Source organism: Bufo bufo, chromosome 2 (genome assembly GCF_905171765.1).
Source record: "Bufo bufo chromosome 2, aBufBuf1.1, whole genome shotgun sequence".
NCBI classification, from domain to species: domain Eukaryota; kingdom Metazoa; phylum Chordata; class Amphibia; order Anura; family Bufonidae; genus Bufo; species Bufo bufo.
In genome coordinates this window covers 217,824,338-217,885,285 of record NC_053390.1, presented here as the reverse complement: position 1 = coordinate 217,885,285, position 60,948 = coordinate 217,824,338, and the positions used below count along the sequence as shown (strand labels likewise).

The 60,948-nt window shown below is 42.6% G+C and overlaps 1 protein-coding gene across 1 annotated transcript; it reads right to left on the bottom strand.

Annotated features, from left to right (window-relative positions):
- Positions 1-249: 249 nt before the first annotated feature.
- Positions 250-42,412, bottom strand: TCTN2 (tectonic family member 2). The gene is made up of 18 exons (XM_040420231.1): positions 42,267-42,412; positions 38,297-38,401; positions 38,108-38,196; positions 34,993-35,188; positions 33,714-33,814; positions 26,369-26,568; positions 25,010-25,142; positions 22,470-22,614; positions 21,239-21,295; positions 20,508-20,639; positions 19,500-19,574; positions 15,922-16,002; positions 15,676-15,784; positions 7,652-7,758; positions 5,779-5,932; positions 4,678-4,788; positions 1,321-1,409; positions 250-591 (listed from the first exon to the last, which is right to left on the bottom strand). Exons 1-18 carry the CDS (start codon positions 42,346-42,348, stop codon positions 470-472), a joined length of 2,088 nt encoding a protein of 695 aa, XP_040276165.1. The 5' UTR covers positions 42,349-42,412; the 3' UTR covers positions 250-469.
- Positions 42,413-60,948: the final 18,536 nt, after the last annotated feature.

The window sequence follows — 60,948 nt, the reverse complement described above, 5'->3', positions numbered from 1 at the left end:
CACTAATTTCACACTTTACAAAGCACCAAAACGTGGACGTATCCGAAAGGAAACAGTCCCATAATTTCATCACGTGGATTCATTGGAAATTCTGGCAGTTCCCCTGGCGTCTCTCCATGTTCATGATATTATGTTTTGCCCACTGGTAATAATATAATAAGTATAGTTCACTAAAGCGCAGCTCTGTAAGAAGCACCACGGAAAAAGACGGACATTTTTAAGAAAAAAGCCAGACATCCAGTTTTATAAATCATACTTAAAATATAATTTTGTTATGTGAAAATGGCATTAAAATAATTTCAAATGGTAAAGATATTTACATCATTCTATTCAATGACAAGAACACAATCCAATATTTACAATATACAGAACTTAGTCCCATCTCGGCCTGGAAACAGCGAGAGGAGACAACCCCTTTAGGCATTTACGTGAGGACCTGCCTCTTCAATAGTCCAGGTTAGAGTATCTTTTAAAGGGTAGTTTCATTCCAGGCTTTACGGATTCTGCTCCATGGTGCTCCAAGGACTGCGGCACTTATGAAAAAGAAGACCAGGATCAATCCTTTAGCCAGGGTCAGATGTTGTGGCTCTCCTAAAAATCAGACATATGTAATCAATGAACAGTTTTTAATCAGAAGCACAAGTACTAGAGGACCGAGCACATGAGGAGCCGATCTACAGACAGTGATACCCTATCACTTATTATGGTGGGAGAACGTCTTTAGATCACTTGAAGCAGTCATAGCATAAACATTTGGAACATGAAGGCTTATTTTACAGAAACCACCTGTTGGAGCTTCACATGAAAAGGTTTGAACCTGATGGACCTGTGTCTGTTTTCGATCTCCTTGTATCTTCCTCCACTCCTGACATTTCTGACCTGCTATCTCCGATCCTCACCGGACCTCCTTCTTTGTTCTCATGTGCATCCCCCATACGCGCAGTTCATTCATTTGGAAGTGGAAGCACTGATCTTCCCACGCCTAATATAAGCAGCTTTTACCTTCACCTACAGTGTCTTTCATCTCTCCCTTATAGATTGTAAGCTCTCAGGGGCAGGGTCTCTCCCACTTTGTACCAGTCTGATAATAGTTTCATGCTTATTGTACTTGTGTATTTATATTATATATATATATCCCCCTCTTCCGTGTTTCAAATAAATAATAATAATAATGACCTATGTAACTATGTGACATTGTATGTGTACACCCAAAATTAGTGGAGACAACACTGCTCTTTTCAAAGTTTTGGTCACAAATCTGAATTAGTGTAGTTGTATATGTTGTTTGCATTATTGTAGATATTGTATTACGCCTCTTACCTGTGTAATACTTAGTCAGTGGATAAGCAAGCTGCTGCCAGCACACGTCATTCTTCTCACAGTCATATTCTGTATTCGTCATTTGAAATCTAGATGTATAAGGGATTAGATCATTACTAGAGGTGGATAATGGAATGGATTTTATAATATATATATATATACATACATACATACATACACACACATATACATATATACATACATACACACACACATATATATATATACATACATACACACACACATATACATACATATATACATACATACATACATACACACACACACACACAAATCAGCGATAACATTAAGGGTACGACCAGACGGTGTGGCTGAATGCACACAGTCTCGCTCTGTCCATCCACAGCAGTCCATGTACGCACAGTTTTGAAGTTAAGATGGACAGCCATCAGCTGCGAGGGCGGCAGTGTTGTGTGCATTGAGCCAAAACCGCTGACATGTAATGTGAATAACACTGATATACACATTATGTAATGACAATGGCAGCTGTCAAAGCGTGGGGTATATTAGTCATCAAGTGTTCCATTAGTGAAATGTGTTAAAAGTAGTAAAAAATGTGCAAGCGTAAGAATCTGGCCAACTTTGACCACGGTCATTTTTGGCTACATGAATGGGTCACAGAAAGTCTTGTGAGGTGTTCCCGATATGCAGTGGTTGATATCTACCAAAAGTGGTCCTGGGAAGGACAACCAGTATACCGGCAACAGGTTAATGGGGAGCAAAGGTTTGCCCATTCGGTCCATTGCTAAAGGCGCCTACAACAGGCATACGAGCATCAGAACTGAACCATGGAACAATGGAAGAAGGTGGCCTGGTCTGATGAATTCCTTTTTCTTTTACATTATATGGACAGCTGGATGCACTATGGAAAAGTCAAGTGATGTTCTCCTGGGAAATCTTGGGCCCTGGCATTTAGCTGGATGTTACTCTGAAAACTGCCATCTATCTAAACATTGTTGCAGGCCAAGGACAACATTTCATGGCACTGCTGTAACCAATGGCAGTGGCCTCTTGTAGCAGAATAATTTGTTCTGGAAGACTGCAAAAACTATTCAGAAAAGTTTTCAGGAGCAAGACAAATTTTTTTTTGTTTTACTGTGGGATAAGCCATACTTTCTAATGGCACCATTTAGTACTTCATATGATGTAGCAGGACAATAGAAAACAATTCCAAATGAGGTGAAAAAAAAAAACAAAAAAACACAATTCCAAGTTTCTTTCATCGTTCACTGCACGGTAAATATCCCACGTTATCTTTATTCTGCAGGTCACTGCTATTACAGAGATTCCAACTTGATATATGCACACAACACTGCAGCCCTCGCAGTTGATGGGCCCTGCCGATCAGTGTGGGAGGGAGAGTGGCGACAGGGAAAAGGTGGATGTGAACCTGTGCAAACAGGGTCTAGGCCAGCCCCTGGTGCTTCGTGGGTCAGTACAATTATACCAAAAGATGATGCCAAATTTATATATAATTTTTAGGTTTTAATATTTTTGCACTATAAAAACCCCATTTGTTTTTGTGTGACTATATTCTGAGAATCATAACTTTTTATTTTTCCATCAATGGAGCTGGAGAGTTGTCATTTTCATTGGTAGCATTTTCGGGACCTTTAAGCCCCTTCCTAACGCAGCAATTTCACTTTTTTTCATTTTCGCTCTCTGCCTTCCCGGAGCCATAACTTTTTATTTTTCCGTTCACATAGCCATATGAGGGCTTATTTTTTGCAGGACAAGTTGTACTTTCTAATGCCACCATTTAATATTGCATACATTGTAGTGGGAAGCATCTTTAAAGACCTGACATCCGCCGTACATGTACGACAGATGTCGGAAAGGGGTTTTCTGAAATTTTGATACTGATGACCTATGCTCCGTATCTGATCGGTGGGGGTCCGACACCTGTGACCCCGCTGATCAGCTGTTTGAGAAGGCACTGGCGCTCCTCTGAGTGCCGTAGCCTTCTGCAGCTTTCCCTAGGTCAGTGATGACACGTTCATCGATCATGTGGCTTAGGAGAAGCTTAGCCCCATAGAAGTGAATGGGGCTGAGCTGTAATACCAAGCATAGCCACTATACAATGTACATCGCTGTGATGGTAAGAACGGAGAAGGCCGCGGCACTCACAGGAGCACCGGTGCCTGCTGATCGGCAGGGGTCCTAGGTGTTTGACCCCAACTGATCAGACACGGATGACTTATCCTTAGGATAGGTCATCAGTATCAAAATCTCAGAAAGCCCCTTTAAGAAAGGACGCTACTAATTATGTGGACTTACTTTGTAACATAATAAACCATTTTCACTGGGAAGTTTTTTGTATTTTTTTCTTTAAATATTTTTAAACATGTGCAAGCTAGCAATTGCTAAGACACTTTACTGCGCAAGACGTTTGATTGCAAAACATTGGATCCAGCCCATCGGCTCGAATAAACAAGAATGGGTGGGGGCCGTCAACGCTTTGGTTGGGTTGGAAAGGGGTATATACAAAAAGAGAGGGGCTATCAAGAAATTTAGGAAACAGTGGGAGTGCTGGGTTACACAATCTGGTCTGGCTTTACAAGATATGATGAGGCTCTGGGTGCGAGACAGTATGTCAATGCTGGGCCCGATTTAGGGTTACATAGGTAGATTGATGTCAACTATAGTTATACCGACCAACACGGAGGACACTGCACGGAGGGAGTGGGGGGGGATTAGTTCTTTTGTCTGTTCCTTGTGCCAAGTTGGTGCGCATACACAGCAGGATTAATTTCAAAATAAAATAAATAAAAACAAGAAATAAGTGCATAAGCTTACAGCCATGCTTTCTTAGGCAAGCAGGTGGATTTCACCATCTACTATGTAAAATGAAACTAATGTTTTATTGCACGTTGTAGTGCTTATAATTTATTGTACCTCGATGTATGTATTTTTGCTGTATGCTTACAGTTGCTCTGTCAATAAAAATTATCTGATTTAAAAAAAATATATATATTTTTAAACATTATGTTTTACTTTTTTTAGGCCCTCTATAACCGACTTGATCAGTGATATAATACATTCCAATACATTTGCAATGGAGTTACAGAGCATCTAAGGGGTTCAACTTCAATTCTGGCAGTTATCTCTGATCCCTGCGGAAGAGGGGCTATGGAATACAACCCTGCTCCTGCCGCCGAGATCACCATGGTGAAAATACGGTGCAGGAACTATCGCCCAACAGTGATATACCTATTTGTCATAGGTCATGAAACATAGTTTATGGGTAAATACATTGTAAAGGCAATATGTAATTCATTAAATCAAGTGAAGATGAAATGTTTGCAAGTGATTAACCCAGTTCCATTATTGCGGTACCTTGTGATGCTTGAAGGCACTTGGGCTGGTACTCTGATGAACTGCACAGAGGCGGTCAGTGGAAGTGACAGGTTACAGGTAGGCACACAATTTACATTAACCGTTGAAAAACTGAAAAAGAAATATATGAAATTCCAACATTGTGTCAAAATGACCTATTACTGAATAATAAGGGGCTGTCCTGCTATAAACACTTATCCCCTAGCTGTAAAATAGGCGATAAGTTCCTGGTCAGCAGCGGGGCCCATGCCAATCACAAAAACAGGCGCCCTTTGTTCCCCCTTTTGAATGAAGGGGTGGTCACGCATACGCGTTGAAGCTCCATTGAACTCTATGAGACTAGCCAAGTACAAGTGCTCACTATCGTTGGCAGTGATGTAGCAGCAGCAAGCAGCATACTATGCTAAATTCAAATGGGGAAAACATAGCGCCCCCATTCTCATGATCTGTAGGGAACCCACCTGGGGGGGCATACCCTGTGGATATAGTATAAGTGTTTGTGAACGGCCCTTTCATTTTGCATAATTTCCAACAGATGGACTCTGAATCTGCATCCTACAGATGCAACAAAAACTTGGTGACGGGTCTTTTAAACTATGACAGAAATAAACGTGACAAACTGAAGCGGTTTACTGACTTGCACAAAAAGCTGGCCAAGGGAGGAAAATGTGATAAAACAATAAGGCTGGGACTACACAGCAGCTTTGGCCGCAACGCGATCACAGCGTAGCGCTGAAGTTAACAGGATCGCAAGTGTCCACAACTATGACCCTGCAGTGGTCATGTGGATATAAGGTCAAGCCACCCATGTAGCCATGTAAACAGATTTGCACGGAGAACCACAGTGGCAGACTGGCAGGTAAGTAATGCATCCCTTATGGTTTTATCACATTTCATCTTCTTGTGCAACTCAGAAAACTCCTTTAAAAAGGCAAAAACTATGTATGAACATCTTGACATGTTTTGTTACGACTATAACGCCTTACAAGCACATTTAATAGTAGAAGCTCTAGTGGGAAGCTTCCACCTATGTATGAAGGATAAAAGTGTAAAAATAAGTGAAAAATCAGGCATGAACAACAATATACTATGGATACTGACCCAAATTTAGCCGCCAGGATCTCTTCTTGGGGAATGCCCTCAACAGCGCCCGTTACTGCTGTTAAGATCTGAATGTTGAGGTTTGATGGTACCTTTAAACACATTACATTTTCTATGCTGCAGTTCTCTGTACATGTTGTGTTGGGGTCTTCATCTATGAGAAACCACACCAAATTAAAGTTTTTTTCAAGATTTATGTAAAAAAAAGCACAAGTTATGTATAAGTTATGCAACTTTCCCATATGATGTCCCAGATTTCCTAACCCTTTAGATGGTGTAAGCTTCAACAGGCTGTCCAGACCTGCACCAGATTGATCACAGTGGCTCAAGCTGCTGGATCATAAATCCGGTGCAGGGATAGACAATATGGTATGGGCTTATACCAATTACTGGTTGGCTTAATGTGAAACTGCATTTTATGCCAGAATGTTGAATATTAGGCCCACTCCTTTCCTACAAAGCCCATTCTTTCAAGCAAGTCAGAACAAAAGTGTAGAAACCAAAATTTCGTCAATTCAAGACACTAGATTCTAGGCACAGACACATTAGTAAATATGGACCACTGTGTGTTAAAATTCATCAACATGTAGGAGATTTTTTTAGTCCTGTCTAATATTTAGACATTGTAAACTTAGCCTAGACAGTCTAAAGATCTTTAAGCACTTTTGTCAAACCTTACACCAGCTAATATATATATATATATATATATATATATATATACACACACATACATAAATGTTGTTGTGCTATGGCGCATCTTAATACACACCCTTTTACTGGTAAGCCATGCCCCCTTCACATTAAACCACACCCCTTATCGAGTTAGACAAGAAACAAATAGTAACTGTGATGCAAATTTTTTAAGTCAGTGTCCTTGTGCAAATTTAGGGGCATTTATCGAGCTATTCGTTTCATATTTGAGAATTTTGAGTTTCTCAAAATTTTTCTAAAGTGCTGAGAAAAAGGTTGGGCTTAGCATGAGGGGGCGGAGCATACAGAGACCCGCCAGGTACAGGTATACTAGAACTTCCGCGAAATAATATCCAAAAGAAGGAGAGCAATATTGGCCTCATAAACACATAAAAAATATAAAATTACTCCAAAAATACACTAATGTGGGACACGAGTTAGAAAGAACTATAAAAAAAAAACTCACATTTTATTAATAGTCATATTAAAAAGTACGTAGTGAGATCGAGCCAGTCTGACCATTAAGGGTTTTGATTGGCAGCAGAGGTCATGCAGGCGCTTGCTTGATGGTCCTATGGGGACTTGAACAGCGGCAGGACTGTGAACGTTCAAGTCTTTTTTTTTGTGTTCAGGGGCATAAGTCCGTAGCACAGGGATTGTCGGCTCTGAGGCCGCTTCAAAAAATACAACTCCTCCTGCATAAAACAAGCCTTCATACAACTATGTCAATGGAAAAATAAAAAGATACAGCTTATGAAATGCAAAGATGAAAAACAAAACAATCTCTGGCTGCATCCTTAAACAATGTACTGAGGCTGAACACTACACTATGACTTGTCACAATCCAGAACCAGTACCGTATTTTTCCAAAAGCGCAGGGAAAATGGCAGTGCCTCTTATGGTGTGAATGCTAATGGCTGCTTCCATTATGGAATCGGTCAATAGTATGCAAGAGGCACGGGGAGCGGTGAGTAAAGCGCTGCGCTGGCTGTGCTCTCCGCTCCCTGGTCTTCTTCTGGCCAGCGCACTGCACGTGTCCGGACTGCGCACAGCATCGGGACGTAGTGCACATAGACTCACACTATGACAGGAAGTAAAAGAAAGTTTTCCACCAATTTTTTGTATGTTTTACTTAACTTTCATCTTCACAGCTACTTAGTTGCTGCGGTACTTAATCACTTACATATGATTGATACCCATTCGCTTGGATCACTGACATTTGAGTTTCCTCTGATGGCTATGCGACTGACAGAAAACAGTGAATTCTGAAACCAGGAAAGTACATTTCCCCTGCAAAACAGAAGATAATGAAATACAGTATTGTTATTATTACAAGTACAGAAAACCAACAACATCATTTGGATAAAGGGCATTATTATTAATATTATTATTATTCCATTAATTTTAAAACACTATTTATTCCAGGGCACTGTACATATTAAAAAAGAGGTTTAAGCACACAAGTCCAAAAAAGATGAACGGAGTGACAGACTGATAGAGAGTGGTCCCTGCCACGAGGGCTTACTATCTACAAGGGAAGGAGACAGTAGGCGAGTCACTTTTAATATTTAGAATTTCATTTGCTGGATAATGGGTAGCCATTGAACAGAGTTTCAAGTGGAGATTTTAATGGGGTATTCTGGTTAGAAACACTAACACTGCCCAAACCCCTGAAGACGCCAAGTGTTTGGCGAAACATGTCGGGGGGCAGATAGTGTGTTTTAGCCAGTTCATGCATAGCTAGGAAAGTGATCTGATAAGAATATAAAGAGAGAGAGTGCACCTCATGAGGGCGACTGCTGTTGAAAGTAGCGCACTGTGCCAATAACAGAGCGCAGCAACTTAGTACTGGGGCACCGCAATAATAGGCAGGAGAGCCTTAACAGCTAATGGTCATAAGCGCCCTCTAGTGGAATCACTCAGTAAACAGAATCACTGGCACTATTGATATATATCTAGCATGCATAGCTGATTATTTTAATAGTAGTGTTCGAAACATTTTAAGGACAAGCAATAAATGTTAAATTTTAGACTTAGTAACACGTGTCAATCAGGGACATCTATGGTCCTAATGACCAATTGTAAATAAATTGTTGTATAGTCCCAACACATGTTAGGGAGAGATATGTAAAGGTGGCTGTCTCATGTAGACACTTTGTCGGTCCTCTTCATCAGAACCATGAACCTGCGCTTTGACAGCCGTATCTATCTTAAAAGGGAATCTCTCACCTATTTTGAGCATATAAAACTGTTAACATAGCAATGTTCAATAAAGTACCTTCATTCCAGCATGTGTCCTCTTTCTTTTATTAAACTTTTCATTTAGATGAAAAAGCGATTTTTCTGATATGCTAATTAAGCCTCAAGGTGCCCAGAGGGGTGTTATTACTCTGCTCTAGTGCCCAGTAACGCCCCACTGCAGTGCCCAGCCCACCTTTCTTCCAAGCCCAGCACGCCTCCTAAGAAATAAATGTACTCCCACATCCTTGCCGAACTGCGCCGCCCCCTCCACTACGTCATGTAATTTATTCACCCCACCATCCTTGCGTCCTCCTTTCTTGGCCTCCGAAATCCCACGCAGCCGCAGTATCGCTGAGTGCCTGCACCTGTACGATACTCCTGGTCCTGAGGGCAACAGCCTCAATAGTGTCACTCGGCATGCGCCGAGCCCAGTGACATAATCAGAGCGCTGTTGCCTCAGGACCCAGGAGTATCGTACAGGCGCAGGCAGTCAGCGATACTGCGGCTGCGCGGGATTTCGGAGGCCAAGAAAGGAGGACGCAATCCTTTAACTGCCTCCTGAGCTGTAATAGGTAAATAGCTGTAGAAGAAAAGACACGCCTCCTGAGCTGTAATAGGTAAAGAGCTGCAGCAGAAAAGACACGCCTCCTGAGCTGTAATAGGTAAAGAGCTGCAGCAGAAAAGACACGCCTCCTGAGCTGTAATAGGTAAAGAGCTGCAGCAGAAAAGACACGCCTCCTGAGCTGCAGATCTCTGGATCCATGCGAGATACAGGGCTGGTTCTAGCTTTGTTAAAAATAGGTTGTCATGTACTGTATGATGTCCGATTTCCATTTTTTACATTATTCATGGGATAACCCCTTCTACCACAGGCCATTTTTTGCAAATCTGACATGTGTCACTTTATGTGGTAATAGCTTTGGAACACTTTTATTTATCCAAGCCATTCTGAGATTGTTTTCTCGTGACACATTGTACTTCATGATATTCATAAATTTGAGTCAATATATTTCACCTTTATTTATGAAAAAAATTCAAAATTTACCCAAAAATTTGAAACATTCACGATTTTCAAAAATTCTATTTCTCTGCTTTTAACCGCTTCACGTCCGCCCATAGGATATAAACGTCCTATGGGTGGACGTCTATTTCTGAAAGCACGTTTTAGAACGTCCTTTCAGAAATAGCAGCTGCTAATCGTGCAGCTGCTGATCGGGTTGCCCGCTGTCAGTGACAGCAGGGCAACCCTGAGAGGAGGCAGGGACAGTGCCCAGGTGTCCCTGCCTTCCGGATCGCTGCAGACCTGTTCCGGCCCGGCGGTCATGTGACCGCCGTGACCGGAGTGTGCAGGAGCTGTGTGAGGTCCCTCAGAGACCTGAATCAGCCCTGCTCTGAGGCTGTACAGCGCTGGATTGCTGCTGTACAGCCTCTCTAGGGGTGCATTTGTCCTGTAACTGGGGCTACTATGTCAGCCCCAGTTACAGGAGAAATCAACAGTGAAAAAAAAAAAGAAAAAGTGAAGCAAATGTCCCCCAGAGGTCTTGTATGACCTTATGGGGGACGAAAAGTGTAAAATAAAATAAAAAAAATAAAGGGTTGAAAAAATAAAATAAAATAAAGTTTCACATGTAAAAAAAAAAAAAAAGTTCCCAAGTAAGGATTAAAAAAAAAAAAATTTAAAAATAGAAAAAATAAAATAGACATATTTGGTATTGCCGCGTCCGTAAAAACCAGCTCTATAAAAATATCACATGACCTAACCCCTCGGGTGAACACCGTAAAAAAAAAAAAAAAAAAAAAAAACTGTGTCAAAACAAGCAATTTTTTGTCACCTTGCATCACAAAAGGTGCAACACCAAGTGATCAAAAATGCGTATGTCCCACAAAATGGTACCAATAAAACCGTCACCTCATCCCGCAAAAAATGAGCCCCTACATAAGAAAATCTCTCAAAAAATAAAAAAACTATAGCTCTCAGAACATGGACACATTAAAACATAATTTTTTTGTTTCAAAAATGCTATTATTGTGTAAAACTTTAATAAATGAGAAAAAGTATACATATTAGGTATCGCCACGTCCGTAACGATCTGCTCTATAAAAATGTCACTTGACTGAACCCCTCAGGTGAACGCTGTAAAAATAAATAAATAGAAACTGTGCTAAAACAACCAATTTTTTGGTCACCTTGCCCCATAAAGTGTTATAATGAATGATCAAAAAATCATATGTACCCAAAAATAGTACTAATAAAACTGGCACCTTATCCCCTAGTTTCCAAAATGGGGTCACTTCTTGGGAGTTTCTACTGTAAGGGTGCATCAGGGGGCTTCAAATGGGACATGGCATCTAAAAACCATGTGGAGTTCCTTTTCTTCTGCGCCCTGCCGTGTGCCCATATAGCAGTTTACGACCACATGTGGGGTGTTTCTGTAAACCGCAGAATCTGGGTAATAAATATTGAGTTTTGTTTGGCTGTTAACCATCGATGTGTTAAAGAAAAAAATTGCTTAAAATGGAAAATCTGCCAAAAAAGTGAAATTTAAAAATTTGATCTCCATTTTCCTTTAATTCTTGTGGAACGCCTAAAGGGTTAACAAAGTTTGTAAAATCGGTTTTGAATACCTTGAGGGGTGTAGTTTCTACAATGGGGTCATTTATGGGGGTATCCACTATGTAGGCCCCACAAAGTGACTTCAGACCTGAACTGGTCCTTATAAAGTGGGTTTTGGCAATTTTCTTATAAATTTGAAGAATTGCTTCTAAACTTCTAAGCCTTCTAACGTCCTAAAAAAATAAAATGACATTTCCAAAATGATGCCAACATAAAGTAGACATATGGGGACTGTTAAATAATAAATATTTTATGAGGTATCACTTTCTGTTTTAAAAGCAGAGAAATTGAAATTTAGAAAATTGCAAATTTTTCTAATTTTTGGGTAAATTTGGGATTTTTTCATAAATAAAGGTGAAATATTTTGACTCAAATTTATGATTATCATGAAGTACAATGTGTCACGAGAAAACAATCTCTGAATGACTTGGATAAATAAAGGCGTTCCAAAGTTATTACCACATAAAGTGAGATATGTCAGTTTTGCAAAATTTGGCCTGGTCAGGAAGGGGGCAAATGGCCCAGATGGCAAGTGGTTAAAACAGAAAGTGATACCTCATAAAATATTTATTACTTAACATTCCCCATATGTCTACTTTATATTGGCATAATTTTGTAAATGTCATTTTATTTTTTTAGAACATTAGAAGGTTTAGAATTTTAGAAGCAAATCTTAAAATTTTTAAGAAAATTTCCAAAACCCACTTTTTAACCACCTCAGCTCCCCTAGCTTAAACCCGCTTAATGACCAGACCACTTTTTACAATTCTGCACTACACTACTTTCACGGTTTATTGCTCAGTCATGCAACTTACCACCCAAATGAATTTTACCTCCTTTTCTTCTCACTAATAGAGCTTTCATTTGGTGGTATTTCATTGCTGCTGACATTTTTACTTTTTTTGTTATTAATCAAAATTTACCGAATTTTTTGCAAAAAAATGACATTTTTCACTTTCAGTTGTAAAATTTTTCAAATAAAACTACATTTCTATATACATTTTTCTCTAAATTTATTGTTCTACATGTCTTTGATAAAAAAAATGCAATAAGTGTATATTTATTGGTTTGCGCAAAAGTTATAGCGTTTACAAACTATGGTACAAAAATGTAAATTTCCACATTTTGAAGCAGCTGACTTTCTGAGCACCTGTCATGTTTCCTGAGATTCTACAATGCCCAGACAGTAGAAACACCCCACAAATGACCCCATTTCGGAAAGTAGACACCCTAAGGTATTCGCTGATGGGCATAGTGAGTTCATAGAAGTTTTTATTTTTTGTCACAAAAAAATAAAAACAAAAAACCCCCAAAAAAAACTATTTCCGCTAACTTGTGACAAAAAAAAAAAAATCTTCTATGAACTCACCATGCCCCTCAAAACTGATCTTTTTATAGCGCCGCAGCGATTTTACGGTGTTTTTGCAGTGATCAGAATTTTTTTTTATTTCTGTCACACTATAGCAGGATTTGACGCTGTTTTATTCAAAAATATGCTAATAATTCACACATGCAATGTATAATCAAAACTGGATTTCTATATAATATACAGATAGGTGTAAGGAATTCACAGTATACAAAAACGCATGTGGGGAAAAAAAACGCATCAAAACCGCATAGAAAAAACGCATGCGATTTTCTGATGTTGAAAGTGAATCCAGTGATCCAGGATTTGGCACAAGCTGATAGTATAAAAAGCGGAGTAACACAGGTGTTGCTGTACCACTGACGAAGGGAAAGAGTTCCCGAAACGCGTCTGGGCCGCACACCTGTGAAAGTGATATCTCCGCACCTTATGCATGGCCATGCAGAGAAGCTCATAACGGAAGAAATCTGAAATCCAGGACATAGAGCCGAGAATTGATCAACTACCGCTCTCCACTGTCCGGACACAGACTACGTCCGAAATCCCGCGAGATTTGAGACCAGCAATCCACAGGAGCCAGAAGCAAGACGCCGATAGCGTCCCACGCCGCTCACCTCCCGCTCACGTCTGCAGAAGCATCGACGAGCCACACCAACGGAGGTAGGAGAGTTCCATCTGTGAATCCTATGAGACGGGTATGTCATTTGACTGAGCAAAGGTGACTGTATATTATTCACTATCTGTATCTAAGGGCATTGGGATACGCCTGCTCACCAGAGTAGGAGCTGCAGGGTTCAGCTGTTCCATTACAGGACACTATTAACATTGGACTTGTGTTCACAACCCGCAGCACTACACACCTCTGAGCGTGCTCTGGACATTGAAGTGCCACAATCCAGATATACGCTATTTTTATGTTGTCTACATAAGGGACTGACACCATTATTATCCTGAACTGTGGTCATCCACCAAGTATTTTCTTGCTATTTTTTATTGCATGTTTTAATTCAGATTTTATATGTCAATTGTAGATTCAAGGTATATGTTCACGTGTTATACCATTGTGATTTAATTAAATTTTATCGAATTGCTATCTGTTTGGTCCAAGTGTTGAGTGCTCGCCCTACACCTTGATTCTTTTGCTATATACTACTAGAGGAGGGGTGATCCTCTACATTGGGCTAGTAGCACCTTTATCCAGAACCCCGTCTGGAGTGAGCCACCATTCTTGAATATCCAGACAAAACAGATTTTTACTAACTTTGTTAACCCTTTAGGTGTTCCACAAGAATTAAAGGAAAATGGAGATTAAATTTCTAAATGTAATTTTTTGGCAGATTTTCCATTTTAATCCATTTTTTCTGTAACACATCGAGGGTAAACAGCCAAACAAAACTCAATATTTATTACCCTGATTCTGCGGTTTACAGAAACACCCCACATGTGGTCGTAAACTGATGTAAGGGCACACGGCAGGGCGCAGAAGAAAAGGAGCGCCGTATGGTTTTTGAAAGGCAGATTTTGCTGGACTGGTTTTTAGATGCCATGTCCCATTTGAAGACCCCCTGATGCACCCTTACAGTAGAAACTCCCAAAAAGTTACCCCATTTTGGAAACTAGGGGATAAGGTGCCAGTTTTATTGGTACTTTTTTGGGGTACATATGATTTTTAATTGCTCTATATTAAGTTTTTTTTTGTGAGGCAAGGTAACAAAAAAATGGCTATTTTTGACACAGTTTTTATTTTTATGGTGTTTATCGGACTGGGTGGATCATGTGATATATTTATAGAGCCGTCATTACGGACGCATTGATACCTAATGTGTGTGTTTTTTCCTTTTTTTTCTATATTTTATTATAAAATCAGGGAAAAGAGGGATTTTTTATTTTTTACTTAAAACTTTATATATTTTTTTTATTAAAAACACTTTTTTTTTAAACTTTATTTCTGTCCCACTCTGGGAATTCAACTTTTGAGGGTTTGATCCCCTCTGCAATGCATACATCTGTATACAACACATCTGCCTGAGGCTGGTTCTCCTCGGCCCCCGTAGAAGGCAGGTCCCGATGCCGTGCAAGGCATTGGGCAGCCTGTGCATGGCATCGGGCTGCCTTGACACCCATCAGGTCCCTGCCATAGCAGAGCGGGGACCCGATGGGCTCCCTCACCTGCCGCATGCACCTTCAATGCTGCGGTCAACGCTGACCGCGGCATAGAATGGAGTTAATCCGCTGGCATCGGCTTTTACAGCGATGCCGGTGGATACAGCAGGGGCCCGGCTATCAGGGACTGCCGGGCCCCTGCTGTGATCGGGCGCGCACCGATCACCATGACGTAATTGTACGTCAAAATGCGGCAAGTCACTTGCCGCCATGACGTACTATTATGTCATGTGTCGAGAAGGGGTTAACTCGTAAGACAAGGACAAGTGTGTTTATGTCCCACTGTTTTAATGTAACAATACATGGTATCGGCCATTTATTTATTTAAAGCTGAACCCGGACATACCCATATTTTCACCCAGGCAGCCTCTGTTAGCATCGGAGCATTTCATGCTCCGGTGCTCTCCCTTGCCCTGCGCAGGATCGTTTAGGGCAAGGGCTTTTTTATTTACAATAACACACTGCTAGGTGGAGGCTTCTGCCCAGCAGTGTGTTCGGTGACGTAATCGGCTCTGATGGGCTGGCTTTAGCGCTGCCCTAGCCGTTATACAGGCTAGGGCAGCGCTAAAGCCCGCCCATCAGTGCCGGTGACGTCATCGGGCTCACTACTGGGCGGAACCTTCCGCCTGGAAGCCCTAAGGATAGCCCGGTACGTCACCGGATCTCCTGAAAATGCCTTTGCCCTGCGCAATTTAGTGCAGGGGAAAGGAGGGCATCAGAGCATCTTGTCAGGGGGGCTGCCTGCGTGAAAATATGGATATGTCCGGGTTCAGTGTTGAACCCGGACAACCCCTTTAATGAAAATATAACAATTCGAGATTACCTTAGCTGTGTGCAGTTCTCACTGACTACTTTGAAGAGGCACCCAGAAAATGAATTTTCTCCAAAAAGAATAGGTGTCCGAGTGATGTTCGAGCATGAGCTATCAAAAACTGAAATGGATTACATAAAAGGGATTTTAATAGCACACATTCATATGGCATCCATTAAACATGTTAATATTAAACATGTATTAAATCTGAATTAACATGTTATAGGACAATGGTACAAAACAACAACAACATTTTACCTGGTTTCCAGACATTAAGAGTGGTCTTGGTAAATGGCGCACCCCCATTAGCAGCTATTACAGGTTTTCCAGTTTGGTATCCTACACAAAAAATATATAAATGTTAGGACTTAATGCTGTGTGTAGTGAATTGTGAATGGACCAAAAACTATTGGTGATGCTGTAATGCAAAACACATGGGGGAGATTTATCTAAATGAGTGAAAGGGAAACGTGTTCTCTGAAAAATGAGAGTGGAGTTCAGAAGAAGCTGTGCTTAAAGGACATCTGTCAGCAGATTTGTACCTATGACACTGGCTGACCTGTTACATGTGCACTTGGCAGCTAAAGGCATCTGTGTTGGTCCCATCTTCATATGTTCCTGCATTGCTGAGAAAAATGATGTTTTATTTTATGCAAATGAGCCTCTAGGAGCAACGGGGGCGTTGTCATTACTCCTAGAGGCTCAGGTCTCTCTGCAACGGCTGCTCCCTCTCCACTTTGACTGACAGGGCCAGGCAGTGAAAACGTGATCATGCCTGCCTGTCAATCAAAGTGCAGAGGGTTCGGCAGGTGCAGAGGGAGCAGAGCCTCTAGGTGTAATGGCAACACCCCCGTTGCTCCTAGAGGCTCATTTGCATATATAAAAACTTGATTTTTCTCAGCGTGGTGTTGGACCATGTGATGAGCGCAGTGACGTCACCACAGGTCCTTTTCCTCACAGATGGAGACAGAAGAGATGCCGGCTGCGCGAACAAGTGGATTAAGGCGAGTTAAATTTTTTTTTATTTTTTTTTATTTTTTTTTTATTTTCATTATTTTTTTTTTAACCCCTCCAGCCCTATTGTACTATGCATTCTGTATTCAGAATGCTATTATTTTCCCCTATAACCATGTTATAAAAGGAAAATAATAATGATCGGGTCTCCATCCCGATCGTCTCCTAGCAACCGTGCGTGAAAATCGAACCGCATCCGCACTTGCTTGCGATTTTCACGCAGCCCCATTCACTTCTATGGGGCCTGTGTTGCGCGAAAAACGCACAAAATAGAACATGCTGCGATTTTCACGCAACGCACAAGTGATGCGTAAAAACCACCACTCATGTGCACAGCCCCATAGAAGTGAATGGGTCCGGATTCAGTGCGGGTGCAATGCCTTCACCTCACGCATTGCACCCGCACGGAAATCTGAAAGGGGCCTTAATATCTAGCACTAGCTTGTTGAAATTGCAAAAACAACATTTCAAGATCCATTTAATAGACATGACACCTGCCATCAGACACAGCCCCGGTGGGCCCCCTACCCTTTTTACAGCAGGCTCCAGCACTGTTTTGCACTTTGCAGCAGGTTATTACATACATGTAACTCCATTTTCCTGTGATAACAGAAAATGATCTGTATAGTGTTCTCTATAGATCATGAGGAATCCAATTTTGCAATATTGTCATATATTATTGCTTACAGAAATAGCAGGGTAATTAACAGCCATAATTATCATATTCTATGCAGAACTATTTTTTTGAATAGAATTTCCATGTGTTTCCAGGTATCACTGCCATAAATCACTACGATATTACTGAACACCCACCTCCCCCGCTCCAGGCTGTATTATATACAGCGATGGAGCAGTCGATTGTCGGGGAGGAGGCGTTCCTTCTCTGCAATCACCTGCTCGTAAGTGGAGTAGACCACTGTTATTGCATTACAATGATCTCCTCCACAGTATGGGGAGTAGCGATCGCTAATGCCATTGCTCGTCCCCATACGGACTAGTTGTTTCCCGGCAGCAGATCTTGAATAGACGGCACGATCTGCCACTGGCAAACAATGATTTTTAAGCCTGCTTACAAATCTGGATTGCCTGATAAAAGTGTTTGCTCGTTCACTGGGTAATCGGCGGCAGTATTACACTGCCAGATCAGCGTTATGAACGATCGTTACCGATGATCTGGCCGACAATTAGCCAGTGTAAGGGTCTATTCACACGTCCGCAACCGTTTTGCGATCCGCAAATTGCGGATCCGCAAAACACGGACACCGGCCATGTGCGTTCCGCATTTTGCGGACCACACATGGCCGGCACTATAATAGAAATGCCTTTTCTTGTCCGTGGCTGTGGGGATGCGGACAGCACACGGTGTGCTGTCCGCATCTTTTACGGCCCCGTTAAAAATGAATGGATCCGCAATTGCGGACCCATTTTGCGTACTTGTGAATGGACCCTAATACTGGCTCTAGTGACTGTTCTGGCAGTCTCCTGATAGGACACTATAGCCATCATTCTGAGCCTTCAGGAGACTTCTAGATCCATCACTCAGAGCAGAGGGGAGGGGTTGGGGAAGTGTCCAGTGCAGAAGGCACTGAACACAAAGGGACCACCACTATGGCACTTGTGATTACGGTGCCAGGGGCTTAAATGTTGGATTTCTTTGTTGTGCAACATGCATGTCAATCACCCCAGGTATTCTTAGGCTACTTTCACACTCGCGTTTTGTGCGGATCCGTCATGGACGGATCCGTTCAGATAATACATCCGTCTGCATCCGTTCAGAACGGATCCGTTTGTATTATCTTTAACATAGCCAAGACAGATCAGTCTTGAACCCCATTGAAAGTCAATGGAGAATGGATCAGTTTTCTATTGTGACAGTGAAAACGGATCCGTCCCCATTGACTTACATTGTGTGTCAGGACGGATCCATTTGGCTCAGATTCGTCAGACGGACACCAAAACGCTGCAAGCAGCGTTTGGGTGTCCGTCTCCAAAGCGGAATGGAGACGGAACGGAGGAAAACTGATGTATTCGGAGGGGATCCTTTTCTATTCAGAATGCAAACTGATCCGTTTTGGACCGCTTGTGAGAGCCCTGAACGGATCTTACAAACAGAAAGTAGCCTCCCACTGCTCCACTGTCACCTATATAGCAAGGTCGACACTGCTGACAGACTCCCTGTAACATCACATGCAGTCTAATCTACAAACAATGATGAGGGAAGAATACACATGGGATATTAAAGGGAATCTGTCACCAGTATTATGCTGCCATATCTAAGGGCAGCATTAATTGGTGATAGACAACCTGATCTAAACAATGGGTAAAACCCCTATTGAGCAGCTCCTGCGCCAGAGTCTGCTTGTGGGTCCTCCTTCATGAGCTCCCGGCTCTCCTCACCCGACACTGATCGCTTCCTACAGCAATCAGTGACAGGAGGCAGAGACATCCGGAGCGTGTGCCCTCTACTGAACAGACTCCAGCACTGGGCTTGGAATGGCGCTGCTCAGTAGTGATTTATTCAGCAATGCATATCGCTTAGGGTCTTTGTCACCATTCTATGCTGCCTCACATAGGATAAATGTAAACTGGTGACTGATCCCTTTTAATCATAGTCGGAAAGTCGATATCATCATGAGACCATCGTTCCTAGAAAGAAGTGGAATGACGATCTGTGCAGATGCCTCGTCTTTCTGGCTGCTGCTGCTTGAATGGCAAAACATCTTGGACATCATAAGCCGTGAAGTGGCAACTTCTTTGTACAGGTTACAAATATTTGTCTATGAATTTTTTGTAGATTTATTTTTTATTCACTATTTTTATACCTGGATTTCCAGAGAGGACCTCAGTAGTGCTGTTGCTGGTGAGAAATGTAGCTGTGAATCTTTGAGCTAGTTTTCCTGTGATAAAAATACAATATAATTACCATACTTATTTACAGAACAGTGCAAACATTCACCTGCACAACTAGGAGGAAACGGAACTGCTTGACAGCTGGCGTAGCGTTAGCGTAGGGCTGGTGTAGTTAAGTTTGTTACAAGATCAAGCGCCAAACTTATGGAGAGGCCTATGCCGCTACATATTTTGGTGCTTCCTCCGGCAGCGCAGAGGGACTTGACACCGGCGTAGAAGACACCCGTCTTAATAAATGTCCTCCTATAGGTCTTCATTCCACTCCAGTCTTTATAACACTGGCTTTGTCCACCTGGTCGTAGACTGAAGTGGTTCATACATTGAAATGTGCTTCCCCTAGAATACCAACCCAGCAATTAATGTATCCCATGAATAGGAAGGGTGCAGATTGTTCAATCCTGCTTCAACAAGAAACTGCTTTTGTACCATGAAGTACCCATTCTGATCCCCAAAACCTACTATGAAGACCTGAAGAATTATGTGCAATAAACAGAATTTAATGGGTTTGTTTTTTCCCCAGTTTATAAATGTATAACATAACAAACAATAAAATGTAATACTCCCCAATGCCCTGCCGATCCTGTACCAGTGCTGATCCTCCTGCTGGCCTCTGATTACCAGGCTCCAGCAAGGAGATGGCCTGTCCACCGATGACTGCTGCAGCCAATGACACCACTGAGGTCACCAGTGCGACTGATGATGGTCTACAGCAGCCAGGTGAAGCGAGACTGGCAAGGGATCAGGGAAGCATCAGCAAAGTAGCTGAGGGGGATTGGGGAGTATTACTCCCTTAGTTACGGTACTTTATATCATTGCATTTAGTGTTTTTGTTTCTTAAATTGTGGAGTCGTAAAACAAATTTTAATGGGTTCAATTAGTTTACCTGCAAATCACAGACAAAGTAATAAAAATAATGATACCCTGATGAGTAAGAGTGATATTGGCAGTCTCAATGGTGACTTGTATCTCCTTAATTGTATTAGCTTCCCATATAAAGATGTAGTCTGCGGACACATTCACTTCACACTGCACGATTTGTGGTAGAGCAGGTCCTACAGAGAAAAGAAGTGTTACAAAACAACCACTCGCACACGACTGTATCCGTTTTGCAGTAGGCAAAGTGCAGATCCACAAAATATGGACGTAGTCCTTGCGCCCTCCACATTTTATTTGCAGACCATTGTTTTCAAGGGGTCTGTGGTCGCATTTTGTGTTTTCTGCATCCGTATGTCCATTCCACAATAAGACAGAAGGGGGGAGATTTATCAAAGTGGTGTAAAGTAGATCTGGCTTAGTTTCCCATAGCAACCAATCAGATTCCACCTTTCATTTTTAACAGCTCGATTGGAAAATGAAAGGTGAAATCTGATCGGTTGCTATGGGCAACTAAGCCAGTTCTACTTTACACAACTTTGATAAATCTCCCCCAAGGTGTTCTATACATGTCCACAAAATATGGACCGCAGACCCATTGAAATCAATGGGTCCACAAAAATTGTCGATGCAACATGGATCGCATCTGTATTTTGCAGATCTGTGATTTGCGGACAGCAAAACAGATATGGTCATTTGCATGGGACATTTATAAGAAATTCTTTACTTAAAACAACCGCGCTAAAACTCTAATTTCTTATTCAGAGAAACGTCCTACCTGTAGGAGTGATATCCTGTGTAATGTTTTTAAGCTGTATGTTAATAGGAATTGTACCTGAAATAGATACGACAGCAAATTAACTAAGAGTGGCAAGTTCCAATGTCCATACTAGTCATTTCTGCTTCTCTGTTCTGTACACGCAACTTTTCACTATCATTATGATCATAGGCAGAATTACAATGACAATTAACACCTCTGTATAGATAAGACAGATGAATCCACCATTCACAAAAGGTGATTTCACAACTTATCAGCTCCCTCCTAAACTCAGCATAGGTCACAGAGAAGGCCTAGAAAACTCATCCACAGAAGTCAATAAGGTCCCCTCCTGACCACTGTGTCTACTGCCTATGTAGATGCTCTCAAAAGACAAGAAGTCTTAAAATTTTTTGGCATAGTGGCCAGTGATAAAATTGAAGGATCATATACAATCTTTTTAAAGATAGATCGTGACATGGAAAATAAAAATAAAATAAAAAAAAACTCTAAAAAATGTTTTAACATAAAAACTTAATTTAAATAATAGCTAATTTTCTGATGATACAGTTCCTTTAAAGGGGTTGTCCGCTTTTTACTACTGATGACCTATAGGTCATCAATATCAGATGTGCGGGGGTCCTACAGCCGGCACCCCCGCCAATCAGCTGTTTGAAGAGAAGGCAGCGCTCCTACAAGCACTGCTTTCTCAGCAATGTTTACCTTCTTGTCACAGCAATTGTAGTGGTGATCAGGTGTAATTACAAGTATGTCGTCCCCATTCACTTCTATAGGACAGCTCTGTAGTATTCGCTTGAACAGACAGTCATCCCATAGATCCCATACTTTGTAATTACACTGCTCACCACTGCAATTGCTGCGACAAGCAGGTAAACAGAGCAGAGAAGGCAGAGCTTGTACAAACGCTGCCTTCTCTTCAAACAGCTGATTGTCGGGGGTGCCGGGTGTCGGACCCCCGACAAACTAATACTGATAACCTTTCCTGAGGAGAGGTCATCAATAGTAAAAAGCGGAGAACCCCTTTAAGTTATTATGAGATATTGGGAACAATTAGAGACAACGAAAGATAGGGTCCCCTCCTTCATGAATGGCATAGCAACTGCCTCTCTTACACGCATGTGTTTTGGTGGGAGCCCAGCTAACAAACCTTATTGAAGAGGTATCAGAAGTCAAACGCTATGCACAAGGATTCATTCTTATTCTGCATAAAGTAATAAAATTAAGAACAAACCTCCGCTGCCATCCTTAACCCTCACATCACCCAAATTAAATGTCCATGCATCTGAGCACATCGTTATATCAGTGATACATGAAGCATTGAAATCTCGAAGATAAGCCACTGGTGCATATCCCACGCATGTCCCAATCGCAGATTGCTGGGGGGAGGAAAAAAGGATAGAGAGGTCACTTGTCAGAACACTGACTGACTGCGGTTTACATTCTAAACTTACCTTAGTACGGCCACGTGTGGAGAGTCCTCCGCGGGTTTACACCAGCAGAAAATGTGCAGCGCATCTGACTGTAATCCACAGTGGCAAAAAACGCATCAAATCATGAGGATTTTGCTGCCTATTGTCATTACCCCGTCTCCGTAAATGTTCCCTTTCTGATTTGTCTTCCTGCCTTAACCACTGGCAGCTCTGCTCCTTTATAACTCTATACCCTGAGTGCAGGGAAGAGAGAGAACAGGATTGCTACGCCATGTCCCTGTATACCTACTGTCAGTGCGGAGCCCCATTCTCCTCTCTGTTAGTTACTGAGTGCATGAGGGGAGAGGAGAATGGGGGTGATAGCAGTCATACTTCACATGTCAGCACTAAGCAATGGCAGTTCTGTTCTCTTTTTTTAAGGTCCCTTTACGTGGGACGACAATCTAGCAGACTGTCGGGAAGGAAGCGTTCCGCTAGCGGAGAAGACAGGGGCGTTTACATGTACTGGTCTCCTCCACAATGCCATCGCTCTTCCCCATACAGACTCGTGTTTCCCGGCAGCGGATCATGTTTACACTGCACAATCTGCCACTGGGAAACCATCTTTTGTGCTGCACTTACCCAATGAACGAGCGTTTTGCTCATTCATCGGGTAATCGGCGGTGCATTACATAGCAAGATCATCGCTAACCAGTGTTACTAGTAATGCTGGATAGTGATGATAGTTTCAATTGTCGGCCCATGTAAAGGGCTCATTACCTGCACTCAGTAACAGCGAAACCCAGGGAATAGAGATAAACCAGCAGAGTCGTCTTACAGCGAGTCAGATAGGGATGAGAAGCTAAGAGTATGTATGTTCCACATAGTCTACAACACTGGAGATGGACTCTTCCAGGCAAGAATGTTGCTAAGGAGACTCTTTACACCCTGTTTTTAGTAAAAAGAAACAGTTTTCTCTAATATAGTTTATTACAAAAATGTCTAACAACCCTGTCCCTACATGATATTAAAAAAAATTATGACAATTACACTTTAAAGGGGTTCTGCAGTTTGTTTTTAAACTGATGATCTATCCTCTGGATAGATCATCAGCATCTGATCGGCGGGGGGTCCGACACCCGGGACCCCCGCCGATCAGCTGTTTGAGAAGGCAGTAGCGCCGTGGCCTGCGGGGGTCTGACACCAGGACTTCTCATTGTTTACCGCCGGCCCAGTGACGTCACGACTAGTATCACTGGCCTGGGCGGGGCCAAGCTCCATTCAAGTGAACAGAGCTTAGCCCCGCCCAGGTCATTGATACTAGTCGTGACGTCACTGGGCCGGCGGTAAACAACGAGAAGTCCTGGTGTCAGACACCCACAGGCCACGGCGCTACTGCCTTCTCAAACAGCTGATCGGCGGGGGTCCCGGGTGTCGGACCCCCCGCCGATCAGATGCTGATGATCTATCCAGAGGATAGATCATCAGTTTAAAAACAAACTGCAGAACCCCTTTAAAGTGTAATTGTCATAATTTTTTTTAATATCATGTAGGGACAGGGTTGTTAGACATTTTTCTGGGCCTCCGGTAAACAGCGAGAAGGCCACGGCGCTACTGCAAGCGCCGCTGCCTTCTTAAACAGCTGATCGGCCGATCAGATGCTGATGATCTATCCAGAGGATAGATCATCAGTTTAAAAGAACTGCAGAACCCCTTTAAATTTGCAAAAATGCCATGAACAGTCTTGTTTACTCAATGCAAGCAAAAATGACTCAGCGTCCATAGGATACATGGGATGTGGCAGTCAAGTGACTTCTGTACGAGGGCTGTTCCTGGCTTACATTGCTTGGTCGCTGTTAGGGATGTGGACATGCATGGTGCATGTGCAGATACAGGCAGCACAGCCCCCTGTATCCTCGCAGGATACAACCACTTACTTACATGATAGTTTATGGCATTTTTAAGTCTATGCTTGGCAACCCCTTTAAAAGCTGAATTCTACTGCATTTTCTTGGGGTTCATAAACAAAAACTGTCTAAAGCAAGTGATAGAAGAGACTTCTGATCGTCCGTACTGTTTAACAGGACTATAGTAGAGCCAGTTACACCATTGCTGAACCAAACTGAACGTGACTCTGTGCTCAGCTGATTATCACACGTCTGCTTAACCCCTCGGCTATCAGCTGATATCTCCAACAGAAACACATGTCATTTACTCCACTGCAGCAGAGAAGTATTGTTTTAATTGAGTTACTAATATTATATATATATATATATATATATATATATATACACACACACACACACACATATACACTCTGTATACATACACACACTAGTCTGTGACCTAAGGCAAGCAGTACCTGTGGAATTGTAAGATATTCATTGAATCCATTTAGATCGATTAATATTGCATCTCCTTGTTTATAACCATTGAAGGTGCTTTGATAAATGGACTGAAAGCTCAAATTAAAAGATGGAGTCTGGGAGGGTGTTCTGTGCAAAGTCAAGAAAGGAGACAAAGTATTAGTTTAAAATCCTGGATTGACCTTTAAGGACGATAAATACTTAAAATGGCATATATTTCTTAAAAGGGGTTGTCTCACTTCAGCAAATGGCCTTCATCATGTAGAGAATGTATTGTGATTGTTCATATTTTTCCATCACGTTATACATTGCTGGTTTCCATGGTTACGGCCACCCTGCAATCCAGGATCGGTGGCCGTGCTTGTACAGTGCTCTCTGGCGGTCAAGACCATGGGAGCGCACATAGGCTGTTGCTTTTGCCTATAGTGTACAAGCACAACCACAGCTGCTGGATTGCAGCAGTGGCCATAACCCCTACATATCAGCAGTGTATAATGTGATGGAAAAATGAATCCAGCCAGCAAAGGAAGCAATATGGACAATCACAATACATTAGTAAGTGTTTCGTAATAACTTTCTCTACACGATAAATGACATTTGCTGAAGTGAGACAACCCCTTTAAGTAACGTTGTTGCCTCCCCCAGTTAACCCTCATTGCGCAACTGTATGCGTGACTACCGCTCCATTCAAACTCTAGCTCCAGATATCAGTGGGATCCAATCAGCGAGGCCCTCATAGTGGTCATTTATCACTTATCATGTGGCTAGGTGATAAATGTCCTTTATGAGAAAAACCCTTTAAAGGGGTTCTGCAGTTTTTTTAAACGGATGATCTATCCTCTGGATAGCTCATCAGCATCTGACCGGCGGGGGTCTGACACCAGGACTTCTCGCTGTTTACCGCAGGCCCAGTGACATCACGACTAGGATCACTGGCTTGGGCGGTGCTAAGCTCCAGTCAAGTGAACAGAGCTTAGCCCCGCCCAGGCCATTGATACTAGTCGTGACGTCACTGGGCCAGCAGTAAACAGCGAGAAGGCCACGGCGCTACTGCCTTCTCAAACAGCTGATCGGCAGGGGTCCCAGGTGTCGGACCCTCGCCGATCAGATGCTGATGATCTATCCAGAGGATAGATCATCTGTTTAAAAAAACTGCAGAACCCCTTTAAATGATGGAGAAATGATGCTGCACCTACTGAAATAAAAAAGCCAGGTCCTCCAGAGAGAGACGTTCTTTGCAGCAGGATAATGGCAGGAGAACCGAAGCAGAGATCTCCCCCTGACATCCATATGGAAGAGGGTTGAATAAAGAAAATGACTCCTTTGAAAGTGCATATGAGCAGACAGAAACTTACCCAGTGGATCCATGGTAGAAATAGCCCAGAAATGGTGAATTGTCCATGGAAGACTGGACGCACAGGAACGGAAACCAATCAGGAGCATGGTTCTTTTCTTGAACACTACAAAGTTGGTCAAAAGGTGGAGAGATATTTCCACCAAAAACACCAGAGTAACAGGATCCGTTAAACAGCTCCTTCATGCTTAGGCTGCAGTCCTATCAAAAAGCAAGTCAACGGAAGTGGCTCAGTGCAATATCATTATTTCGAGTTACCTCTGGACATTTCAGAGATAACCTGTATGACACGGATCAAAAAGATAAATACCATCATACAAGTACAGGTCAAGGCTGTGACGTGGAATCAGTTTGGAATTAAAGTGTTCAATGCTTTATTTCAGTGCACAGAAGACTAAAACCGTGACGATTCGGCAAGGCAGACCTCCTTCAGGCTGGGAGTTTGGTGGAGCTCAACCCCAAGAAAGCATGCCACTCCTTCCAATGCTCCTCTGTGGGTATCTTTATCTAGGCCTATTAAGAGTACATTTGAGCCGTCATACTGTTATCCTAATTCTACACCTACTATTACACATAGCATCTTTTCCTTACAGCAGCAGTAAACTAGCAATGGGTTACTTATCTACATAGGAGCTTTATCTCTCTGGTGCAAGTTACCTCCACTAAGATAGCCCCTTTATTCACCCCACAGGTGAGATCGTGACTTTGTCATTCAATTCAATGTAAGAAAGGTTCACATCAAGCACATATGTTGCTGAATACTGGGCAACTGAAGGTGCTTGCGCTGTGAGTGTTAGTGTCCAATTAAAATGAGAGTCATCCTTATAAACACCTTATTTTACTAGTATATAAACCTAGACATAAATAATAAAAGCCTGCTTCAGTCACACAGGGGACTCAAGGACCCCTATCATAGCAGCTGGACCCCCAGCCATTATACTGAGGATAGGGGATAAATGTTGTTAATGGCCTTACACTGTATAATACACTGATAGTGAATGCAGTACAATACAGATGTATTGTGCTGCATTGAAACAGGGATCAGACTATGTTGAAGTCCCATAGTGGGACAAAAATAAAAAATAATAAAAGTGAAAAGTGAAAACAATAAAAAAATATATAATTCAAGTTTCAATAAAAGAAAAGCCCCTTTCCCATAAAAAGAGACAAAAAAAAAAACACATATATTAGGTATCACCGCATGTGTAATAACCTTCTCTATAAAAATATCGCATGATCAACACAGTCTGGTCAACACCGTAATTTTTTTTTTTATAAAAACTGTGCTAAAGAAAGCCATTTTTGTCACCTTTTATCACAAAAAGTGTAATACCAAGTGATCAAAAAGTCATACTGTATGTATAAAAAAACAAAACAAAAAAACCAAAAAAATAAATAGTCATCTTATCCTCCAAAAAATATGAGACCCTAACTAAGACAATCGCCCAAAAAATAAAAAACATATGGCTTTCAGAAAATAAGGACACAATTTTTTTGCTTCAAAAATGCTTTTATTGTTTAAAACCAAAATATATTTAAAAAAACAAACATATTAGGTATCGCCGTGTCCGTAACAACCTGCTCTATAAAAATATCACATGAGCTAACCCATCTGGTGAACACCGTAAAAAAAAAAAAAAAAAAAATACCAAAAATTCCATTTTTTGTCACCTTACATCACAAAATTTTTTATACCAAATGATCAAGAAGTAGTATGTATCCCAAAATAGTACCAAACAAACAGTCATCTCATCCCGCAAAACATTAGACCCTACATAAGACAATCGCCTAAAAAATAAAAAAATATGGCTTTCAGAAAATAGACATATAAAAACATGATCGTTTTTCTTTCAAAAATGCTTTTATTGTGTAAAACCAAAATAAATATATATATATTTTTTTAAATAGACAGACTAGCTATCGCCACGTCCATAACAACCTGCTCTATAAAAATATCACATGATATACCCAGTCAGGTGAAAACCGTAAAAAAAAATTATAAAAACTATGCAAAAAAAATCTATTTTGTCACTATACAGTGTAATACCCAAAGTGTAATACCCAAAAAATCTAAAAGGAGTATGTACTTTATCCAAAATAATACCAATCAAACCGACACCTCATGCCGCAAAAACTGAGCCCCTAATCTCCCGAAAAATTAAAATATGGCTTTCAGAAAAAGGAGACACAAAAACATGATTTATTATGTAAAACTGAAACAAAATAAAAATAAAAAGTAGACATATTTGGTATTGTCGTGTCCATAACAACCTGCTCTATAAAACTAGCACATGATCTAACCTGTCAGGTGAACACCGTGTGCCAGAACAGCCATTTATTGGTTACTTTGCCTCACAAAAAGCATAATATAGAGCAATCAAAAGTCATATATACCACAAAATAATACCAATAAAAGTGTCACCTTATCCTATAATTTCCAAAATGGGATCATTTTTTTGAGTTTCTACTCTAGGGGGTCTTTAAATGTCATATGGCAACTTAGAATTATCTTAGTGAAATCTGCCCTCCAAAATCCATATGGCCCTCCTTTCCTCCTGCGCCCTGCCGTGTGCCCGTACATCAGTTTACAACCACATGTGTGGTATTTCTGTAAACTGCAGAATTGGGGTAATAAATATTGTTTTATTTGGCTGTTAACCCTTGATGTGTTACAGGAAAAAATGAATTAAAATGGAAACTCTGCCAAAAAAGTGAAATTTAAAAATGTTATCTCCTTTTCCGTTTAATTCTTGTGGAACAAAGTTTGTAAAATCAGTTTTGAATAACTTGAGGGGTGTAGTTTCTACAATGGGGTCATTTATGGGTGGTTTCCACTATGTAAGACCCACAATGTGACTTTAGAATTGAAGTGGTCCTTAAAAAAGTGGATTTTGGAAATTTTCCTAAAAAATGAAATTATATATTTACAAAATGATGCAAACATCAAAGTGGACATATGGGAAATGTAAAGTATTAACTCTTTTATGATGTATCACTATCTGCCTTAAAAGCAGATATATTCAAATTTGGAAAATTGCTAATTAAAAAAATTGGTACATTTGGGGATTTTTTTTTATAAATAAAGGTGAATTATATTGACAAAATTTTTTCACTATAATGAAGTACAATGTGTCACGAGAAAAAAAATCTCAGAATGGCTTGAATAAGTAAAAGCGTTCCGAAGTTATTACTACATAAAGTGGCACATGTCAAGTTTCAAAAAAACGGCCTGGTCCTTAAGTGGTTATGCAAGAATGTGGGGGATTTTGGCAAAGTCCGCGACTTGGCTGGACCTGTAAAGGGAAGATTACTTACCTGCTTCCCAGCGCTGGCTTCCCGTTTCTTCTCCTCCAGGCCCGCAATGCTCCTCTAGGCTCCCTCGCTGTAATTATCCGGTTTGACTTAGCAACAGCCAATCACTGGCCGTGGTGGACACCAGATCCCCTTGAATCATTTCACAATTTGTCATGATGTAAGGGTAGTAGGTCAACGCCACGGCCAGTGATTGGATGCAAGCGATGTCAAACCAAATGTTTACAGCGAGGGAGCCCAGCGGAACATCACAGGCCTGGAGGAGAAGGATCGGGAGCCAGCGCCAGTAAGCAAGCTTTCCATTACAGGTCAGGCCAATTGGACGATCAGGCCTGACATTGCAGGTCAGGCCAATTACCCCCCTCCCGCATTCTTGCACAACCCCTTTAATCCATTTAAGATTACAGACTGAGATCAGAGTTCTAGAACTGGGCCTGTCCTTTGTGCCGACACCGAGGTTTAATAAATTCCACATAGTAAAAGACATAAATTTATTTGTGCGGAAACTTCGGTGGATAAACACTTTCGGCACCAAGACAGGAGGCAGTGTCGTAAACTCGGCATACCCTTAGATATTCTGTCTGATTTACGTCTTCTCTTTGATCTAGGTAACAAGCTTCCACCATGTGAAGGTACTGGTCCCTTCTCTAACTTCAAACTCAAAAGCAACAAAATGCCTCCTCCCACCAGTGAGGTCTCCTGTATAGATGTGTTTTTGGATTTGGTGACTACTCAGATTGGGGAGTTGACCTCCTCCAAACATAGATCCAATTGTGATTGTGCCATGGCCATTGTCCAACCTGGAACATGATCCGTAAGTGGTAATCAAACCATCTGACAAGGGGGGCAATGTGGTGGTGATGGATAACGAACAATATCGACAGATGTGCAAATCAATACTGAGGGACCCTAACACCTACGAGATTTTATCTCATGATCCCATTGAGGAATATAAACATCTTGGATGATGCCCTTAAATCCAATTTGATTACAAGGGATGAATACCATCTCATGTTTCCTACATTTCCTAGGCAGGCAACATTTTATTGATTGCCCAAGTTACATAAAGAGGTATCACCCCTTAAGGGGGGCCCCATTGTATCAGGGGTGGGCAATTTGTGTCAGAATGTGGGCTTGTACATAGATCAGATCCTGGCCCCTTTCGTTGTAGCCTTACCATCCTACGCACGCGACACTACGGACCTATTAAAACGCCTGGAATGGGTCCACGTCAAGGCTGATGACTTAATTGCCAGCATCGACGTGGAAGCACTCTATTCTAGCATTCCTCACGATTTAGGTCTAAAAGCCGTTAAATTTTTACTCCAAACTCAAGGTTGTCAGTACCGTGCCCACAGTCACCTATTTCTCCAGCTGCTTGAATTCACTTTGACCAGGAATGTATTTTCATTCAATGGGCGGATATACCACCAGCTCAGGGGCACTGCGATGGGGAGCCCATGTGCCCCATCGTACGCTAATTTGTTCCTGGGCTGGTGGGAAGCGACTCTGGTCTTCACAGATGATAGTGCCTTACATACCGAGCCCATAGGACTGTGGGCACGGTACATTGACGACATCTTTGTCATATGGCATGGCACTAAGCAGTCTTTCGTTAAGGACCACAATAAGAATGAGGTAGGGCCTCATTTCACATATGAATCAGACGAACGAGCCCTCCCCTTTCTGGATGTCCTGATTACCAAGAACCAGATGGGTGAGTTGAATACATCTGTATATAGAAAACCCAACTCGACCAACTCACTCCTTCGATGGGAAAGCGAACATCCGCTCCCCTTAAAGCGTGGGATCCCTAAGGGACAGTATTTACGTTTGAGACGGAACTGTTCCAGTAAGAAAGAATTTTTACACCAAGCTGCTGATCTGAGATTCTTGGCAAGAGGCTATCCTGATCGCGTGCTTAAATCAGCATTTAGATCAGCCCTAACAAAAGAACGTTCTACTCTCCTCACCCCTTAACAGAAATCAGTAACATCAAATAAACTGATTCGCCTAGTAACTTCTTATGATGGAGAAGTCAAGTCCATTAAAAGGTATAAATCAACCAGCACTGGCACATCCTTTTGATGGATCCGGATCTGAGGGAGGTGCTGGGAGATTTCCCCAGCATATCCTACGGGATCGACTGGTTCAAAGCCAATACACCCTAAAACCATTGTTGGGTTGTGCCTGGCTCCAGAACCCGAATCGGGGCTGTTATAGGTGCAGTGGTTGCATCGCCTGCCCGTATATTAAGACTGGCAAATCCTTTAAGAGTAATGTTACTGGCAAGGAGTTTGCCATTCGTGATTACATCAATTGTAAGACCCGTGGGGTTATTTACCAGATTGTCTGCCAGTGTGGAAAAGAATACATAGGCAAGACAATCCGGGAATTCCCGATATTGCTAAATACAAGGACACTCCTGTGGCAAAACACGTCCACAGCTCTCACAATGGCTGTGTACGTCTTTCTTTCATGGCCATTGGCAAAGTAAATCCACCATCAAGGGGTGGTGACTGGGATAAAATTATACTACAAAGGGAGGCAAGATGGATATATGACCTCAAGACCATGGCCCCCTCAGGCCTCAATGAGCAGTTAAATTTTGGTTGTTTTCTATAATGGGCAACCTTCCCATTGACCTGTATATTTCCCTCATCAACCAACCACATTAGACACCCTGACGAACCAGGGGTAGTAATATAGGACATCATGCATAAGGGGATTTTTTTTTATCTTTCCCCTAAACCCCCCCCCCCCCCCTATATATTAGTTTGGCCAGGGTATACATTTTTAGACCTAAAATACCTAAAGTACCTACTAAGGTAGGAGCCTCCTTCCCTTCATTATTATATCCTCTAATTTGTCTATCATTATTTCCTCCATTTTTCTTTTATCTATCTATGTTCACTATTCTTTTGTTCATGTTCACAAGTATATTGCTCTCTGGCCTGCTAATATATGAGCATATATGCCTCTTGCCCTGATCGCCTGCATGAAATGCTTTCTAATTTGTTATATGAGCGCTGGCTATCTAGCCCGCTCTGTTGCAGCAGGCATTTGACGTCAGAGCACTCACTGGCGTCACCTAGCTGCTAAGCAACGCGCGCATAGCTCTTTCCTGCCTCTCAGCCGCCCCACGTGACCGGACGCTGCGCTCCACTGACTGGTGCGCTGCGTTCCATCTGCCGGCCGCGCTCGCTGGTGGAGCGTGACGTCTTTGTCATGTGACCGGACCACGTGACTCCGGGAGGCGGTCGGGGCCCACAGGGCGCGCTATTTGCCTTTAAATATGGCGTCCTTTCGGGTATTTGGCATGCAGCTGAAGGCATTGCTTCAGCTGCCCCAGAGGTGCCCCCCAGCAACTTGTGGGGTCTTCCACCTACAAGGGACCACTGATGTCCCTGTTTTGTCTTTTCATAGTTCTCAGCCTTTTTCTTATGTTGTCTATATCCTCATGTTGATTATATTCTTCCTGCAGGATTGCCTTTTGTATCTACCCTGGATTTTTCCCCTGATGATAGACCACTTGAAAAGTGACACGTCGGGAACTATCCTATAGGGCACAATAGGGATACCTCCCTATTCTAGGGTAAGGTATCCGGACAGGGCCGCCCCTTGTGGGGTAGGAACTCTGTATAGACAGGCAGGTTAACAATAGCAATGTCCCCATCCCCAATTAGGGATCATTAGGGATATTGGTTCCCTGCACTGTCTACATCTTAAAAAGACCAACGACCACATCTAATAACCAGCCCAGACGTGGTGCATTTCCCTTACCGTGCTCGGTTGGTCCCTATCAGGGTTGCGTCGGAATGGTAAGATTGTTCCATACTTTTTAAGCCATATTTAACCCATTATCTGTACGTGGCGCTTTTTCTTTTAAAATGGTTTATCAGTAAAAGTTATATTTTAAGCTCCCTCATTACCTCTATTGTTTTCCATTTAATATTACACACACAATTGGAAACTTTTATTACAATGAAAAAATGTAACAAGAACACAAGCAAAGGAAGCAGCAAAGGAGTTACCTGATCACAGCAGCAGCGGACATCACAAGCCCCGGCTGTCAGATTACAGGGACAGGGTCCTAGTGGTTGGTACACTTGGTTAGGGATCACAGTTTTATTATCTGTAAAATAAACTTCTACCATTCAGTCCAGATATGTGCACATCTGTGATTTCCGTCACTGTTCTATCAGGGTATACTGAAAGAGGCTGACCAGTTGGAAGAACTGCTATAGGCTTCACGATGATGGCGCCCAGGCTGAAACCACAACCACACTCTGTGGGCAGGAGTTTCAAATACAGTTAATCAGCCACACAATTTTGCCAATAATACCACGGTTTCACCTGCTAAACTGTGCCGTTGTGCAGCTGATTAACACTCTGTTTGGGAACCAGGCCCACAGCACGTAGACGTGCGTTCGGCTGGCATGTAACTGTGGTGCTGTAAAAGCACAGCCTTGAAGGGGTTGTCCAGCCAATGCACATTATTGTAAAACAGGCTCAGACTGGTGTAAAACAATAAAATACATGATACTCGCCATACCGATCCCTCATCGCACTAATTGTGGGGTCTTCTGGTCCCTCTGGCTGAGGTATATCCAGAAAGATCAAGAAGCAGAGACCAGCAGGGTGAAGGGAGACCAGGAAGCATTGGAACGGGAGCAGCGGGGGATCACTAAAGCGAGGATCACTTATTTTATTGTTTTACACTGATCTAAGGCTTGTTTCACATTTGCGGTACAGCCGTCGGCATAGAATGGCGAGAATAAGCCGCACAAAAACTGTTGCGTGCAGCATTCTTTTTCAGCATATTTGCCGGGTAGAGGCAGCATCTCAGCCGGACCCTATTATAGTTAACGGGGCCAGCGTGTAATCTGGTAACATACAGCAACGCTGGATCGGAGGAAGACTGGCAGGCTGTCCTCTGCCGCTAATGTGAAACTAGTGTAAGCCTGTTTTTTACATTTTCATTTGGATGGACAACCCCATTAGGGCCGAGATTACATAGCAACATTTGGCCAGGTGTAAGATTTGATTAAAATCATGATTATTGCAACCAAAATATCTCCCTATGAGAAAGAAGGTTGAGGCTGAACTTGTGACCTTCACAACACGCACAACTGTCACCAGATTGTCACCTAACCAGAAAATCTATTGCCCAAATATTCAAATCGACTTCTATTTTAAAATGTTATCAGTTAGTTTGTTCATATTCCAATTTCTCCAGTTTTAATTTACATGTACAGTGTGTAAAAGGAACATGGCCTGACATCCTTCACCATACAGTGCTGTGCCCCTTACCTGAGACCATCCCTACAGAAGTGCTATTGATAAAAATCTCGGCATGAACGAGCATGCTGGCTATGGGCATGTTATTCTCACAGGCGGTGACTTGAAGGGTTTCCACAACGCACTGAACCTCCCGACAGCAATTCGTTTCATTGCCTGAACATAAGGTCAGGTTCTTACTGAAGGTGACCATCACTTTGGCTACAACCTGCAAATGGAATACAAAATAGCCTCATTACTAAAGACAATGCACAAGCCTTAGGGTCCAATCACACGTCAGCAATTTCGTTCCGACCCATTCATTTCTATGGGGCAGCACTTACGGGTCCGCAATTCCGTTCCTGAAAAAAAATAGAACATGTCCTATTCTTGTCCGCAATGCACATTGCCGCTGTCCGTGTTTTGCGGATCCACAAAACACATTGCGGACGTGTGAATGGACCCTAATCTATATGAACACCCCTTTAAATGCAATGAATTAATTAAAAGTTTTAAACTTTTCACATTCGTGCACAAATTCCGACATATTGGAAGGAAGGAATAACATGGCATGCAGTATTATTATTCCCCCCAAAACTACCAAGAAGGAACCCAAAAGACAATGGCAGGGCTCCAGACTAAAAAAAAAAATATCAAGGAGACATTGGCTCCTAATCTGAAAAATTTAGGAGCCAAATGCAATTTTTGGTCGCCAAATTTAAAATACATATAATATGGCTGGGATGCTTAGGAGCATGTAACATTGTAACAATTTCTATCTTTTTTGCGGGGCTACGTAACGGACACGGAAACAAAATACGTTCGTGTGAATGTAGCCTAAAGGTGTATTCACAGGCAGCAGATTTGTTATAGAAATGTATTTGACCGAAACGCACTTCCAATCTTCTGAAAGGGGTTGTTCCTGCAGCAGGTGCATAGTTTACCGCCTCCAGTTGAATGGGACAGTCACAGAAATGTCTCCAACAAATCTGCCACGTGTGAACACACCCTTAGACACCGGAATTACTGTAAAGGATTTACTAAGAAATAAGGGGGTTCATCAAACTGGTGTAAAGTAGAACTGGCTTAGTTGCCCATAGCAACCAGATTCTACCTTTTATTTTACAAAGGAGCTGTGAAAAATGAAAGGTGGAATCCGATTGGTTGCTATGGGCAACTCAGCCAGTTCTACTTTACACCAGTTTGATAAATGACCCCCTAAGGGTTTTTCTAGAATGATAAAACCTTCATAAGGCTTTACGCCGGTTTCAGTGTATTATGCAGCAGTGCACACATCACCGCTGAGGTGCACCAAAAACTGCAGGTGTCCAGCCTAAACAGTCACCCCCAATTATTCCACCAGACAAGAACATTTTGGGGCGTCATATCCTCTGTGCGGCAGTTGCCCATAGCAACCAGTCAGCCTGCAGCTCAGAGAACCTGAACGAGTCCAATTGGTTGCCAAGGGCAACCGCTAACTGTCCTCTCCTACCTGCCGCAGTGAGCGCCTCACACGCCGCCATCTGGAGCTGTCGCCGGCTCTCCTCGTGTCTTGGTGTGAGCGAGGCGGCCCGTACTTCAGTGGTCACCAGGAAGACGGCGCGGAGGAGGGAGAGGAGAGCGGACACCGCAGACCCGGCACACACCGGGCCATCCTCCGTTATCACCTCCTGGCCATTCACCTTACTGCCAAGGGAGCATAACCACCCCAACCACAGCGCCCCCTGCAGGCAGGCGCTTACAGATATCCCTCAGTATTTCCCGCTGCTGGCGCTGTGATGCCGGGAGAGTACCAGCAATTCTGGGCGGCACAGGAAGAATATCAGTCCGAAGCGAATAGTCCGGTTGTGGGGAGGCTGCGGCCGGTCTGGGCTCGGTTTCTCCCCCTTGCAGTGGTTGTCATGTTTCAGGGTTCCAGGCTGCGAGGCCCCCTGTTTAAAAAGGCAAAGCAGCAAGCGGAGGGTCTAGGTGCAAATGGCGACAAGACAACAAAGTCTTGTCGCCATTTTGCAATTCTAAGTCGCATTGGCGATCATTTTGGTCGCCATCTGGAGCCTTGAATGGGGTGTGTCAGGTGCTGGTGGTATCTGTCCAGGGGTGTAACTATCATTTATAGGGCCCCATAGCAAAATAAGATGGGGCCCCCACCAACTGCTTATTTTCTACTTGGTCTCACTGTGTCCCCTTTGTCTTTTTTTTTTCCCCTCACTTTCTTTATTTCTCAGCATTTAAGCCTTTTTTTTCTTCAAGCATTTTAGTAAAGGTTTTTCAATTTTTTTTAACACTTTTATCATTCATAATCCAAAGTTCCAATCAGGCTTTGAGTGGACACAGCCCCCCCCCTTTAAGGGGTCGGCACATTCAATACATTGGGGGCATTATGCTGAGATATGTCCCCAATGTCTGACAGGTGTGGGTCCTAAAGGTGGGACCCGTACCTATCTGAAGAAAGGAGCCCACAAAGTGAGGGAGAGCAGAACAAGCATGTGCAGCCATCCTCCATTCATTTTTAAGGGAGGGCCAAAAATAGCCAGCCACCGCTCCATTCACTTCTATGGGACTGCCAAAAATAGCCGAGCACTGTCCTTCACTTTGCGGGCTCCATTCTAGAGATTGGGGGGCAAGTGACCTGCACCTATGTATGTGATGGGATAACCCCTTTAACTGTTGGGACTCATAGCAGTTATTATCCTAATATTTATGTCCATGACTGCTTTATATAAGCCTATCAGAATATTTCACAGATTCAGTAATGTTACACTGACCACTTTAACATAATGGGGTTGCCAGTATTTTTACTTTACCATACTGTTTATTCCCCTTTAGGATGCATTTATGTGACTGTACCCATTTAGCGGTCTGCAAATCGCGGACCTGCAAAATACAGAGGCAGTCTGTGTGCATCCCACACTTTTTGCGGGCCCCATTGAAAAAATGCCTATTCTTGGCCATAAAACAGACAAGAATGGGACATGTTCTATAATTTGCAGCATGGCTACATGGATGCGGACAGCATACATATGACATGAGTTTTTTGTGGCCCCATAGAAATGAACGGGTTCATGTGTAATCTGCAAAAAATGGGGATCAGACACGGACCAAAAATATGGCTGTGTGAATGCCCCCTTAATATTATCATTTCACTGACCAACTGTCCCCCAGCATCAAAGGATTCCAGACTTGACGACCAGTTATCAGTGGTAGTCCCTCCAATACAACTTGGAGATGGTATAGAAGCTAGAAAGAAACATAAAAGGAATAAGAGAAATACTAAATGACATAAACTACTTATTATTGCAGTTACTTCATGAAAAAGGAAGCAAATAACTGAACTTACTTGTATTGGCAATGACTGCCAGAGATAAGCGAGCAGAGGATACATTGGCAACAAGGAACGTGGTCATCTGTGGTCCGGACAAAAAGACATTGGAGGGATAGAAACCTAAACACAAAGCCTTTCTGTTATCATTTATTATTGCTCAGGGCTTGCATTAAAGGTCTGTAAAATGCCGGTCTTGAGAAATCTCCCTGACTAGGATTACTGTATGTGGTTTTTCTTAGCGTTTCCTTCCTCCTTTCCTGGAGTCCAGCTGTATTTTCCGTGATAAAGGAAGAAAAACACTACTTAAAGGGGTATCGTCTTTGGAAATCTCTTTTTGTTAGAAGAGTCCCCTGAAAATAAGCTGATGGTTGGATGTCCCAGCAATCGGCTGGAACCTGAAGGCAACTGATCATTTCACCTGCATTCCCACAACAGGGTAAATAAAGTGCTGCAGTTCCTGAGCTATGTGCCGGATCATCCGGAGACGCTCTGTGGCTGCTCCACTCTCCAGCTAATGGATGATCACCTCCGTTACCTCAAAATAGCCAACTCCTTTAAGAACATGGGAGGACATGAGACCCTGGATTCCTATAACTTACAAAGACTTACCGTATAGATCTGGTATCAGTCTTCATTTCTAAAACATAGCAAGATAGGCAGGTCACCCAAAACTCCACTATTATCAGCAATGGGAAAGTGCATCTGCAATGCCATATAGACAGTATATAGATATATACTGTATATTGCAATTCTAATAGAGCATCACATCCTGGAAATCAAATTCAATCAATCTTACGGCTGCTATCAGGATACAGGAGTTGTCACCTTCTCCTTGTCACACCATAGAAGATGCAAGGGCTCAATTTATATCACAAAAATCTTATTCTAATAACCTATATTCCAAAAGAGTGAAATACACAGCCGTGCATCATACGGAGTCCATACGAATGTACAGTCAGGTCCATAAATATTGGGACATCGACACAATTGTGACATTTTTGGTTCTATACACCACCACAATGGATTTGAAATGAAACAAACAAGATGTGCTTTAACTGCAGACTGTCAGCTTTAATTTGAGGGAATTTACATCCAAATCAGGTGAACGGTGTAGGAATTACAACAGTTTGCATATGTACCTCCCACTTGTAAAGGGACCAAAAGTAATGGGACAATTGGCTTCTCAGCTGTTCCATGGCCAGGTGTGTGTTATTCCCTTATTATCCCAATTACAATGAGCAGATAAAAGGTCCAGAGTTCATTACAAGTGTGCTATTTGCATTTGGAATCTGTTGCTGTCAACTCTCAAGATGAGATCCAAAGAGCTGTCACCATCAGTGAAGCAAGCCATCATTAGGCTGAAAAAACACAACAAACCCATCAGAGAGATAGCAAAAACATTAGGCGTGGCCAAAACAACTGTTTGGAACATTCTAAAAAGAAGGAATGCACCGGTGAGCTCAGCAACACCAAAGACCAGGAAGACCATGGAAAACAACTGTGGTGGATGACCGAATAATTATTTCCCTGGTGAAGAAAACACCCTTCACAACAGTTGGCCAGATCAAGAACACTCTACAGGAGGTAGGTGTATGTGTGTCAAAGTCAACAATCAAGAGAAGACTTCACCAGAGTGAATACAGAGGGTTCACCACAAGATGTAAACCATTGGTGAGCCTCAAAAACAGGAAGGACAGATTAGAGTTTGCCAAACAACATCTAAAAAAGCCTTCACAGTTCTGGAACAACATCCTATGGACAGATGAGACCAAGATCAACTTGTACCAGAGTGATGGGAAGAGAAGAGTATGGAGAAGGAAAGGAACTGCTCATGATCCTAAGCATACCACCTCATCAGTGAAGCATGGTGGTGGTAGTGTCATGGCGTGGGCATGTATGGCTGCCAATGGAACTACTTCTCTTGTATTTATTGATGATGTGACTGCTGACAAAAGCAGCAGGATGAATTCTGAAGTGTTTCGGGCAATATTATCTGCTCATATTCAGCCAAATGCTTCAGAACTCATTGGACGGCGCTTCACAGTGCAGATGGACAATGACTCAAAGCATACTGCAAAAGCAACCACAGAGTTTTTTAAGGGAAAGAAGTGGAATGTTATACAATGGCCAAGTCAATCACCTGACCTGAATCTGATTGAGCATGCATTTCACTTGCTGAAGACAAAACTGAAGGGAAAATGCCCCAAGAACAAACAGGAACTGAAGACAGTTGCAGTAGAGGCCTGGCAGAGCATCACCAGGGATGAAACCCAGCGTCTGGTGATGTCTATGCGTTCCAGACTTCAGGCTGTAATTGACTGCAAAGGATTTGCAACCAAGTATTAAAAAGTGAAAATTTGATTTATGATTAATATTCTGTCCCATTACTTTTGATCCCTTAACAAGTGGGAGGCACATATGCAAACTGTTGTAATTCCTACACTGTTCACCTGATTTGGATGTAAATGCCCTCAAATTAAAGCTGACAGTCTGCAGTTAAAGCACATCTTGTTTGTTTCATTTCAAATCCATTGTGGTGGTGTATAGAGCCAAAAAATTAGAATTGTGTCGGTGTCCCAATATTTATGGACCTGACTGTATGTGTTGTTCTATGGTATCAGCGGATCAGTCAGCAGAAGTCCAGGTGGATGGAGGTGGATGGAGGACGGTACATGCCACCTGCAACATTTCGGGAGCCTACTCCCCCTTTCTCGAGCTGGAGACGTGCTGGACTACTGCCCACTAAACCGCTGATATCAGAATCAGTCAAGCAAGAGATTAAAATAACATTAATATTAAATGGGTTTTCTACATCAGTGTAAGTCTCAGAAAACCCATTTAATATTAATGTTAACAGAGAGTATGTGATCGGTGGGGGTCTGACACCCGGGAACCCTGCTGATCCACTGCTTTTGAGGGCATTGGCCCTCGCAGTAGCACCGCGGCCTTCTCGCAGCTTATCCTAGGTCAGTGATGTCACGTTTATCCATACCTCCCAAGTGTCCCTCTTTTGGAGGGACAGTCCCTCTTTTTGACCCAAGTCCCTCTTTGATCCTTAAAGGGGTTGTCTCATCGTGGACAATGGGGGCATATCGCTAGGATATGCCCCCATTGTCTTATAAGTGCGGGTCCCACTGCTGGGACCCGCACCTATATTAAGAACGGAGCCCCGCAAGTAAAGGAGGGCGCACTGCGCATGCGCAGCCGCCCTTCATTCATTTTCTATGAGGCCGGCGAAAAAGGCTGAGCACTGGCTCGGCTATTTCCTTCTGCCCAATAGAAATGAATAGGAGCGGTGGCCGCGCATGGTACGCTCCCATTCAATTCTATGGGGAGGCGGCTTGCTGATGGCCGGATCGGAGTCCTCCAGCCACCACCTTGCGGGGCTCTGTTCTCGATATAGGTGCAGTTCCAAGCGTGGGACCCACACCTATAAGACAATGGGGGCATATCCTAGCGATATGCCCCCATTGTCTATGATGAGACAACCCTTTTAAATGTCCCTCTTTTTGACCTGGGGAATTAATGCATATATGTGCATTAATAAATTTACTATATTGCTCCTTTTTTCGACCTGTATATTAGACCACAACTTCATTATTTGGTGCAATTTGGACCTTAAAATATCTATAATCTGATGATTTATGTGCTAATATTTATATGGACATTGAAGCGCAAGAAACAAATTGCCGCAGGGGCTCCAGTAATTATGCTTTGGGCGGAGTTAGAGGTGTGGCCTAGTATGAAAAAAAATAACTGCGGTGATGCGCGCCGCACACATTGTGTTTGCGAGCACCGGAGCCTAAAACAGGGGCCCCAGGTGTCAGACCCCCACCAATCAGATACTGATGACCGATCCAGAGGCCCTGGTGACTTTTCAGAACAGATTAGGACGTGCTGACTCCATGTGCACTGCACTACAACAGCTCACTGTGGGACAGAAGCAGCGGCCTGTCTGTGATCTCAGAGCCCCACTGATACTCACCTACAACTGACTGTGCCCCCGCCTGGGTTATTAATCCGACCACTGCCAAGGTCACCAGGCCCAGGGCACACCGAGGCAGCATCCTACCAGGTCCTTTCACTACACAATACCGCGCGCCCAGGTTGCTAAGGCGCCATGTCAAGCCGGCGTTGCGTTCCACGGTAACCAAGCGCAAGATTGACCAATCAAAAAGAGGAGATAGATCACGCGGGCTGCAGCGGGCCTCGACAGCCAATGGGGTATTTAAAGGAAGTGTTTGACTGTAACTGAAGGGAAGTGGGACCCCTAGTGGTCCGGATGGTTTCCCTTTCTGGGTCGGTTTATAAAAAGCCCCTTATGGGGCTGATCAGAGAGTGCAGCTGCTGCGCTGAGAAGTTGGGTTATCATTGGACACGTTTTAAGGATTCTTTGGTTTGCAGCTTAATATGAAGTGGTAGATAGAGGAGGACACTGCATAGAATTGTGAAAGGCACCAAAAGAGGCAATAGTTAGCTTACCGAAGTAGCTGCTTGTAAATCTACCAGTAAATTATTTCTTAAACCACTGGATATTTATTAATATGGGGGTCTGACTGCTTAGACCTCAAACAGGTGCTACAATGATGGATCCTGGGTCCACTAAATTACATGAGTTTGGGTGGAGGGGAACATGGGCGCTGCTGTCCATTGGAACTCTATGGGAGTCATCTTTGTGTAATGGTCCCAATGCAGGCAAAAATGCTTAAAATGGGGATACCTCATACCCCTATAGCTGTCAGGCCATACAGTAAAGAACACATTATTACAGGGGTTATCCCAAGAAATATGAATAATTAAATGACTTTATGAATGCAAACATTAAAACTGTTTCCCTTTGCCGATATAACTGATATTGGCAGCAGTGGTCGTGTCCCCTAGTTATTTTCTTCAAGGCCAATCACTGTGTCCACCTACTGAATCAAGCTGTGGTGGACACACGTGTTGTGTGTCTTGCAAAGGCCTACTTAGCTAATCACTGGTCATAACAGTGACCCACCTCAGCCAGTGATTGCTTGAGCAGGCTTTTCGTAATGCTTACCGTGTGTCAAGCCAAGACCAAGAAGTAAAAACAGGCAGCGGGGATTGTGGGGGCAATGTAAATTGACCTGCGGCGTGGAATTAAAGGGACACTGACAGGCCCGATAAACATATTTAGTTATTCCTATGCAGTCATAGGTCTATTAAAGTGTATTACAATCACATAAGAGTACCCCCTGTCCACATTTTAAACCATGTAAAAACAACTTTATAATCATCTGTCAATCACCTTCCTTTATGCCCAAGGGCCGGGTTTTTCACATTTCTTTATGCCCAAGGATCGTTTTTACGCGTACCTTCGTGCCCAGCCGCGCCTCAACTGTCGCTTCCTAGCGCCGCCCAGCTCATTATTATTCACTGGCTGGGCGGTTTTTACAGCAGGAGACCCTGGCATTGAACTCACTTGTACCTTCTGCGCGTGCGCCGGATAACTTGCCCGGCACCCTCACTCGCAGTGCGCCTGCGTCCCTTATTCAATGCCTGCGTCTCCTGCTGCGCCGGCTCGGGAGGATCGGGGACTGTAAAAGCCGCCCAGCCAGTGAATAATAATGAGCTGGGCGGCGCTAGGAAGCGACAGTGGCTGGGCACGAAGGTAGGAGTAAAAATGCCCCTTGGGCATAAAGAAATGTGAAAAACCGCCCCTTGGGCATAAAGGAAGGTGATTGACAGATCAATATAAAGTTGTTTTTACATGGTTTAAAATGCGGACAGGGGGTACTCTTATGTGATTGTAATACACTTTAATAGACCTATGACTGCATAGGAATAACTAAATATGTTTATCGGGCCTGTCAGTGTCCCTTTAAATCTGCAGTATACGAAACTATGCATGGGGTGAAATTCACATCAAATTCTGCTGTGGAATCACAGCAAACCTCCGCCACATGTACACATACCCTTAGGCCCCTTTCACACGGGCGAGTATTCCGCGCAGATGCGATGCGTGAGGTGAACGCATTGCACCCGCACTGAATACCGACCCATTCATTTCTATGGGGCTGTTCAGATGAGCGGTGATTTTCACGCATCACTTATGCGTTGCGTGAAAATCGCAGCATGCTCTATTTTCTGCGTTTTTCACGCAACGCAGGCCACATAGAAGTGAATGGGGTTGCGTGAAAATCGCAAGCATCCGCAAGCAAGTGCGGATGCGGTGCGATTTTCACGCATGGTTGCTAGGTGACAGTCTATAAACTGTATTATTTTCCCTTATAACATGGTTATAAGGGAAAATAATAGCATTCTGAATACAGAATGCTTAGTAGGTGATCAATTGAGGGTTAAAAAAATAAATAAAAATTAACTCACCTTCTCCTCTTGTTCGCGTAGTTCCCGGTCTCTTCTTTACTTCTTAAAAGATGAACTATCGGATAGGACCTGTGGTGACGTCAGATCACATGCTCCAATCACATGGTCCATCACCACGGTGATGGACCATGTGATTGGAGCATGTGATCTGACGTCACCAAAGGTCCTTTAGCCCACAGCTCATCATTAAAGAAGTAAAGAAGAGACCGGGAACTACGTGAACAAGAGGAGAAGGTGAGTTTATTTTTTTTATTTTTTTAACCCTCAATTGATCACCTACTAAGCATTCTGTATTCAGAATGCTATTATTTTCCCTTATAACCATGTTATAAGGGAAAATAATAACATCTACACAACACCTAACCCAAACCTGAACCTCTGTGAAGAAGTTCGGGTTTGGGTACCAAACATGCGTGATTTTTCTCACGCGAGTGCAAAACGCATTACAATGTTTTGCACTCGCGCGGAAAAATCGCGGGTGTTCCCGCAACGCACCCGCACATTTTCCCGCAACGCCCGTGTGAAAGGGGCCTTAAATGGGTTGTGCACCTTTAGGGTCAATTTTGGCAACCCCCCTGCGAAGACCTGCCACTCTCTTCCTCTAATGTCACCTTCTCCTCAGCAACCCCGATCTGGCTCCCAGGTCCTGTAGAACACACAATCATCATCATAGTCCTTACCCTCCCAGCCACAAGTGTCACTGTCACTTACCAATGCCCCAGTCACTACCACCGTGTCTACAAGTGCCACTACTACTACTGTCTGGATGGCTGTTGTTGCTACTACCCACATTCTGCCTTTGGGATAACAGGACCTGAGCCTTTTGTTTTGCTGTCTTCCATTTTCTAGATATTTTATTGTGAGACCTACTAATGAAAAGTCACAGGTTTGGTGCACAGATTATTTAACGGAACTAGCAAAATTGCAAGGGTGTTTTCTGTAATTAAGGGAGCATTCACACGACCGTGTTTTTCTTCCGCGTCCGTTCCGTAATTTTTGCGGACAATGCGCGGACCCATTCATTTCTATGGGTCCGCAAAAATTGCGGAATGCTTTTCATTGTCATCCGTGTGCTGTCTGTTCCGTGTGTCCGTTGCTTTTATTTTTGAACATGTCCTATACTTGGCCGCAAATTGCGGTCTGTGGCCCCATAGAAAGTCATTGGGTCCGTGAAAAACGGATAGCACACGGAAATGCATCCGTATGTCATCCGTTTTTTGCGGGCCCCTGGACTGAAAACATTCTAGGAAACCCCATTTCAGTCCCATTTCAGTTTTTTGCGGACCGTGAAAAACGGATGACACACGGAAGCACCACGTCCGTATTATACGGACTTACGGAACGGAAACGGAAAGATAACTGAAGACATACGGAACACACGGATCCGTGATTTGCGGACCGCAAAACCAACACGGTCGTGTGAATGCTCCCTTAAAGACAGAGGCATCTTCCAGAAACACACTGCACACCGGTATTGACAATTTACTTTGAGAATAGGCAATTTTTGCAGTGAAATTTCTGCATTTAATATCAGCAATTACATTTTTGTAGCGAAATTTCAAACACAAAGTATGTTCTCTGATGCTTCCGCTAACACAGATAACAACACAGTGTTTGCGGCGAATAGTTTTTTCTACTGAAATAAATTTTGTTCAACTATGAAATTATTGGACTAAGGCCTCATGCACACGGCTGTTATTTTGGTCCGCATCCGAGTCGCAGTTTTGGTGGCTCGGATGCGGACCCATTCAGTTCAATGGGTCCGCAAAAGATGCGGACAGCACTCCATGTGCTGTCCGCATCCGTTGCTCTGTTCCGTGGCCCCGCAAAAAAAAATATAACATGTCCTATTCTTGTCCGCGCGGACAAGAATAGGCAGTTATATTAAAGGCTGTCCGTGCCGTTCCGCAAATTGCGGAACGCGCATGGACGCCATCCGTGTTTTGCGGACCACAAAACACACCACGGTCGTGTGCATGTAGCCTAAAATGCATGAAAACACTGTATGATGCAGTAACACGTCCGCTAAAACAGATAGAAAAATACAATGTTTGCAGTGGGTATAAAATGGCCTTACTGCTGTAAAATGCTTTTGCTTGTCATGTACTTACCAGTCCACGCTTCCACTAAGGGGGCTGGGCATAGGGCAGCGGCAGCTGCTTCTAGGGCCTGGCCTTGTGTTGGGCCCACAGACCAATCAGATCTAGCGCTTGTGACCTGGATGTGATGATGTCACCACGAGGTCATGTGGCACGGTGGACCAACCAGCTTCTGCAACGGAGCAGCACCTTCAGGAAGCGGGGTATTTAAACAGGCTGTGGCCTTGAGCAGTTGCCTGTGATTAGTGTTTTCTCTGGACCTCCCTAGCGACTGATCTGACTGATATTCTGACTCTGGCCAAGCCTGTATTCCTGACTTTGTTTGTGGATTCTGATTTGACTTTTGACATGCTCTCTGCTGTTGACCTGGGCATGGTATTACTACCCTTCTCTTATCCGGTATTTCTGACCTTGGCTTCTAACCTGAGTTGTTTTGCTTTACGTTTTTTACACTGATGTGACCTCTAGTATTTTGACCCGGATAGCCACAGTTTCTGAAAGGACATATAGCTGCTGTTGCCAGTTGAAAATTTAAACTGAGCACATTCGACCAGCCCAGTGAGACGGACGAAAAATAAGGAAAAGAACAAACTGCAGGTGGCGCTATACAGATAAATTTTATTGAATAGCTCCCTGGCTATACAACATTTTTAATTACATGCAATTACAAAAGTATTTAGATCCAGGTGCTGGTTTGAAAAATGTAGCACATGTTTCATGACACAACCACTAGCAGGCACTTGTGGATATGGATGTCCACAATGTGATACAGGCCTGTAGATACTGGTCTGGCAGTAGTGTAGGTGATGGGTGTCTGAGTAGCTGCGGTGTACAGACAAGTTTTTGCAAAAGAATAAAAAAAACTAGATATTATTAGGTATCACCACGTCCGTAATGACCTGCTCAATAAAAATATCTACCCTGTCAGATGAATCCTACAAAAAATAAAAACGGTGCAAGAATAGCCATTCTTTGGTCACCTCGCCACACAAAAAGAGTAATATCAAGCAATCAAAATTTACCATGTACCCCAAAATTGTATTTATTTTTTTTTATATAATTTTTATTACATTCCCCCCCCCCCAAAATACACCCGAGATCAAGATACAATAGAAATATTTCCAATGTACATCAAATCAAGCATATGTCATACATAATAAAAATGATAAAATATCCCCCACGCCCTATCCCTATTTCCCCAAAACTTTTGTATCAGCTTCTTGACTAATTACCACCCCATACCATCCAAAAAGACCTCGTGTTAGGAAATTTTCCAGGAAACTCTAGGAAAATTTTCAGGAAATTTTCAGTGCCCCCAGTTTATCTTTCAGGTCCTCCAGCAAGTACCACGTCGTTAGTTTGAAGGGACCCATAATTCTAGGGTATTCCGAGCTCTCTATATAATTCAATATGAACTTGCGCCAGGTGGTATATAATTTTTTCACCCATCACCTCCCTTCTTTTGAGCGCTTCTAGCCATTCCAGATGGAACGTATGCCTAAGTTGTTCAATAACCATGGATGCAGATGGGACCAGCGGTTGGAGACATAATTTCAATAAGCATTTTTTAGCTGTCATTAGCAATTAGTGACTTAACGGGGAAATGGATTCCACTGTGTATTCACTAACAGTCTGGTCAGCTCTATCTATGATAACATGTAAAATAACTAGGGAAGACGTGATATCTATCTGTTTTCCGCCCAAGTTAGACATAACTAAGCTAATGTCTTTCCAGAAGCCCTCTATTTTGAGACAACTCCATAACCCATGAAGTAAGTCTGACTTTGGCAAGCCACACTTATGGCAATCAGTCAGTCTATCTGGGTTGCCCTTAGATCTAGGGATATCAAAACCATAAATAGCATGATGCAGAATTTTTAAATGGGTCTCCCTCCATTGTTCATTAGGTATTGATTTATGTAGGGCCACAATCCCCGAACACAAAGGCTTATACTGTATATTTCCCTAATCCCAAGGGTCTCCTGCCACCTCCGAAATACCTTCTTAGGGTCTTTCCTCTCCCACCTATCCCTGAGACATTGGTATAATAGGGAAATTGATGGTCTGGTTTTGGTTTTCAAAAATGAGTCAAAATCATTAGGTCTCCATTCCCTAGATAGATCTTTGGCCTTATTTGTGCCGTAGGCTTTCAGCTGCAGATATGGGAGGAAAGTTGAACCCATCAAACCCCACTTGTCTTTCAGTTCTGGTAAAGACGCCCATCTGCCTTCTTTATCATGGAAAAGGTCCCCTATCTTTTTGATACCCTTAAGTGCCCATTCTCGTATAGTTGCACTGTACCTTCCTGGTTCAAAATTTGGGTTGCGCGTTATTGGGAGATGTTTAGATATTTGGTATGGCAAACGAAACAACTTCTGCAATGTTTTCCAGTTTAAAATTGTGTCCCTCAGGACCAGTGACCGTTTGATCAGTGGTGGGAGACTAAATACACTGATATGCAGTAAAGCCACCAGGTCCCAGTGTCCCGCCAATTGAACCTCCAGATTAAGATGGGGGAGTAGAAAGATGTCTGATTTACCCAATCCAGTATGAATCTGCTGTTACAGGCTAAGTTGTAACCACGGATATCTGGGAAATTAAGCCCTCCCTGGTCCTTCCTCAATTTCAGTTTGTCCAGTGAGATCATCGGCTTCTTTCCCTGCCATATGAACTGCAGGAATCTGCTTTCCAGAAGCTTAATATCAGCATGTCTAAGTAATAGCGGAATTGTCTGCAGAGTATACAAGAGCTTGGCTACTCCCATCATCTTAACTAGATGGCAGCGACCTACCAAGGAGAGAGGCAAATTTTGCCATCTGTCCAGATCTGCAATTATTTTAGATATCAGAGGGGGAAAGTTTAATTGGTATAGGGAATATGGATCCCTCCCCACCTTTATACCCAAATACGTGATATGAGATTTGGCAACAGTGATCTCCGACCTCGAAATTGACTGTTTTAAGATCCTCCCCATAGGTAATAACGATAAGAATTCACATTTGGAAATGTTTATCTTATAGCCAGAGTAGGCACCAAAGTCTGTTAAGGCTTTGAAGACGGTCTCTAGGTGGACTTCTGGTCTTGCCAGAAATAATATAATGTCATCAGCAAATAATGCTGCTTTCACTTGTTTGGATCCTACTGCTATTCCCTCAAATAAATCGGAAGAGCAAAAGAGCCTAGCCAGTGCCAAATTAAACAAGAGTGGCGATAATGGACACCCCTGGCGAGTCCCCTTCAGCAGTTCAAAAGGTTTTGATAGAAACCCTTGAGTGTATACTAGCTCCTTCGGACTTTCGTATAACCTGGAAAGGAATGTTCTGAACGCTCCACAGAATCCCATTTTGTCCAGCACTGCTTCCAGCCATGCCCACCTGACATTATTAAAGGCCTTTTCCGCGTCTAATGTGAGCATGGCTGGAGCTTCCCCCGACTTGGGTTGGTGATGGACCCTATCCAAAACTGTAAGGACAGTTCTAATATTGGTGACAGCTGATCGTCCTTGAACAAATCCCACTTGTTCCAATCCTATTAAGGATGGAAGAATCACATCCAGCCGATCTGCCAAGATCTTGGACAATATCTTCGTATCAACATTTATGAGGGAAATCGGTCTGTAAGAACCTGGTTGAAGGGGATCCTTTCCCGGCTTGGGTAGAAGTTTGATATATGATATGTTATCCTTATCTGGGTAAACTTGGCCCTTCAGCACTCCATTATAAAGTTCTAACAATACTGGGGATACCTGAGTCAGCATGGCTTTAAAACACTCCCCAGTAAACCCATCAGGTCCAGGGGCTTTCGCATTTCCCAATCTTTTAATAACCGATTGTAGTTCCTCCATGGAGATGTCAGCATTTAAGCTTTGTAGTTGTTCAGGAGTAACCGATGGTAGTTTAACACGATTAAGAAGGGTGTTAGTCAAGTTAGCTGGGGATTTTTCTTTATACAAAGCTGAATAATACTCTCCCACTATCGTGTTAATGGTGGCTGGGTCCGTTACTACCTTGTCATTTGCATCTCTGAGGCTGGGTATATATTGGGGTTTTCTTTGACCCTTAGCTAGATTGGCAAGCAGGCCCCCGGCCTTATTTCCATATTTATACATTGTTGCCTCAAAATATACTTGTTTCAAGGATTCCCTATCCCTTTCACATTTTTCAAATCCCTGGCGGGCTTCCACCTATTTTGCCTTATTTTCCCTAGAGTGATTATCAGTGAACTCCCTATATGTCTGTCTTACCCTAATACTGTTCTGCTCTAACGCAAAATACAATGCAATAGCACTCTGCAACCAGCATTCTGCCCTGCCTCTATGCTGGATGAGGCATTGGTGTACATTTTGGCCAAAGCGTAATAAGCCACTCACCACGTCAAGGTCGCCTCTATGGAGTGGTCCCTAACACTAGTTCCTACCTGTTTATGGGCATTGACAGCCACACAAAGTCCAGGGAATGCAGGTGCAGCATGCACGCCAAGCACACTCTGCTTTTAACCTCGTCCGGTGCCATTACAGCTTTCATCGGATCGAGGGATGCAAGGACCAACATGCATGCTGAGCCCACTATATGCTTCTCCTGGAGCCAAATGGCTACTGGTAGGTGCTATATAAGCAGACTCAGTTTTATACTGACTTTAAAACCAGCCTCCAGGACAGATTGACTGGTCAGGTGTGCATGACTGCATGGAGATCGCCACGTCTCCAATATATACTACAAAGAAAAAATGTGGGGGATTCAATCAGCACAACCCTATATGTAGGTGCACATTGCTATGGCGAAATACATATACAAACGTGGCCGGTGCCCAGGCCCCTCTTCGCTGTTCTGCTCTAACTGGTGCTGACAGGCTTTTTTCAGGCCAAAAACATAGCCTATGATCTTTCCCCTCATAACCGCTTTTGAAGCATGCCAAAATAACTCTGGTGTGTCTATATGGATCTGGTTATCTTCCTTATATTGTTCCCACCATGCTACCAGTTTGTTTACAAAGTCTTTGTTGGTTATCAGATTAGAGGGAAACCTCCATAAATAATCTTTGCCTTTTGGGAAAGTGTCTATCATGCTTAGTATCACTGGGGCATGATCAGAGATGACTATGTCACCAATGTCCGAGTTTTCCACTAAACATGATAGAGAGCTCTGAACAAGAATATAATCAATACGCGACCATGAATCTCTGGCATGTGAATAAAAGGTTTACGCCCTGTCATCAGGGTGAAGTTGGCGCCAAAGATCTACTTGCCCCAACCCTTCCATTAGTGGGCCTAAAACTTTGTCCTGAGTATTATTGTCACCCTTCTCACGAGCGTTTGATTTTCTATCCTCGGCTCCCAATACAACTGAGTTAAAATCACCTCCTATTATTAAATTGGAGTTTCTATCCGTAAGTAATCGGCCTTCCAGAGTTTTGAAAAACTGGGAATTATTGGAGTTAGGACCATATATGTTATAGATAGTATATTCCGTATCCTGAACTCGTAGTGATAGCTTAACCCATCTACCTTGTTCATCTGAGGAAGATCCCAGCACTTGACAATTGAAAGCTCTATTAAGCAGAATCAGGACTCCCGCTTTCCTCCCATAGGACGCCGAGCCAAACGCTTGCCCTACCCACAACTTTTTCATCCACCCAAAGTCACCTGCCTCCAGATGGGTTTCCTGGAGCAGGGCAATATCTGGTTTCGTTTTTTTCAGGTGACGTAAGACCATCCACCTTTTTTGCGGGGAGCGTAAACCCTTTACATTCCAGCTAACGATCCTCATATATACCAATAAATGAGTTTCTCGACATTATCCTCAATCGGATGGACATGACGGTGGGAACATATATAAGCAGAGTATAGGCTGATACCATGACTGACACTTTAAAGGGAGTCTTTCACCTATACTGACCGTTGAACACTAACACCATTCTCAGCATTATAGTACCCAGATGTGATTGCTACTTACTGTTTAGCTGTCCGTCGCTTATTTCCTTCAAAAAACACTTTAATCCAATATTCAAATTAGGTCTGAAGGTGCCCAGGGGCGGCGTTCAAGCAGCCGGTGCCCAGACCCCTCTTCGCTATTCATATGAAACCCCTCCCCTTTAAACACTCAGGCCGGCCCTAGGTTGTTCTTATTACCACCTCACTTCAGTGTGAAATGCCGCGCCTGCGCCGTGCATCCGAATCACAGTGTTTTTTGAAGGAAATAAGTGACGGACAGCTAAACAGTAAGTAGCATTCACATCTGGGTACTATAATGCTGAGAATGGTGTTAGTGTTCAAAAACGGTCAGTATAGGTGAAAGACTCCCTTTAAACACCCCCTTAACATGAACAACAGTTCCCCTCCCTCCCTCCCATCCCAACGTTATACTGCAGGTAAATAATCTTCCTCCTCCCCTTCTTTGACAGCAATGCGTCTTCCCATTTATATTTCTGCATGACTTCCTTTTTCCTAGACTGCAAAACTAGACACCCCCCCTCATTTTAAAACGATATGTTGCAACCACAAAACATGTGAAACAAAACATATGTGCATATATGCAGATAAAACCTCAGAGTTTTTTTTTTCTTTTCCCCTACGTCTGCTCAAAGGCACTTTCCAAGGTCTATCACCGATACTACACAAAGGATATCAGGCAGCAATCAACACGTCCCATTAATAGCCTATTAACGAGAAGAATTCCTCTCGATCTGGAGTCCCTTCTCCCAGAGCGTGGCTTGCGTTTGTCCGCCAGGACAAGTTCCCAGTCTCTTCTCGCTATATCGGCGGGTGGCAAATGTCTCTACTCGGGGCTACTGGATGTACCTCTGCGGGACTTTCGATGTTGTGAAGATCCATTCGGGGCTTCTGGGGCTACCATCCGATCGGAGAAGTTCTTCTGCTGATTCAGGGTCATGGTAAGTTTTAACCACGCCCTCCGAGCTGGTTACCCTCAGGATCGCCGGGTATAGTAGCTGACATTTTACTTGTTTTTTGTAGAGTTCCGAACAAACACGGCTAAATTCGCGCCTTTTCTTAGCTACTAAAGCTGAGTAGTCAGCAAAAATTAGAACAGTGTGGCCCCTTAATTTTAGAGGTCATTTGTGAGCCCTAAAGGAGCGCAAGATCGACTCCTTGTCACAGTAGTCAAGAAATTCCATGATTACTTGACGGGGTTTCGGCATATTATTCCGGATTTCCACACCTTTTTGCTTCTGTGCATCTACAGCAGAGCCAATACGATGAACTCTTTCCACCTTATGCCTCCCTTCTAAGTGAAGAGCTTGAGGCAGTTAAATTTCGCAGATTTCTTTAAATGCTGGCGGCTTAATGCTTTGTGGGAGGCCCACAATGCGCAGGTTATTCCGCCTGGACCTATTTTCCAGGTCTTCAAGGCGATCTCTTAGAATAATGTTCTGTTTGTACAGATCTTGAAAATCACGGTTGGACCTGCTCAAATCTTCCTCCATATTTGCCATCCTGTGCTCCAACTCCTCTATGCTGGCATCATGTCTCGCCACCGCATCATGTAATTCATGGAGAGACTGCGAAAGGGTATTGGAGAGAGTCTCCTTGATGTCTGGGGCCAGGTATTTAGCCACTTCTATAGCCAATGTTTTGTAGTCCAATTTGGCCACCTGACTCTCGCTGATGAGTTGTGCCACTTCGATCACTTCATCCTCTTTAGCGTTAGCCAGGGACGCAGGGCGGGAATCCGCCATCTTGCTCAGCATGATGCTCGTGTTCGGAGTTGCGCCGCTCTTAATTTGCCGTCTGCCGCTCCGTAACAAATACCGATCCATGGACCGAGGTCCGCTGTTGTATAAGGGATTCACGAGTACTTTCTGGGTCACCTTAAAGCTGTTATATCCGGAGCGTAGGTGAATCTAGGAGGACGGGTGTCCGGAGCTAACTCACTCCACGTCCTGCATCCTAGCGCCGGAACCGGAAGTCAGCCCCAAAATGATATTAATGAAAATGTCAACTCATCCCGTAAAAATCAATCCTTCACACAAGACCATTGGCAGAATAATTTTTTTTTTATTGCTCTCAGAATATGGCAACACAAAAACATTATTATTTTTTAAATGCTTTTATTCACTGCATCCATAATAACCTGCTCTAGAAAAATATCACATGACCTTTCCTGTCAGGCAAACGCTGTAAACAAATAAATTAAAAAATCTTTGATAGAATAACCATTTTTGGTTGCATCGCCTGACAAAATCATAATATCGAGCAATCAAAAAGTCATCTACCTCCAAATGGTACCAATAAAAATTTCATCTTATCTTGCAAAAAGCAAGCCCTCACACAAGACCATCGCCAGAAAAACGTAAAAAAATGTCTCTTAGTAAATGGTGACTTAAACATGATTTTTCAAAACTACTTTTATTGTGTAAAACTAAACAACATTTTTTAAAAAAAATAGACAGATTTGGTATTGGTGCATCCATAACAACTTGCTCTGTAAAAATATCACATGATCTACCCAGTCAGGTGACTGCTGCAACAAAAAAATATAATAAGAACTATGACAGAACACCCATTTTTGGTCAACTCACCTTCCAAATATCATAATATCAAGCGATCAAAAGGTCATATATATCTAAAATAGAACCAATGATAATGGTAACTCATCTCACAAAAATAAACCCGCACACAGCTCTATCCAGAGAAAAAAATATATATATTGTTCTCAGAAAAAAACATGGCGCCTGTAAACCAATTCATCAAAATCTGCTCTGCAAAAGCCAAAAGGTGGTCTTTCCCTTTTTAACCCAGCAGCGTACCCAAACAGCAGCTTACATCAATATTTATGACATTTCAGTACCCAGTAGAACCTGCCTAACAACTTAAAGGGCATAGGCATAGTGTGTCTCAGACGTCACCAACTGGACACAACACATTGAGCACTGGAATGCGATATCTGTGGAAAACTTGCAATTTTGACTTTGCTATTTTCCCTTTGCACCATCTGCTGTGAATTAAAAGGGTTATCCAGGAAATGATAATGAACTCAGGATAGGTCATCATTATCACATAGGCGGTGGTCCGAGTCCCGGTACCCCGCCAATAAGCTGTAGTTTACTAAGCAGTTATCCAGCAGTTTACCAAGCACAGTGCCGTACATAGTATAGAGGCTGTGCTTGGTATTGCAGCTCAGCCCCATTCGCTTTAATGGGGCTGAGCTGCAACTAGGCCATGTGACCAATGTAGTGTGACGTCACATGGCCTAGGAAGAGGCTGCAGTGCTCACGGGGCGCCCAACCTCTTCTAACAGCTGATCGGCGGGGGATCCCATGAGTCAGACCCCCACTGATCTGATGTTAATGACCTATCCAGAGGATAACCCTTTTAATTTTTGAAAAACAGCAGTTGGGTTAAAATGGTCACAACACCCCTTGGTAAATACTGTGAGGAACAAAACCGATACAATTAAACAACCTATCAAGATTGAATGTGTGCAACACAACATAAATAAATACCAAAACCAAGACACACATATAATATACCGTATTAGAAAATGTTATTACAAATCAATTATTACATATCGGGACACACCGCGGTACTCCTGGTCTGTATGACATTACAGCTTTGCTTTTATGATGTATAGATATGTTTGTTCCATTGGGTGGGTTATATTGGATCATTGATTGTTTAGGATGTTAGTTCCTTGTTACACTGTATCCATGACAGCATCCTCTAGGCATCTTACTGAGTAGTATGTTGTAGCTGTATTAGGACATACATAGGTCTGTTTATAAGATAGAGACTGTGACACTGGCTCTTAACCATATTTAGTATCCTTTTCTTCTGTGTCATATTCTTGACCGGGTGGGTCTGAGGTGCACATCTTGTGTATCAGCACCTCCAACATTGCTGCTAGTTTTTTATTATTATGTGATAATGATTGCCTGATTGGAGTCGTGAAAGAATTCTTTTTCCCCTAAAATGAGAAAAATTGGCTTGTACCTCATTTTTGCCTTCCCATGGATAAACTTTGCAGGATAACAGACCGAAATGGATGGACAGATGTCTTTTTCAGCCTACGTTACTGTTACATCTCCTTGCAGTCATGAAAACAAGGTCCAGTGAGAAGGATCGGAGTGGAAATGCTAGAATGGAGGGGTTCAGAACAGTGAGTATAAAGTTTTTTTTTTATCATTTCAATAGCTTCAGTACCTTAAAAATTTTTAGAAAACCCTTTTTCAAGACTGTGAACACCTGTTTATATGGTCTAAAATGGTTAAAAAGTAAAAAAAAAAAAAAAGTCTCACCTGTTACAGGTGCTCCTGGTGCAATGCCGGGCTCCCTCGTACTAAGTTTCCTGTTCCCACTAGACCGGAAGTGTAAATTACCATCTACATGCATGTCACCTCTCCTGGAAAATCTGTGCCTCATTAGTGGTGTGTTCAGGTACAGCATATGACCACTGCCACTGCTGAGGCCTTTGATTAGCTAGCAGTGGTGATGTTCATGTAGATGGCGACTGGAAGCAAAGGAGAAGTGAGCTTGGTGCTTTTCTAACTTTTGCACCCTGCCTGGCCATGTCAAGAGGGGTCCCTGATGTTGTCAACACCTGATCTTGGAGAACCCCTTTAAGGCGGAATTCATGCACAGCATTTTGATTTGTTTTTGGTGTCATTTTTCATAGTTTTTTTTTCTTTGTTATAAATGGTGACTTCATGTTAAAGTCTATAGCAAAAATTTTTATGTTTGCATACACAACATTATGTAAAAAAATATATATATATATATATAAAAATTACAAGCCAATGTCAGTTTTTTTCAAAATTCAGCATGCCTACTGTTGTACAAATTGTCGCAAAATTAGAAGAAAAAAATGCTCAAAAATGGTTGTAAAAAATGGCATTAAATGCTTGGATTTTTTTATTTTTTTTCAAGCATTTTAAATACTGAAAAAGATACTTTTCACTGCCACATATATAAGCACCATGCAGCAATAAACAAGTCTGATAACCTAATGAAGCAAGCTTTGTTCTAATTCTCATTTCATTTTTATAAAAGGGCTCAGCGAAGCCTTGCGATGAGATTTTCCCATAATGTTCCTTTCAACCACTTCACTCTCACTTATAAATAAACTATTGTCAATGCACAAGAACGTCATTGTCCTTATCAAAAGGAACACTATCTCCTTATCCTAGCTCATCAATTATTATCACTGTGTTATTTATTAGGTGAAATCAGATCCAGCCCCAAACTATCACAGCACTGTTTCTTCTCTAAAAGTATCAATGGGTTTTGATAATAAAGAAGCGGTAACAGTTTTCACCTGGAATATGTTACTGTCTGAGCAAGTCCATGTTTATACACTGATTTGGAGAAACACACCATTCCTTAGAATTATTTCATTCATTATAAATTATGTGATTTCTTATGATTATTTAATCAAGTGTAATGAGAAACTTAACAAACAAGAGAGAACTGTAAGCTAGTTGCACATAGAAGCTATTTATTTTCCAGTGCACTGTAAACAGGACCAGTCACCACAAAATGCAGTACAATCTGCAGGCAGCATGTTATAGAACAGGAGGAGCTAAGCAGATTGATATATACTTTTATGGGAAAATATTCAGTAAAACTTGTCAGTTATACATTTATATCTTTATATGCTTTTTCTGAGCTTAAGATCACCCCCATGTACAGTTATCTCTGTATACACACTTACACAAAGAATTCTATCAATCACTGATAACATTTCCCCTGTGTACAACTGAAGTCAGAAAAAGCAGAGCTATAAATGTATAAATTATAGCTCCTCTGCTCTATAACATGCTGCCTGCAGATTGCACTGCATTTTGACAGGTAAAAAATGTCACCAGAAAGCACTGATTTTGACGGGACCGGCCTGCCATGTATGTGTATGGCAGCCTCCTGATTCTCCTATGACAGCAGATATTGTGGAATATAAAGATTTAGCTGTTGGATGTCAACTGCCTAATACTTATGTTTTTGGGGATAGAAGCCACAAAGCCAAAAGGTGTCTGCAGCAGATTTCTCCCTCTCCACATATTGGACACTTGCATGCTCTGCCAATCAAAGCATACATACAGTATGTAAGCAGGGGTTCATAAAGATAGATTTCAGCCCTATCTAATATCTACAGCTGACCTTAGAAACATTAAGGTCGCCAAACATTTTATCTACCAGTTAAAACCAGATAGTAACACATATCCTTTTTTCTAATTTGTTTTTATCTGAATACAGATTTTTGCATTCTGTTTTCTGAACATTTTTTATGGGGGCAGCCATCTTGCCTGAGCTGTTCCTAACAGCATTTAGAAAAGCATTAAGAAAATTGATTTACGGCAACCCCTTGGGCCATAGCCACAATGATCAGGAGGAAACCTTATTGACTTCTATGGGAGAGTTTTCTAGGCATGCTCTGTGACCTGTGCAGAGGTCAATGTACAAGGAAAGAATAGATAAACTTTGACAATCACCTGTTGTGAAAGGTGGTAGATCCTGTAAATTTATATACTTGTGCTAGAGTAGTGTCCACATCTTAGGTTGATTTATCCTGCTGGATCATATTTGGCATGCAGTTTAGAGCTCACGCTGTATGTTGAATTTCCAGTTCTCAGAAGAGACGGCTCTGAGGTGGTCAATTTCGAGTTCCACCACATAAGAGAACCCTCCCTATGAGGATACTTCTTGTTAATTCCCCATTATTGTGCTGCTGGTTAGGACATAAGAGAAGCGTTGATTTATAATATTAATCTGTTTTCCCTTAGTCCTACCAGCAGCACAAGCTTCCTGCCCTAAGTATGTTCTTTCTTTATAATAAACACATGTTAGGAGGGGCTAGATATCCTTACATAGGCTCAGGGGTCTCTATTTAATTAGTGATTAATTTGATTCATTAGAAATTCCATATGTCCTACTAGTGCACAGGGGCAGAAATACCCAATTATTGTGCTGCTCTTAGGACTAAGGGAAAACAGATTAACGTTAGATTAACGCTTTGTGCACTTTGCGTCTGACCCCTATGTTCAACTGGAGGCCAGAACATTGTATTTTTGTCCCCCATTGGGGTGGTATGGGTTGGCATATCTTTTTTTTTCAAATATGAAGTAAGCTACAGCAGATTATGCTTTTCCTATACAGCATGGCACCTGAAGTACATATACAATGCAATATTTTTTTTCACTATAGATGATGTATGCCTTTGTATGACTATATAGTAGCATTTGTACGAGCCTTCCATAGCAGGTATAGGTCAGGAAATCTTCCCAAAGTATACTGCCAACTAAAGGCTATAAGGCAATGTGGAAAAGAAAAATGCGTTTTCAGCCCTAGGGGGTATGTTGCATTTTTCTAGACAAATGACTCTATGCGTCACAGATCTAGTTAAATGGCTGCAATACAATTATATAAAAGATGCGATGAGATGAGTATCTCCCTTGGTCAGCTCACTGATTCATGAAAGAATAATTCCTGTGATGAAGAGCACCTTGGTTAATCATTAGTCATGCTACAGTTTTTACAAGCAACACGTAGGAAAGGCTTTAAAGCATAGGGCAGGCTGATTAATATTTAGTGCAACAAGTAACTTATACCGCCAAAGTGGCTGTGAAAGCATCTGATGCGAGGAGGTATAGACAGCAGGAATGTCATTCTAGGCTCTAACTTGTGAAGTGTCTGAGGTCCTCACCAGCACTACACAGAAGGTAATCAGATCCCTTGCTTCACTGCACTTAGATGATTGCTTTACCTCCTGAAGGCTGAGTAAATGTTTGGCTAACGGAATAGCCAAATCTACTAAGACTTTCCTGGGAGGTGATGTAAAATTGAAGTGGTTCAGACCAAAGCAGATTGAATTTTGCACAGCCCTCCCATAAGCAAGCAGAAACCTTGACTGCTATCAGATGAAAGACTGTAGGACCAGCAGTACACTCACTGCAGTGAACTCATTTTACTGACTCCGAGTTGCAGGATTTTACGATTTACGGATTAAGTATGGATTCTGTCCCAGGTGTATCATTGGCTTTTCTGTATAAAAATGATCCGTTTTATTCGCTTTGCCTTTCGGATTTAATGACTGCTCCAAAATATGTAACCAACCAATTCTTGAAGGAGCAAAGGAATCTAACAGAGGTGAGTGATGGATCTGTGCAATCTATGATGATAGACATGGTGGTGTAGGCATTTTGGATTTTGTCTTTGCTAACTCTTTAGGCCTCTTTCACACGAGCGATACAGATTGTGTCAGGGGCTGTTCAGGG

Bases quoted from the DNA above. Each gene is read 5' to 3' on its own strand.
- TCTN2 (XM_040420231.1), bottom strand. From the start codon at position 42,348: ATGCTGCCTCGGTGTGCCCTGGGCCTGGTGACCTTGGCAGTGGTCGGA. The intron at 33,815-34,992 runs GTAAGGGGCACA...TTTATTTTACAG, and splicing joins TTCTGTAGGGATGGTCTCAG to ATAATAAAACTGTGATCCCT. The intron at 16,003-19,499 runs GTATAAAAATAG...TTTTTTGTGTAG, and splicing joins GGTCCTCTCTGGAAATCCAG to GATACCAAACTGGAAAACCT.